The 72,089-nt window shown below is 37.6% G+C and overlaps 4 protein-coding genes across 5 annotated transcripts; 1 reads left to right on the top strand and 3 right to left on the bottom strand.

Annotated features, from left to right (window-relative positions):
* Positions 1-17,272: 17,272 nt before the first annotated feature.
* LOC107814016 (uncharacterized) lies at positions 17,273-18,725 on the bottom strand. The gene is made up of 3 exons (XM_075252758.1): positions 17,934-18,725; positions 17,592-17,831; positions 17,273-17,530 (listed from the first exon to the last, which is right to left on the bottom strand). Exons 1-3 carry the CDS (start codon positions 18,723-18,725, stop codon positions 17,273-17,275), a joined length of 1,290 nt encoding a protein of 429 aa, XP_075108859.1.
* A 1,908-nt stretch (positions 18,726-20,633) lies between these two features.
* On the top strand, positions 20,634-22,559 carry LOC107814017 (glycosyltransferase family protein 64 C3-like). Its single transcript, XM_016639340.2, has one exon. It carries the CDS (start codon positions 21,383-21,385, stop codon positions 22,373-22,375), a length of 993 nt encoding a protein of 330 aa, XP_016494826.1. The 5' UTR covers positions 20,634-21,382; the 3' UTR covers positions 22,376-22,559.
* A 993-nt stretch (positions 22,560-23,552) lies between these two features.
* Positions 23,553-30,468, bottom strand: LOC107814018 (AIG2-like protein D). 2 transcript variants are annotated; one of them, XM_016639341.2, is made up of 6 exons: positions 30,241-30,468; positions 27,520-27,592; positions 26,736-26,828; positions 26,117-26,200; positions 24,861-25,010; positions 23,553-23,738 (listed from the first exon to the last, which is right to left on the bottom strand). In XM_016639341.2, exons 1-5 carry the CDS (start codon positions 30,366-30,368, stop codon positions 24,870-24,872), a joined length of 519 nt encoding a protein of 172 aa, XP_016494827.1. In that variant the 5' UTR covers positions 30,369-30,468; the 3' UTR covers positions 23,553-23,738; positions 24,861-24,869. The 2 variants fall into 2 exon arrangements, with proteins under 2 accessions (XP_016494827.1, XP_075109461.1); XM_075253360.1 differs by lacking the exon at positions 23,553-23,738 and having other exon boundaries at positions 24,363-25,010.
* A 3,377-nt stretch (positions 30,469-33,845) lies between these two features.
* On the bottom strand, positions 33,846-35,433 carry LOC142180704 (uncharacterized). Its single transcript, XM_075252757.1, has 3 exons — positions 34,984-35,433; positions 34,386-34,745; positions 33,846-34,214 (listed from the first exon to the last, which is right to left on the bottom strand). The coding sequence occupies exons 1-3, from the start codon at positions 35,431-35,433 to the stop codon at positions 33,846-33,848; spliced, it is 1,179 nt and encodes a 392-aa protein (XP_075108858.1).
* Positions 35,434-72,089: the final 36,656 nt, after the last annotated feature.

Below are 72,089 nucleotides of genomic sequence, written 5' to 3'. Positions count from 1 at the left end.
GCTCAAGAGGCACCAGGGTCCTCGAGTTCTTCAAATGCAGAGGTTGCATGTCTGACCAAAGAAAATGTTGATCTCAAGCAACAGGTTAAGAACCTGAAGGAGAAACTGCTCGCATAGCAAATGTCTACAAATGCTAGGATTGATCTCGTTCTCAACACTCTTGCTGCCGCTTCTAAGCCCTTACCCTCTAGTGTCCCCTAGGCTAATCCTCCAGTGACCAGTAACCAATTTCCAGTTTATCTTTTTTGTTATGATGACTTTGTGGCAGTTGTTTTTTTTCATGTGGTATGGATAGAATTCACTTGAACTGTTAACAATCCAAATCTGCTTTGACGTAATGGTAAAGGCTTATGTTTTTTTCTAAAATTAATGAAGACTCTTCTCTTTTGCTGTAAATGTTTATGTTTCTATGCTTCTCTTTTCTATCATGTTGTGTGCACATATGTGGCATGAGTTAGTTAGGCTAGACTTCTTTATGATGATTGGTTGCTTGTCTATTTTTAATAATGCCAAAAGGGGGAAAAAGAATAAATTGAAGCAAAGGGATCTGATTAAGTGGGAAGCACAAAGTCAGGGGAACTTGATTAAGGGGGAAGCACAAAGTCAGGAGGAGCTTGTGAAGTTCCCGGTACTTTATCTGTTTTTGTTGGTCTAAACATGATTGTCAATTTCTAAGTTTGTTATCATCAAAAGGGGGGAAATTGATGGGTTTACAGTACTTTAGCTTTATATTTTGATGATCTAACAAACTTACTGTCAAAGAACCATATAAGGGACCTGGCACACTTGGTACACAAGTCAATCAATAGACTCAAGCTAATGTGAGATGCTACGGCTTCAGAAGATAAAGAATCAACACAGGGACCTGATCCCTTTAGGTTTCCCTAACAATAGTACGAAGTCAACTGTCCATAGTTAGAAAGTGACTGTCTGTTGCACTGTACACGCAAACCGTGCAGCATAATACAGCAGTCACTCTCCATTGACCAACCAAGTAATTACATCATTCAAGTGATGTCATCCAAGTTGTATTAACAAAGAGCAGTACAACAAAACATCACTTGAACACTTGATAATTCATTCAAGCACTTCAACCGTTCATCCATCAAGCATTCAATTCTCAAGTGCATCAAGAACAACGTACAACACTACTACGGACTAGTTCCTACAGCAAGTCTCTTGTATGTCCTTAGTTGAGTTGTAACTTTGTGATTGTTCTTCATTATAATTCCTACATTGCTTATCTAGAAGCTTTAATTATGAACCTCTTGTAAACCATAAACCTTCAGTGTTTGTGTCGTGACTAGAGTTAGTCATGAGTTGAAGTCTTTGTAATAGGTTTATTGCAAAGTGTCTTATAATATATGTATTACAAGTTAGTGAGGGATTAAAAGTTTAATTCCTAGATTGCATAGGTTGTAATCTAAAGTTTGCTCATAGTGAAGTTGAAATCCTACTAGTGTAGGTCGTGATTTTTTATCCCTTTGAGCAGGGATTTTGCCACGTAAAAGTTCTCTGTTCCATTTACTTACTATTGCATTAGGATTATCTGTGGAAATCTATATTGGACCTGGTCTCTATATAGTTTGGTGGACTCATATATTCTATCACGCTGGCAATATGTCTAGGACCAGGAGATATCGATTATGTTTTGAGGAAAATTTACGAGGGCACCTATGAAAATCATTCGGGCATCGAATCATTGGTTCGAAAGGTGATCAGAGTAGGTTACTACTGGATCGACCTGGAAAAGGATGTGGAGGAGTTCGTACGAAAATGTGATGGATGACAACAACATGCTCCGATAATACACCAACCCGAGGAGCTGCTACATTCGGTTTTATTGCCATGTCCATTCATAAAGTGGGGAATGGACATCGTCGGCACCTTTCCATAGGCACCTGGTAAAGCCCAATTTATTTTATTTATGGCTGACTATTTTTGTAAGTGGGTGGAAGCCGAGACATATGAGAAGGTCAAGGAGAAGGAGGGCATCGATTTCATTTGGGACTATATCATATATCGGTTCAGAATGTCGGCGGAGATCGTGTGTGAAAACGGGAAACAATTCATCGGTAGCAAAGTGACCAAATTTCTCGAAGACCACAAGATTAAAAGGATCCTATCAACACCCTACCACCTTAGTGGGAACGGACAAGCCAAATCAACCAACAAAAGAGGTTGACCGACACCAAAGGAAAATGGAAGGAACTCCTGCCCGAAGTCCTTTGGGCATATTGTATGACGTCGAAGTCCGATACCAGGGCCATTCCGTTCTCATTAGTTTACAGCGTCGAAGCTCTGATACTAGTCTAAGTCGGAGAGCCAAGCATCAAATTTTGATATGGAATAAAGTAATCAATTGACGAGGCCATGAATATGAGCCTAGTGCTATTGGATGAAAGGAGTGAAGCCGCCCTTCTACGGCTGGCTGCCCAATAGTAGCGGATCGAGAGATATTACAACAAAAGAGCCAACCTTCGATATTTCACCATCGGGGACTTAGTGCTAAGGAATGTCAAGTTGAACACCTGAAACCCGAACGAGGGAAAGTTGGGGCCGAAATGGGAAAGGCCGTATCATATCATCGAAATCACCGAAAAAGGTTCCTACAAGCTCAGGACGATGAACGGTGAACAACTACCGAGCAATAGGAATGTAACTCACCTAAAACAATATTACTGCTAAGGTATGACCCCATTCACTTTCTTTTATTTATATTTCGGTCTAAAACTTGCAGGTGACCGACAAGAAGCAGTACAAAGTTTTTTAGGTCTGAAAGCATACGTTGCACTCTTTTTTCCTTGAACCAGTTTTATCCCAATTGGGATTTTTTGGCAAGGCTTTTAACGAGAAAATAGTGGATCGTGCTAACTTAGAATCAAAGAACGATCATGAATCGGTGTCAAAGATCACATTAACAATATCCGAGGATCTTCTATAATCAACCTCGAATACTGGGGGGAATTACCCTTGGATATCGACTTTAGCAAGGAAAAAGACTTCATAGCTGAAGAGGATTCATTGTAAGGGCCAAATGGTCAAAAGAACCATGCCCAAAGCATGTACACATATGTTACTATTATTCACAAGAATAAAAAGAAGTCTCTTCCTTGCAATCATCGCGTCTTTTAAGTTTCTTCTTTACAATCCTTAAGGAATTTCCTACTTCTAATCCCCTAAAGGTAACGAGCCCAAGGGCCACTTATAACCTGAGTTGAACGATCACTCTCACACTCAGGGACTGCTGTTTGAAAACAAACTCGGGCGGTCCAAATAACGGAAGGCCAAAATATCCGTAATCGCTCGGATATTACGGTGAAAATCTCGGCACGTTTCTAGGAGAGGCCGATTAGTTATCAAATTATGAGTGTTTTTACTTTTTATATATAGAGTTGTATCTAGAATAAGACTCCCCTACTATATAAGGGGGGTCTGATCATTTGTAAGGGACAATGGTAACACGCATCCCAAAGCAATATACTGTTATTTCTAGTTCTAATTATCTCGTCATTCTGTTCCGACATTGATTGATAAGGTATTTCTTGACTCGAGAATGACCAACCTTTAAGGCTAAGACTGTTTAACTTGTGTCGTTTGCATTTATTTTCCTACCATTAGTTTCAATATTGATCTGTTTTCTCAATTTGTATCAAGTTATATCACGTATTTTTAAAATCGCGTATAAATTCAATTGTTATCCGATTTTGAGGGGAAACAATATGTTATTTTATTATATTATTCAAATAGTGTGTCAGTCCATTCTGTGTGTATATATTATTTACTTAAAGAATATAATATTTACATACTTTAAGCAGTGAATTGTTGGGCCAATGCAATTTTGATGGCATCTCTCGACTTAAAGTGTCATGTACCTGTTTTAGGGTCCCACTAATTTAAATTCACCCTGAATTTTTTTATTTTGAGGAATAAAACACTCATTACACCTCAAGTTTAAACTTTAAAGGATCAAGTTGGAGAAAACTCTAGTGTCTGAAAATCAACCTACACGATATTATTAAAATCCAGTGGAATTGTATTGTGTATTGGTTATATTTCAAACAGACTCGTAAGTTTGCGTACATTCTTTTTCCTAACAATAAATTTATATAAAGTTTCGCTATCGATTTTCTTTCTAACTTTTTTGTTATATATAGGGGAAGGGAAGGAAAATGGAAAAGATAATTATAAAGTGAAGAATCGAATACTCAATATGTAAAAGTTCATCTAGCCAACCAACTGGACTACTAAGAATTGCTCTCAATCAGTTAAAAGTGCACTAAAATGCTTTTCTAATTGACGTCTAACCTTTTCTTTTGTAATTAATTAAAGTTTCATAAGTACTTCGTATTATTTCCTAAAACATTGAAAGAAATGTGCAAAAAGATCGTACTCTTTCTAAGATTGAGTATGTCGTACTTGTGCCAAATTCGATGTACTTTATTGTGAATACTACAACCTGTAACGACCCGATCGGTCATTTTGAGCTCTAGCGCTTCGTTCAACAGTTTGAGGCCATGAGCAGTTTCACTTCAGGTATTATGACTTGTGCACACGGTCGGAATTGAATTTCGGGAAATTCGGAGTTGATTTGGAAAGAGAATTCTCATTTCGAAAACTTTAAGTTAAAAGAATTGACTAAGGTTGATTTTTGAGTAAACGACCTCGGAATCGGGATTCTAAGGTTCCAGCAGGTTTGTATGATGATTTCAGACTTAGGCGTATGTCCGAACTGGATTTTGGAAGACCCGGGAGCGTTTCGGCGCCTATTGTGGAAGTTAGCATTTTTGGAAGAATCTCATAAGTTTGGATTGAAGTGCATTTCAGAGTTATCAATATCCGTTTGAGATTCCGAGTCTGGGAATAGCTCCGTATGATGATTCTGGTATTGGGAGCGCGATCGGAAGTAAATTTGGAGGTCCGTAATGGTGAATATGACTTGTGTGCAAAATTTGAGGTCAATCGGACGTGATTTCATAGGTTTAAACACCGAAACTAGAAGTTTGAAATTTTGGAGTTCATTAAGCTTGAATTGGAGTGCGATTCGTGGTTTTAACATTGTTTGATATGATTTGAGGCCTCGAGCAAGTCCGTAATGTGTTTTGGGACTGATTGACATGATTGGTTGGGGTCTCGGGGGCCTCGGGTGGTTAACGGATCAAATTTGGAAGTTAAAGAAGAAATGATTAGCTGCCTTTTGGTGTAACCACACCTGCGAGGCTTGGGCCGCAGGTGCGGAGGCACAAAATCGGCCTAGGAGGCACATAAGCGGAACATGACCGCCTAGAGGAAGGGCCGCAAGTGTGGGGCATTGACCGCATCTGCGCAAGCGCAAAAGAGAGATGGAAGATCGCAGAAGCGGTTATTGGCGCAGGTGTGACGGGGCCTCCGCAGAAGCGGTAAGGAGTTCGCAGGTGCGGAAAGGGCTGGAGGCAGTGCATTCTTTTAAAATCGGGAGATGGCCATTTTTCTCCCATTTTCATTTGGTGTGGGCGATTTTGGAGAGCTTCAAGTGGGGTTTTACATCATCATGACAAGGTAAGCTAACCCCACCTATATTGAGCTAAATACATTGATTATGTATGAATTTTTGCATGTAAATTGGTAGAAATTTGGGGGTTTGAGGGAAACCTAGAAAATTCGTATTCTTGGATATTGACCACAATTTTGGGTATGAAATTAAGAGAAAATCATATATTTGATTTCGTGAGTTCATGAGTAAACTTTATCTTCAAAAACTTTTGGAATCCGGGCATGTGGGCCCAAGGGCAATTTTGTTAACTTATCGATCGGGGTTAGGAATTGTTATAAATTAGATTGTAATGAGTAATTGAACATATATTAATGGATTTGCATTATTATTGTCTATTTTTAGAGCATTTAGCATCGAATCAAGTCTTTGAAAGGGCGTGGAATGCCGATTATGGATCTTCGGAGCGAGGTGAGTCTCCTTTCTAACCTTGTAAGAGGGAATTGTCTCCATAGGTGAAATAATTGGTTATGTGCTCCTATTTGTAGGGGTTACATATGCACGAGGTGATGGGAGTCCGTGCATAGCTACTATTATGTGTAAGTCCGGATAGTTTAGGACCCAAAATCATGCTATACTTGGAATATTTATAACCTTATTGACAGATGAATTGCTTAAATCCTATCGAATTGGTAAATGAATTTCTAAAAGGATTGAACTTCATTTTATAAATTGTTAAAAGAGAATTGGCTTTTCTTGGGATAATCGTTCCCTGTTGACTTCTTGAATAACTGTCTGTATGTGTTTAGTTTCCATTAGATGTTTAATGTTGAATTTGTTAAGTCATTGTTAACCAAGAAAGCAACAAATATAATTGAAAGGGGCTGAATGCCTCGGTAAATTAAATAAATGCATCTATGGTTTGCGCCATTCGACCATCTGGCAGTGCACAATTTAAATATTGTTGGATAGGGCCGTACGCCCTCGGTATGATTTGCGCATGCTTGTATTGCTTGCCTTGAGATTTATGGATATTGATATTTGCACTCCCTAGCTTGAGATAATTGAAAATTAATAGATTATGAATCCGGAGATTTTTAATATAAAAAGAAACTTTTACTTGTTCGTGACTTATTTGAAATTATTGTCGTTCTTAATAACTCCATGATTACTCGCATTAATAATATATTACTATTGGACCACTAGTAAGTGTCGAAGTCAACCTCTTGTCTCTCTTCTTCGAGATTAGATGGGATACTCATTGGGTATACATTGTTTTCGTACTCATACTACACTTGTCGTGCATTTTTGTTGTAGAAGTTTATGTGTGGCTAGTGGCATAGCAGCATGGTTGATATGAAGACTTAGGTGAGTTGCATTTATCGAGACAACCATAGCCAGCAGAGTTTCCTTTAGAGTATTATACTGTATTTTCATTTTTGTCCACTTGTGTTCCGGACATTTAGTGTATTTTATTCCGTTCCCTAGTAAATGCTCATGCACTTGTGACACCGGGTTTTGGGATGTCTATGGAAGTAGTCAATATTTTGAAATTGTTAAAGATATCATTATTTATTCCTTATTTAAATGTATCAAAGAAGTGAATTCAGAAATATCTAAAACGAGAAACTACTAGTTATTTAGTGCTGGCTTGCCTGATAATGGTGTCCGGCGCCATCACGACCCTTAGTGGATTTTGGGTCATGACAACATGGTATCAGAGCACTAGGTTCCCTTAGGTCTCATGAGTCATGAGCAAGTCTAGTAGAGTCTCGCAGATCGGTACAGAGACGCCTGTACTTATCTTTGGGAGGCTACAGGGCTGTTAGGAGTACTTCCCTTCTTGATTCCTTATCGTGCGATTTAATTCGTTGAGGCTTATGCCCTTGTTTCCTTCCTACTCAATCTTACGCGATGCGAACCGCTTGTTATAAATTGAAAATTGAAGAATTGTAATGGTACTACAGATGTGGTGCGGGATGTTTCTCCCGATATAGTTGGGTAAGCTATTGTCGTCACCTTGCGGAAAGATTTTTCTATCGTTTCGGCTCGATAGTTGTGCTTTTAAGAGCTTGGAGGCTATCCACAAGTTGCTACGATGCTCGCGATTGGTTATCACATAGTATTGACTTGATGGTAGGAGACTTGCCATGTGTTGGGGTGATGAATGAGTTGAAAGGAAATCTACTCAGTGCACGATCCAGAGATATGATATTTCACTTCCGGTGGAGGAAAAGCAATTGGCCTATAAATGTCCAGATTTGGGGTGATGGAGTAACGAGACTTGGTAATTTTGAGCGTGGTGGAATTTTTATCTGCGATATAGTGTTGTCGTCCTCGATTGTATGTGTTAAGTTCGCTGGTGTTATGGTCTTCTGCAATTCTCCCTTGGGGTAGGATATTGTGACATAATATTGGAGAACCGATTGTTGGATATCACGGGGTGCAGTGATTCAGGATTGAATCGGTGTTTCTAATGTCGACGGCTCGAGAAAGATGATATCCGGATAGGTTTAAAGTTAGTAGTGATTTGTGGGTTCAAGTGCTACTAAGATAGATTTTATTAAGGTAACAACTGAGCAGCAAAGGATGAGGAAGGACAAGTGGGGAGTGTCAGGCGGTGGTTAAAATTTCTAGAAGATCAGGTATAAGAAGCAAAAGTCGAGTGGTCGATTAGAGGGGTGAGTTCCGCCAAAGTGGGAGAGTGGCGGAGTTGCATATGGGCTTTGTGTTAGGATGACTACACACCTTAAGGAGAGTTTGGAACGACTTGTGAATTTTAGTGATTGATGATTGGGGTCTACGGATCTAATTTGAAGTATGGGCTATTATGCGGCAGGAGATTTGATATAACGGAAATGAGCTACTTGAAATGAAGAAGGATACAACATAACTTTGAATTGGAAAGGTGTTGCCGCATATTTAATTGATGTCCATAAGGGGTGAATGAACTTGTGCAGCTAGAGAGTGAGCTCGGACTCATGATGGGTTATTGATGTCGTAGTGATTTTACCTCATGCACCAGCGTTGGAAAATGTCGGCATGTAAATTCCACAGGTGGGTTATCTCTAGTGAGCAAATCGGCATTCGCATGGTTGGCGAAGCTTCTGCAAAGAATTCTATTGGTTATACAGCAAAGAGACCGGTCGTGCGAATGTGGTTGATGATTCAGAGTATAAAAAGGGGTTTTACAGAAAGATTCCGAGAATTATGGCAGTTGATTGCGCAAGCTTATGCCAATAAGAGATAAAAAAATCCTAATGAATTTTAGAGTTGTGTAATAATGGCTTCAAGATAAGTGGTAATTTGAGCAAAGGAATTGTTAAAGGTATGTTATGGTTGGCCTTATTGGCTCATGTTCAGATTTGGGGAAGGATTCAGGATTTATGCCTTACATAGATACGGGTTTCAAGGGAAGTGATTCTGCCGGGTGCTTTGTCGAGAGGGTATTCATGTGCTAGAAGATTCATGGAGTTGATTAGATTCGGGACCAAGTCAGAGCGGTGACTCTCAACAACGGTCCTAGTGGATTCAAAGGTTAAAGTATGGTGCCTAATGATTTCGAGCCTATAAGTACGGTTAAGAATCAAGTTTTCGTAGAAGCTTATGAGAAGAGGCCCAGAATGTTCTATGATGTTTTGATTTGCAATGTAGCATTTGAGAGGAAAATGAGAAAAAACTTCGGATTCATAGGGATTATCAGAATGGGCATGGCAGTTGAGGATGCGAATATGCACACAAGGGAGGTATGAAATGGTTCGAGGGATTGGAGACAACATGGTCTCGTGATTCAAGGTCACTCAGGATGAGTGCGGATGGAGTGTGTTATGTGTTGAATGGAGTTATTATTATTTCTAAGGCAATCAAGGATAAATTGGAAGAAGATAGATTGGTTAGCCATAGTTGAATTGGCATATTGGTGGTAGTGATCAGTTCCTTCAACGTGATCAAGTCATGCAAGTGATTTGTGACGGCACGTGTGAGGCTTGTCGACTGCCGTAATTGATGTTATTCAGAAGTATTTCACTGTTATGGCTTGTCAGGTGTAAGCGGATCCCGGAAGGGCTATGTGGCTTAGACCACTACTTAGAGATTTGCATATTCTACGATTATGAGAATTCACTCGTGTGTTGCTATGGTTCTCTTGGAATGAGTTAAGTAAAAAGTTTTTATATGATGAAGTGTTAATCTATTAGTGGTTCCGGAGTTATGATGAAAATCGCGTTCTATCATATATTGGCATGTTGGGTGCAGTGAGTGCTATGGAATTTGAAGTGAGTATCAAGGGTGCAGTTCGGTGTTGACAAGGGGTGTTACGAGCTCGGATGAGCGGGAAAGGAGTTTCGCTGTTTATAGTAAGTTGGTATTGACTTCGGCGTCACCTGAGATTAGTGTTTTGTGAAAAAGACTTTGCATCCTGGTTAAGGATTCTTGATCACTTTCAGCGTTAGTGCGGCCGGTGGTTTGGATGTACATACCTGTTATCTATTACGGAAGGTTGTGGGAGCGTGCCCCACGGGAAGGTTATAGAAGTGTGGCATGTAGCCACTTGATTGGTTGAAGAGTTAGACCAAGTATGAAGATTGTAGTGATGTCGCTAAATTGGGAATTGATGCCTAGAGGGCGCTCAGTTTATTGGGGTGTGGACTGTGGAGGATTACTCCGGTTATGATGGTTGTTCTTGGGTATTATGAGAAAAAGGGGGTGATTATGGACCTTGAAAGATTATTAGCCTAGTTCAGTGCGATCAGAATTAGTTTGAGGTATGTAGATGGATTTAAATGTGAATATGGACTCTATATCAGGCTGGATGTGTTCATTTCAGCAATGCGCTCCTTATGGAAGAGTAGTCGGGGTGTTATTTCATCGTCAGCTATTTCATGTAATGATATATTGCGCCGTGTGAGTTGTGAGACGGCTTGGTGAATTTCTTCTATGTTAAGGTTTTGCGTACAGATGATGTTATATGAGCAGAATGGATCTTGAGATTCAGATCGTATATCTCACCTTAGTTGTGCTTGAGTTTGTAGCTTATAGCGCTATATGTCACCTCAGGGAATGGTATTATGCACCTAGCGTGCTTGTGACCGATATTCGGTATTTTTGTTGTAATGAGCAATTTAGCTCGGTGTATATCACCTTGTGTGAATTTTACATGTGGATCAGGTGGCACGCCCCCATGGGTATGTTGTGTGGATCAGGTGGCACGCCGCCATGGGTATGTTGTTTGGATTGGGTTGCACGCCGCAACAGTATGATGTTGAGTACAGTTCCCCATATCTGTTTTTATGTGTTTTGTTTCCTATTTTTTTTGAGTAAAACTCATATTAGTTGTGTGCCCGCGTTGTAGGTATTATTCGCGAGCGGGGTGTTTATTTAATTAAGTTGATCGCGGTGCATGTATGATTCACGAGCGAGGCAACTGGATTTCCTTTTCAGAGTTCGTTTTCCTTATGTATCACATTCGAGCTTGCAGCCTAATGGCACGTTACGACATTATATGGGACTTTTGATCATGACCGGGGTGGCTTATTGACTGAGCAGTTCATACTGGATGAGACGAGATCATTGGATTTAGGATCAGTGCAATTTGATTATATGAAGTATATTAAGGAGCTAAAACCATTATTTGGTTCAGAATAAAGTGATGGTTCTTGTCATGAGCAAAGACCCAATGATTTATTGATTCAGTAGTTGGTTATGAATTTCTACACATCTCTTCCATCGTGGCGGTATTGTAAGAGTTAGAGCAAGATCTATGTATGTCATGAGGTGCAATGGGAGCATCAGAGTCATGGAATTTCGACTAAATTGATCAGAAAATGTTATTGTGGTCCTGTTAGTAAAGTGGTGCAAGGTGTGAATTCAGCTAAGGTATGCAGTCATGTTTTGGTGTTGCGTATAGTTATTGATTCGGTGAGCGTATGTTGGAATAGGCCCGACAGAGAATTCTGGATGTTGGAATTGGGCTCTAAGGCTTATTTGCCTAAGTGAAAAAGGGTATCTTCAAATTGATCGAGCAAGGGTGCTCAGCTGAGTTGTGGTAGCACAGGTAAGTGCACGAGGTGTTAAACAGTGATTTTGGACAACTCCAGCACAGTTCTTAGCACGTTCGAGGACGAACGTATGTTTAAGTGGGAGAGAATGTAACGACCCGACCGGTCGTTTTGAGCTCTAGCGCGTCATTCAGCAGTTTGAGGCCATGAGCAGCTTCACTTCAGGTATTATGATATGTACGCATGGTCGGAACTGAATTCCGGGAAGTTCAAAGTTGATTTGGAAAGAGAATTCTCATTTCGGAAACTTTAAGTTGAAAGAATTGACTAAGGTTGATTTTTGAGTAAACGACCTCGGAATCAGGATTCGAAGGTTCCAGCAGGTTCGTATGATGATTTCGGACTTGGGCGTATGTCTGGACTGGGTTTTGGAAGACATGGGAGCATTTCGGCGCCTATTGTGGAAGTTAGCATTTTTGGAAGAATCTCATAAGTTTGGATTGAAGTGCATTTCAGGGTTATCAATGTCCATTTGAGATTCCGCGTCTAGGAATAGCTCCATATGGTAATTCTGGTATTGGGAGCGCGATTGGAAGTAAATTCGGAGGTCCGTAATGGTAAATATAACTTGTGCGCAAAATTTAAGGTCAATTGAACGTGATTTGATAGGTTTAAACACCGAAAGTAGAAGTTTGAAATTTTTGAGTTCATTAAGCTTGAATTGGAGTGCGATTCGTGGTTTTAGCGTTGTTTGATATGATTTGAGGCCTCGAGTAAGTCTGTAATGTGTTTTGGGACTGGTTGACATGATTGGTTGGGGTTCCGGGGGCCTCGGGTGTATTTCAGGTAGTTAACGGATCAAATTTGGAAGTTAAATAAGAAATGATCAGTTGCCTTCGGGTGTAACCGCACCTGCGAGGCTTGGGCCGCAGGTGCGAAGTCGCAGAAGCGGCATAGGAGGTGCATAAGCGGAGCATGAACGCCTAGAGGAAGGGCCGCAGGTGCGGGGCATTGACCGCATCTGCGCAAGCGCAGAAGCAGTTTTTGGCGCAGGTCCGATGGGGCCTCCGTAGAAGCAGCGAGGAGTCCGCATGTGCTGAAAGGGCTGGAGGCAGTGCATTCTTTTAAAATCGGGAGATGGCCATTTTTCTCCCATTATCATTTGGTGTGGGCAATTTTGGAGAGCTTCAAGTGGGGGTTTTCATCATCAACGACAAGGTAAGCTAACCCCACCTATCTTGAGTTAAATACATTGATTTTGTATGAATTTTTGCATGTAAATTGGTAGAAATTTGGGGATTTGAGGAAAACCTAGAAAATTCGTATTCTTGGATTTTGAGCACGATTTTGGGTATGAAATTAAGAGAAAATCATATATTTGAGTTCGTGAGTTCATGGGTAAACTTTATCTTCAAAAAATTTTGGAATTCGTGCACGTGGGCCTGAGGGCAATTTTGTCAACTTTTTTATCGGGTTTAGGAATTGTTATAAATTAGATTGTGATGAGCAATTGAACATATAGTAATGGATTTGCATGATTATTGGCTAGTTTTGAAGCATTTAGCATCGAATCGAGTCTTTGGAAGGGCGTGGAATGCCGGTTATGGATCTTCGGGGCAAGGTGAGTCTCCTTTCTAACCTTGTAAGAGGGAATTGTCCCCATAGGTGAAATAATTGGTTATGTGCTCCTATTTGTGGGGGCTATGTACGTAAGAGGTGACGAGAGTCCGTGCGTAGCTACTATTATGTATAAGTCCACGTAGTCTAGGACCCAAAAGCATGCTATACTTGGAATATTTATAACTTTATTGACAGATAAATTTCTTAAATCCTATCGAATTGGTAAATGAATTTCTAAAAGGATTGAACTTCATTTTTTTATAAAACTGCTAAAAGAGAATTTGCCTTTCTTGGGATATTCGTTCCCTGTTGACTTCTTGATTGACTGTCAGTATGTGTTTAATTTCCGAACGGGCCGAACGCCTCGTCAGATTAAATAGATGCATCTACGGTTTGTATCATTCGACCCTCTGGCAGTGCACAGTTTAAATATTATTGGATCAGGTCGTACGTCCTCGTCATGATTTGTACATGCTTGTATTTCTTGCCTTGAGATTTATCGATATTGATATTTGCCCTCCCTGGCTTGAGATAATTGAAAATTAATAGATTATGAATCCGTAGATTTTTAATATAAAAAGAAACTTTTACCTGTTCGTGACTTATTTAAAATTATTGTCGTTCTTAATAACTCCATGATTACTCGCATTAATAATATATTACTATTGGACCATTAGTAAGTGTCGAAGTCGACCTCTCGTCTCTACTTCTTCTAGATTAGACGGGATACTCATTGGGTACACGTTATTTTCGTATTTATACTACACTTGCTGTGCATTTTTGTTGCACAGGTTTATGTGTGGCTAGTGGCATAACGACATGGTTGATTTAGGTGAGTTGCATTTATCGAGACGACCGTAGCCCAGAGAGTCTCCTTCAGGGTATTGTACTGTATTTTCATTTCTGTCCACTCGTATTTCGGACAGTTACTGTATTTTATTTCATTCCCTAGTAAATGCTCATGCACTTGTGACACCGAGTTCTGGGATGTCTATGGAAGTAGTCAGTATTTTGAAATTGTTAAAAATATCATTATTTATTCAGTGAAAATTTATTCCTTATTGTTTAAATGTATAAAAGAAGTGAATTCAGAAATATCTAAAACGAGAAACTACTAGTTATTTAGTGTTGGCTTGCCTGACAATGGTGTCCGGCGCCATCACGACCCTTAGTAGATTTTGGGTCATGACACAACCATATTAGAGTGATAGAAGAAACTATGTGTAGATTAATATACTAACCAATATTTTCTCAGATTAATTGATGCATCTCGTCAACGCAACTACATAGAGTATCTGGTGAAGATGAAAACTAACAAGTAACAACCATGTTAGTGAATAATCACCTAGTAATAAATTTGGCATACCGTAATTTCACAAAACTCGGTAATTTGAAAAGAAAAAAGGAATGCTTATAGCATACTTATTGCCTATTTTATTCGGTCCACTTTTATTGGATACAATGGAAAAACTTATCTTCAAAAGTGCTACTAGAACCAAAGGCAGATTCCAAATTTAAATTTTTATCGGTTTATCTTTTAAGGTTCTTACCGTTTAATCCATTAATTTATTAAACAAAAAAGGGCATGATATACCCATCTACTATGCCATATTGTTCAATACCATCTCCCATTATATTTTTCGTCCCTTAAAGCCCTTATCGTCTAACAAAGTTTTATATATGCCCCTATTTTAATGGCTGGGATACGTGGTATGCTTTGAGAAGACCAAGAATCACCTACGCTAAATAAAACCAACCCGTCCCAATTCCACTGCCTCGCCCGCCCGACTCATAAACCCGTAAATCAAAAATCACCTTAAAAACACAAACAAAACATCAAAATTCTAGGGCTTCTTCATCGTTCCCATTCTGATAAAATCATAAATCAAAAATCTACTGTAAAAACACAATTAAAACATCAAAATTTATTGGGCTTCTTCGTCGCTCCCATTGCTAAGTATTCAGCTGGTCGGAAACTGCTGTACAATGTCGGAAAATAGTTGTTCGTCGAAAAGGATCTCACGATGTGGGGAAGTTGCTAATCACTTTACTTCAAAACTCTCTTAAACCCTGGTAGAAGATTTTACAAATGTCCTAAACATGAGGTAGTTTTTATTTCTCTATTTTGATTCCTGTTACAATTCCCAACTTTATAGTGTTCAATCTTTAAATTGATTTTGTTGTGGTTTGTGTAGAGTGAAGGATGTGGGTTTTGGGAATGACATGATGAAGAGTATCCTAATGCTGCTTTAATTGCAATTAACAATGTAAGATTAGAAGCTACAAATCGCGATATTAAGATGTTGAATGTTTTTTTGGAAGCTCTTAAGGTTGAAAGAGACGGGCTGGCTGAAAAAATTGAACTCATAGATTCTATGAAGAATTTTGAAGGTAAACAAATATGGAATTGGAAGTAAAAGTGGTGAAGTTGAAGATGATCATCACAATTTTATGCTCACTAATAGTTGGATTTGCATTCTCCTCTATAATGAAGTGAAATTATGTTGAAATTAGTTTGTAGAAGGGGAATGTTGTATCTACAGTTGAATATTAGAATGTTGAACTTGTTGGTAGTTTATATTAGATGTTTAATGGTTGGATTTTGTATTGTAATGACATTGTTAACTTAATGATTATTGGAATGTTGTTTATGATAATTCTGGCAGTTTCCATTAGATGTTTAATGTTGAATTTGTTAAGTCATTGTTAACCAAGAAAGCAACAAATACAACTAGGCAGTAAGAGTAACAAATACATGACTGCAGTAACAAATACTTCAGGATTGCAGTAATAAATACAACAAAATACATTATTGTATTGCTTCAGGATAACAAATACAACAAATAATTTAGGACTACAGTAACAAATATTTTGTATTGCTTCAGGACTGCAGTAACAAACACAACAAAAACTGCTTAAGTACAGCAATAACAAGTCGCAACATAAACTGGGCAGCAAGGCCAAAAAAACTGGGCAACAAGGCTAAAAAAATTGGGCAGTAAGAGTAACAACTGGGTAGTATCTAGCTGACACAAAAATTGGGCAGTAATAGTAACAAAAACTGGGCAGTAAGAGTAATTCAACAAGTCATAATTCTGCCTATTACATCAAATTAGAGAAGTGAATGCCACAACTATAACTTCAAAAACTCACTCAACCTTAGTCATAACAAGGAATCCAACTCCAAATGCCAACAAAAATAAACCAAGTGTTTAAGTTTCACTTTAGCTACCAACTAACAAAACAAGTCCTAATTAGATTATCAAGACCCTTTTCTTGTCTTCAACTTACCAATTCTTTGTCTTGTTTGCATCTCCAATTGATTCCCAGTGATTTTTGCCTTTCCCTTCCATGTCAAGTTTACTGGGGAAGATCAGCGGGTTCACTTACACCTGTGTTATCTATTGTAAACTTGATTGTCTTTGTCCCAATATTCATACCAACCTTCTGTCTTTCTATAAGTTTAGTTTGTGATTCTGATATAATACTAGGCCTTAATGGAGGCTCAGGGCCATTATCAAAATCAGAACAAGCATCCAGAGTTGGAGTAGGCATAAAGATAAATGATTGACTGCTGCCAATGCCTTCACTTGTTTGGGACACTTGGGGTGCTGATAAATTGATATCTGCCAATACCTCATCATTATTAGTGTCTTCATTAATCAAAGTCCTTTGTCTTTTGGCTGGCTTCTTAGCCCTAGATGTCTGTCCATCATTTTCACTTGATGGATGCTTCTTCTTTGTCACTTTCAGCACATTCATTGGCTATTTAATGTAAAAAAAATTAGTTACTATTAGTTAAGTATAATAACAAGTTCATTGCTAAGTATTGGATCTATACCTTTTTACATCCCCTTGCATTATAGTTTGCCTCTCCACAATTGCCACAAGTCATAATTCTGCCTTTTCTAGACTGACTCCACTCCCCTTGCCTCTTGATTGCCTCATCCTTTTGTCTATCTTTTTTGACTTTAGGCCTGCCAGCTTGTTTCACCAGTTCTGGAGGTTCCATGGTTTGAGATGGATCTAGTTTCCAGAATTTCTCACCAGGTATAGGTTGTAACTTATGCTTATAAGTAAGTAGAAAGGATTCTTTGCTATATCACTAGTGCATCTCCTTCAAAGGGTCTTCCTATAAATACAAGCATGATCTTATTGCATGAGGACATGGGATTCCTGAAAGATCTCATACTCTACATGTGCATCTTTTCCCCTGTAAATTGACAATGAATTTGTCAACCCCTTCTACTATTTCAAATCCATTATCACCATTGAAATCAACCTCAATGGAATGAGCTATCTTCAGATAGTCATTATAAAGCTTCATGCTTTGAGGATTGTAGTTTGTCTTCCATGTTCTCACCTCATCTTCATGATTTCTCAACTGATTCATTACTTTGAGTCTTATATCTTCCAACATTTTGATGATGGGCTTGTATAGCTTCTAATATCCAAGAATTGAAAGATTCTGTAAAATTATTATTCACACCTTGATTTTTACAGACAGTGTCAAAGTATACCCTATACCAACTCTGGGGTGGGTACTTTAACAGGTCTGTAACAGATGTTTCCTTCAATTGTCCTAACTTGCTCAACTGATCCTTGAAGTCTTCTTCATAAGTGGCCCAAGCACTCCACCAAAGTAACTTCTTCATTTCAAGACCTCTATACTCTTTACACCAGTTTGACTCTACATGTCTCACACAGAACCTATGCTTTGCTTCAGGATGTACTGTCTTTATTGCCTCCATTAATCCATGTACAAAAAACAGTAAAGAAACAATAAAGAAAAGTTAGTAAAAAACAGTAAAGAATTGTGACAAAAAACAGTAAAGAAACAATTATACCTTCTGCATATCCGACATAAATGTGACTCCATTGCCCATATTCAAGTCCAATGAATTGTGAAAAAGCTCCAGAAACCAAGTCCAACTTCTTTTTGTTTCCCTATCAACTACAGCCCAAGTAAGTGGATAAAAGTGATTCATGTTATCTTGCCCAACAACAACTAGTAGCTGTCCTTTAGCCTTCCCCTTTAAAAATGTACCATCAAGCCCAATAAATGGTCTCAAGCCCTCTTTGTACCCCATCTTCAATGCATGAAAACAAATGTATATCCTAAAGAATTTTCTTTTGCCTTGCAAGAATGATTCTTTAGATAAATTAATAACTGCATCACTTCCAAGATTACTGTCCCTCAAAGCATTGGCATATGCTTCAAGCTTGTTATAATCATCAGCAGAACTCCATTCCAACTTCTTCAATATCATTCTCTTTGCCTTTTTAACCTTAGATTTACTAGCATTAAGTAGAAATGAATTCTTCAGGTCTGCCCTCATTTCTTTCACCTTATACTTAAGGTTGTCTTGCAACTTCTTCTTGAAGTAGTAAGCTATAGTGCTATATTCAACCCTACCGTTATCAAAAGCAGGATTACAGTCATGTCTTGGATTTAGTGTCTTCACTCTACACCCCTCATTGCCCTTTTTAATGGAAATAAGATATTTAAATGGGCAGCCCAATACACACTTATACCTCACTCTAATTTTGTCACTTTTCACCAACTCTAATTTCTTTTGATTAACCAATGAATAAAAGTTCATGAACTTTCTAGCTTCAGGAATGTCCTTGAAAGACATGCCTTTATAAATCTATTTGTATTCATTAAGGTTTTCACTAGGATGCTTTTTCCTTTGAGCCTCAAATTGTTCTAACTCTTCAGAATCATAGGCCAGGCCATCAGAACCTGTCTGATCTTCATCTTCATCTTCACTACTACTATCATCAGTACCAACTAATACTTGAGATATATAAGCCTCAATATGGTTGATAATGTTTGGGACACAAACACTTTCTTCACACTCATCTACAACATAGACATTTAATACCTTAAATTCATCACAGACAAGGCATAAAAGTTATCTAATCCCTATATCTCCTTCAACTTCATAATACTTACCAGATGGGCCAACAATTATTAATTGTTATACCCCTATATACCCTAACAGAAGAATGTATTCATCTACTATATCTTTAAAGGACAATAGGTCAGAATCTTTATCTTTCCAGATGCGGACCAACTTCTTTGAATAGATTAGGTGTGGCTCTTTAATCTAGTCACCCCCATAATTGAAAACTAGGTCAACAAGAACCATCTACAAACATAAATAAGACAATATAAAAAACTTTATGACCATAAAGTAAAAAATGTACGAAAAGAGGGAATAAAAATAATATTAGCATGTTTATACTTCAAATCAATTAAATATAACAAAAGGTACGTAAATAATACTCAAAAGAATTATTAATAAATTTAGACATTAAAGAATTTTGAACAGTATAACATAAGTTTAGAAAAATAAAAATATTTTTAGAATAAGAAAATACTTATCTATGTTATATTAAAAGAAATATAGTGACAAGATATTAGGACAATTGATAAGTTAATAAACTTTATGCACACTGCATTACAAAAAAAAAATAGCAACTAAATTTTATGAAAATAATATGATATATCATATTATAATTTCATAAGACTAATACTCTTTTAAAATATCTGTGCATCGCGCGGGTGCTACACTAGTATCTTTAAAGGACAATAAGTCAGAATCTTTATCTTTCCAGATGTGGACCAACTTCTTTGAATAGATTAAGTGTGACTCTTTAATCCAGTCACCCTATAACAGAACCATCTAGAAACATAAATAAGACAATGTAAAAAACTTTATGACCATAAAGTAATACTTTATACAAAATGGACCCCACTTAATAAAGAAATTAGAAATCAAACAATAAAGAATGGGGAAAACAGTAAAGAAAGCAGAACATTAGGAAAAAAAACAGTAAAGAATGCATAGCTACCACTTTCCAATGTACTTAATCACATGCATAAGGTATATTTGGACCCCATTCGATCATACACGAGCAAAAAGACACAACTCAAAGCAATAATAGACCATTAGAAATGAGAAATTAAAGGACCACCTCAAAAGATGCACACGCACGACAAAATAAAGTTAAATCGACAAACTGTAGAGTAGGAAGCATGTATAATAACAGAAATATGCACATATTTCCGGAAAAAAAAACCTAGCTCGAAACATTAGGTAGAAATCACACATTCTTCAATAAAATTAGCAGAAACACCACTTTACTTAGCTGAATCATAAAAAAATTTAAGAAATAACTCACCTTTTGAATCTTAGATCCGTAATTTTATCACTGATGGAAACCCTAGATGGAACCCATCCCGTTCGTCTTTTTTTGTCTCAGTTTTTGATCTTTTGTTTATGTGTTATTTACGGTGATTTTAGTGTATTTACTTTGTTGGTCGGGTTTATGAGTCGGGCGGGCGGAGTAGTGGAATTGGGGCGGGTTGGTTTTATTTAGTGTAGGTGATTCTTGGTCTTCTCAAAGTGTGTCACGTGTCCTAGCCGTTAAAATAAGGACATATATAAAACTTTGTTGGACGGTAAGGGCTTTAAGGGACGTAACGAGGGACGATATTGAACAATATGTCATAATAGAGGGGTATGTCCGGCCCTTTTCCGTATATTAAAATTATGAGTTCAAATCTACGAATTTGTTACAATGTTAATAGATTTTTACACATAAATTTTGCATCTAAAATTATGAATTTTGTTGAACCAAATGATCGAAAGCTAAATTCGGTTCTAGTTATAAACAAACATGCTACCAGGCAGATGCATCACCTAGGTATCGAGTTCATCCGACCTCCTAATATTTTTTATGCGAACCATAATTATATATGTAAAAGTTCTTTAGAAATTTTAATAAATAATAGATCCAAACCTATAATTTTAAAATGACAATGCCTTGTGTTACAATTTTAAAGTTAAACACATTAAGTGGCGTTTTACATACGAAATTTCAAAAAAAGTGAAAAAAAAAATTCAAGTAAAAATTAGAGTTGTGTTTGGACATGAATATAATTTTGGGTTGTTTGAATTTTATAAGTGATCCGAGTAAAAGTTTTGAAAAATATCTTTTAGGAGTTTCTCAAATTTTCGAAAAATTTTAAAATTCATTTTCTAGTGAAAACTAAAAAATTTATGGCTAAACACTAATTTCGAAAAAAATTCTTATGTTCAAACGGGCTCTTCAAGTAAAGCTTCCATCACTTCACTCTTCAGGTGAAACAGTGCCCCTTGGATTCTCCAAAAATAACAAGATTACCACTAGTCCACTACCTGTGCACTTAGCGTAAGCAACAAAGTATCAAATTGCCCTTAAATCTGTCCTAAATCTCAATATTGTCAGCACCACCTCTGTGAAAATGAAGAACCAAACGCCCATCTATCCCTTCCATGTAATTATACTCTTATCGATGCCTTTTTATGTCTTTTCACTCCGAATTGGACCCCACTCCACTGACTCGTGCAACCGTCCGCCGGCGGACCAACGAACATTACAAACCGACCAAATGACGGTACTAATCAACGGCTACTCCGAGCACCGTATTCCACTTCTCACTTCAATCGCCGCCACTTACGCCGCCACATCCTCCGTCGCCGCCGTCATCATCCTCTGGAGCAATCCCTTAACTCCTTCACAAACCCTAACATCACTCTCCCAAAACCTCTCGTCCATATCCGCCGCCGCCCCAATCACCATCCTCCGTCAGCCCTCCTCCAGTCTCAACCTCCGATTCCACCCTCAAAAAACCATCACCACGCGCGCCGTACTCATCTGCGATGACGACATCGAACCCGACGCGGAATCAATAAACTTCGCTTTCCAAATCTGGAGATCCGACCCGGATCGACTAATCGGGTTCTTCGTCAGATCCCACAACTACGACCTTACCCAAAAATCATGGATCTACACAATGGAAAGTAGCAAATACTCCATCGTGTTAACAAAATTCATGATTTTAAAAGCACGATACCTCCACAAATACACATGCAGTAAAGAATACGAAAAGTTGAGGGCAAAAGTAGAAGAAAAGAATAATTGCGAGGATATTTTAATGAATTTTGTGGTAGCGGAGGAGGTAAAAAAGGGGCCGATTTTAGTGAGAGCGAAGAAAGTGAGGGATTGGGGAGATGCAAGAAATGAAGGTGGAGAAATGGAGGAAAGAGATGTGGGGTTGAGTAGTAGGAAAAGGGAGCATAGAAAGAGAAGAGGAGAATGTATTGGTGAATTCCATAGGCTATTGGGGAAGATGCCGTTGAGGTATGGATATGGGAAGGTTGTTGATTCTGTTGGAGAACAAGGGCTATGTGAGAAAGGTGGCAAGTTAGTATATTGTGATAGGCAATTTTTTTAATACTTTAGAAATTAAAGCTGATTCCAAGTTTCAATTTCCATATATGTTTTCGTTATTGCTTTTTCTATAATTAAAAGTCACGTTTGTACGCACAACTAGGACCGAAAACCAAAAAAATTGTTAAATGATTACGAAATTTGAACCAAACCAATATAAATACGGAAATATATTTCCTCCATTTCAATTTATAAGAATCTATTTCTTTTTTAATCTCTGTCAAAAAGAATAACCTTATTTCCATATTTGAAAATAATTACCTTTATGCAATGATTTATAGTCACAACAACAACCCAGTGTAATCCCACAAGTGGGGTCTGGGGAGGGTAATATGTACGCAGACCTTACCTCTACCCTGAGGGGCAGAGAGGCTGTTTCCAGGAGACCCTCGGCTCAAAGAGGCAACAAGAGACACTATATTAGTACTATCAATAGACTCATAATAAAACAACATAAAGTACCATAAAATCTATAACATAACATAAATACCATAAAAAACAAAGTAACAACAATATAATAGATATAGGAAATACGAGAAAGATGTAAGGTATTAATACACAGAAGATAAAGCCCATCATCAGTAGTTGATCAATAGCATCCTAAGACTAATTCCTAACTGGCTAGTCTCACTCTAGTGCGCTGCAATGATTTATAGTCACACAAAATATATATGCCTCATTTTATACTACAAATTCAAAAATTTCTTTTTTACAAAAAAAATTGTGCACAATCAAATAGGTTTACATAAATTAAAATTAATTACTTTGTAACATGTCACATTAAATATATAGTGCTGCTTTGTATTGGATTTTCCAAGAACAAAGTGTACTTTTCTTGGACAGATCGAAATGTACTGATGTATTCTAGTAGTCCAGCTAATTATTGATTTATGTGTGCGGATGCGGAGTCAAATTTTAAAGTTTATACCACAATAACATATCCACTGCAGTCCCACACGTAGGGTATAGGGAAGGTAGAGCGTACACACACTTTACCCCTGCCTTTAGAAGTCAGAGAAGCTGTTTCCGGTAGACCCTCGGATCGGGAAGGAAAAAGGGGAGGGGCAATACAAGCAAACCAATCTGACAACCGAAGCGAAAGTACAAAACTAACACTAAATAATGCAATCAAAAAACCGAAACAAAGGCAGCATCAAGTAATAACAGAAGGCAACACCAAATTTTAAAGTTTATGAGTTCTTAATTTGCCATCGAATTCATAGCTCGTTATAGTTACTGGGTTTATAATTATATATTTAATTTTAAATATAAATACATGATCAAAGTAAAAGTTATTAGGTTCATCCGAGCTCGTAGGTACTTCACTGGTTTCGCCCTTGTATGCGTGAAGCACAATTCATCTATACCTATGAAAGAACAAAGAAATCTAAAATACCTAAAATAGTGAAGAATAGATTGTAATACAGGGAATGAAAAGTCAGGGAAACAAGAGTACAGAGAATTATATATCACACTACATTTTCCATTGGAAATCCAGATTATGCTAATATTACTAAATATGAATAAAATGTGATGATGATAACCTATAAACTTAAACCATACTGAACCCAAGATAACTTTCCTATCCCCATAAACTAAACCAAGGTTTTTAGATAGTGAAGCTTGTATCTTCTTTAATCTAATAGGAGTAACTTAAAAGTAACTTGTGCGTTTTCTCAGAATTTTTGGGGTACTTGGATTCCCATTTGAAAGAGACCAAGGTGTTCCAAACAGCTCAATTTCTTTATCAGAAACCTGACATATTATAAGGAACGTTTTCTTTGAGATTGAGGCGTAGTTATTGTTGTTGTTGGCGGTAGTGTTGTTGTTGTTATCCCGGGATGGTTATCATTATTTCTTCAACCAAATGACCCCAAACAGTACTTGCGGACTGAAAGTTCAGTTTAAGCTAGAAACACATCATAGTAAAGCGTCAAAATCTGGAGAAGGGACTTCATTTGAGGGAAAAGTTAACAAGAAGAGGATCTGGTGTATAAGAAGCTGTTTGTGTAATTGGCAGGAAATGCTGTTTTTCAATCATACGCCTGCTTTAGTTAAGAGTACAAGCAAAAAATATGTTACCCCTTTTGAATACTATCTAGCATCTGCAAATATTACATGAGGTTTACTTAAGTCTATCTACATATAGATTGAGAAGACTTCTGCATTGCAGACTGAATAGCCATACTTTATAACCACAATTACCCCCTTTGGGGGCTGGGGGGAGGGGGAGGGGAGACTTCTTTATTCTTTTAGGGGTCGTTTGGTTGGGAAATAAGTTATTCCATGATTAACTATCCCGGGATTAGTTATCCCACCCTCCCATGGGGATAAAAAAAACACTACAATTCCGGGATAACTAATCCCCAGATTAGTTATACCACGATTTTATCCCAACCAAACGTGGGATAAACTCATCTCAAATTTAATCCCGGGATTAATTATCCCTTATTCCTCGTACCAAAGGAGCCCTTATTGGTATAACTTACTCAACTTCATCAAGGTTTGGACTTGTTCTCTTCTTGTGCATAGAACGATTCATAAGTTGCCACTCTGGTTTTTGATTCTGGTAGCTCCAGTTCTTCACTGAACCCCATCGTCATTTTCAAGAAGTCTCCCTTGTGCAACTGTTTCCACTCCTACAAAGCATTTCCATAAGCCAACTGAAAAAATTAGAGCCTTGCTTCATCTACAGAACTTCAGTTAAGAAAGGAAGCAACTTCGACTTGATAGAAACTACTTCTAGTGGAGGTGCTCTTGCTTATAAATAGCAAGCACCGCCTCCGCTTCAAACCAGGACTCTTAAACAAATAGCCTAAGCTTTGGGCCCCTAAAGATTGTTCGATCACTCAATCTTTCGATTCATTAAACAGCAACAACAACTACGCTGTAAGACGCCGGGGTAGGCTACATGAATCCTCAGTTTCTGTTCACTCAAGTGACATAAAAATAAAAGATCCCTCATTGAAGCTATGACATACTCCACAACAATCAACTATGAAGTTGTTCCATTTGATGGAGAAAACTACGAATATTTCCAAGTTCGATTAAGAACTCTGTTCATATTTTAAACCTGACATCAGGGATATTACAGCATCTCTCTCTATTAAACTACAAAAGATGGAGTTAATTGTTAAATGTGAAGAACAAATATCAATTTAAGTTGGAAAACAACTTTAGCAATCGACTTCCAATGTGTTTGGAGTTTAATGGAGAAACTTCTCAAAGACGTGATATTCAACCTTTAGAGGTCTCAAGATTCTTTAGATTTTATCAATACCCAAAGTAATAAGACCACAAGTTTGCTCAAAATCGTCATCTGAATAGCAACGCTCTAGCATCTTTTCCCTAAGTTTCCTTCATGTTGATTCCTTTTCGGTTTGATTCAATGAACCAAAGCTTCACTAGTCTTACCGTTACTGAGTAGAACAATTGTCGTTCTAGAACTCAGACTATCCTACTGTACACAGATGCAGAGACATGTTAGGTTCCTTGTCTACAGACAGGTTGAGACATATTGATAATGCTTCTAATCTTCGACCAAATTCCACCACCTATCTTGAACTTAAATCAGGCAACCAAAAAACAGATAAACTCTTGCAACATGACACATTTTCTAAATGCACAGTCCAATCAAAATGAAAAGAGAGGAAGATAGGAGTGGAGAACAAATTATATTTCCTCTTCGTATCTTTGTCCAACAAGCAATTAAGAGAGCCGCAGATATATAAGATCTCACGTTTACCTCAAAGTCCCATTCCCCGTATAAATTTGGATCCCTCTTGTCAACCCAAACATATGTTTCAGCCTGCAATGTCTTGGAACTATCCTGCAAAGTGAAGACATACTGTACAAACCGAATACAATTGCAAATTTGAAAATAAACTGAATTGTCTCACTAAATTTATGCCAAAACCATACAAACTAGAGCGGTCCTTAACAAATCAATGTGGACTAATTTTATTAGAAAGATCATAAGTTTCAACTCCCCTTTTAGTAGCACTCCTGAAACTAAATTCTGACCGTGAGGAAGGTGAAGGATATAAAAGTTCTAAATTAAGTAGCAAAGCATTATATAGGTTACACCTGTATAAATGCAAGTACTCTAGCGAGAGCAGAATTCACTACAGTGCTTCACAAACACTGCGCTAAGGAAACTTAATAAAGTGATATCCTCTTTGTAATTTATCTTTTGCCTCAATAAGTCCGAGGCAGTAACCATCTCCCTCTAATAGTTCAGTAGATCCAATAAACAGGAACATTTGAACTCTCAGAATGATCCGATTCATGCTCAATATCATGCTTGAGCCATGAGAAGAATATTCGTAATGCAACAATTTTTAAAAACTTTACTGTATCAATACCATCAGTGAAACATCAACAGTCGTCCTTTCATACTCAACGTCCTCGAATATGTCCAGGATATTTAATTCAGGAACAGTGACATCCAAAAGAACCTGCAGTTTTATTAGAAAAAGCATATTTAGAAGATTTGAGGGATAGATCCAAAATTTTCATAAGATTTCAATGACAAAGAACTACATTAGTAGTTTGTTATCACTTCTAGTATTAATTATAAAAAATATTTGATGTGCCTCCACCTCCATTCACCATTGAAATCATCAGTTAGAGAATAAGCTATCTTATGACTGACTAGGAGCACGAGCTTAGTGGTTAAACAGGTAATGCTTATCGCAGATTACGATAAGTTATGGAACGTATCTGCTTTCAAACTCAATAATAATCAGCTTGCTAACCTTAATAAAAAAAAGAGTTACCAGAAAGTCATGCCTGACAGCTCAAGAGTGGTACAACGAAAAAGTCCTAGGAGAAGTATAGTAAAGTGAAGGAAATAACTAAAATTATTAAATAGAGAAAATAATAGTAAAATAGAATGATAACTGAAACAGTTTAGAATTAATATTTGCAGCTATGATACTTGTAGTGGAAATAATTTTGGTGATTCAGTAATCATGTCTAAAACAGCTCGTAAGTATGACACGATACAGAGCACAGGCATTGTAACTGCTTTAAAATAACAAAGTCGGACAGTTCAACAGACCTTCCTGTCAATGCTGTATAATAATACACCAAAAAGAGAAAAAGGAAACTCTACAAACAAAAGAAATATTGAAAGGTTCAACAAACCTTCCCAGTTACTTTCTTGTTTTCTACCGCTAGAATGGCAGGATAAACACGCCCTTTGATGCTAAACCTGTGGCTGCACCAAAATAACAGAATCAGTGGTTACTGGTTACCGCTAACAAGATACCAAAAGAGTTTATCCCCCCGTCACTTAGAGAAACAATAAACAGAACAAGTAAACACAAATTGGCATTGGATACAAGCAAAACAGCAAAAGAAACCCCATTGCCGAGCATTTGTTAGAATCCTACTAGTGGAATTTGAGGATAATCAACAGGTAAATACAACTTGAGAATGCATACAACCAAAACCAAACAAATCTCATAACCAAGCATCTCTTTAGTTTCCTGCTTAGTCGTGTTGCTACACATTAGATCTGGTATTTGCAGGATTTTTTTTCAATAAGGAGTTTCGTAATAGAAAACATAGAGAGCTCTTAATTTGTCTTAAAGATATTATAGATCATGAAATTAGCTATTGATGATTGCATCAGGGTAGACTGCCTACATCATACCCCCTTGGGTGCGGCCTTTCCCAGGGCCTGTGTGAAGGCATAATGTTTCGTGCATTGGGTTGCCCTTTCTTTAGAATTACACATATCCAAATGGAGCGGGAATGGATATTAGAATACATACAACGACCTCAACTAGTTTGAATTTAAGGTGTAGTCATCGAATACTATGCTTGTGGGATTGCGTATAAGTGTTCGTAACACGCAGCGGAAGACAATAACAATCCTAAGCAGAACTGTTCGTGTATAAAATTTATTTACATGTCAAAGGTCGGATCTAAGACGTACCTGTGAGAGAGTCTCGTTTCAAAAAATTTCGATAATGCGAAGACTCTATGCGTATCCACACCGAGACTGACCCTTGCTATTAACTCTTTGAATAATGAAACACGCGAACAAATTGATTGAAAAACTTGTGCTGAAATTTTTCTCAAAAATCTCAACTCCAATTAGAAGAATAAGAAACACTTTTGCAAATTCTCTCTATCACCCTTTATATAGCATCACCTACAAACCCTTTTCCTATTTGGTTGAGGTAATGATTTACTTAGGGTAAAAAGCTTTAATTCCACAAATTAACTTTTATGGAATTTTTCTATGGATATTTGTTACTGCCGATCTTAATGGACTTACCATGAAGTCCAATACCAAATTGGATTATAAAATCCTTATTAGTACTTTATTATAGAATACAAATCCCATTCTCAATGGGTTTTTGTAGCCGACTCATCCAATTATGGACATTCAGTTAACCAATTTCAAATTGGAATTGACAAGTCTTTACTCTTATATAAAATATAAATATTAATCATATATATCACATATATATATTTCAACCAAGAGATATAATTTAATTTCTATTCCAAATAGAAAACTTCAATTCGTTCACAATATTAATTGTACCCTCTGTGCTAGCAAAAAATATAACAATATTTCATTTGGACTAATAACTTTATTTATTTGACTAATTAAATTCTTTAATTCAATTATCAAATAATAAGTTAATTAATCCTTTAGCAACGATCAGAACACTTGTTAGTGTGTGACCTCATAGGTTCAATACTAAACCGGTAGTAAATTGATCATATCAATATACTAATCAAGGGTGGCATCTAGCAACACTCTTTAACGACCAGATAGAATGAAGTATACAATTTACTCTCAAAAACCAGTAGAAGAATAATGTAGTAATTCCTTCTGTCCTTATAGCTCTGGGTCACCCTAGGATATGGTTCAACTGTCAAATCCAAATAGGTGACCAACTATGTGTTCATGTCAAATATAATCGACCATTGAATGACCTAAGAAACTCATTTCTTCTTTCATTCAATTGCCCAGGCCAAGGTCTTAGTTTGGTCGTTTATAATTCATGACAACATGGAGCTTAAACTCATTACCAAGAGTTGACAGATTTCATCTTAATCAATCACTAATTCTACAAGTATTTAATCATACCCAATATCCTTTGAACTATCGCCCTAGGGCCATAGGTGTCTAGTATCAAAGCACAATAAATAATTTGTCAATTACTATGATGATCTCGGGTCAAAGGAAATTTTTACATCACATTCTTCAAGAGAATATCCCATTGACAGTTTATGGTAATTCTAACCATTAGGAATTATCCAATGAGTCGGTTCCATGATTATATCTCTATGTGCATCATCTATCTATGTGATTTAGTTAATGAGATCAACTGATCTTTATCCAATAAAGACGATCACATAAATATTGATCTAACCGGTTTACTAATGTCCAAATTAATAATCCTATGATCAAGAACAAATTTAGATTAAATTATAAGAAACTTCACTCTCATTATCATGATCTCCATCACAATGTCAAGTCTCAAAATTTAATAAAGGACCTTATCAAGTTAATTAAACAATTAATAATAACTATGATAAAAGAATATCAGATGCCATATATTTTTATATCAAATAACATTAACAAAAAAAATATGTTCAAATCATCAAATATGAGATTGGATCTAGGGCATTTCTACTATGTTCACTTTTTATTTCTTAAAATAATTGTGTCAATCCGCAATACCCATAAAAATATTCAAGCTTCATCTTCTTACGGCAATTGGAACCACAAATCAAAAAGGTAAAAGTGTAAAACACAGATCGATGGCTAATGAGTAATAATAACAGCATTTTATCTATTCATTGCAGAGAGAAATTAAAATAGAAAAAGAAAAGAGGACTGACTAGTTGTGGAGAATAGCGGGATTAGAGGGAGGGACGCGTTTGAGGAGTGCATGAACGACGTCGTCAGCTAATAGGCTGCCATACACGAACACATTGAACACCGACTGAGGATTAGCAGTAGACGCCATTTGCAGTTCCCGAAATGGAGGAGAGAATTTTTAACGTATTTAACTGTCAATCATTGGGGTGGAAAAAAAAACTGTCATTATCCGATGAATAATTTATGAGTAAGTAATTGAAGCATATGTCTAGGGTTTCATACAAAACGGAAAAATCCAACATAACCAAAACAAATCAAATCAATAAAAAACAGATAATATTTTCATTTTGAGTTTGAATTTTAAAAACTAATAAAATTTGATTTGGTTTTAATTTAAGTAAAAATTAATTGAAAAAAACAAACCAAACCGATTATAAATATCTATTTAAAACTTATATATATATATATAGAAAGAGAGAGTATCTATTGCGTTTACATTCTAGTTTGATTGGTAGTTTTTTATTTTGCTAAGTCTAAGAAACTATTTCATATTGAATCCTTAAATTTATCACTATATAATTCAACTATCATCAAGATATCTTAGTAAATGACATATTTTCTTAAAGATCAATTCATTTGATAGTGTTATATTATAATATAGTTGCCGAAATATGTGCTTGGTCGTGTATATTTTATATTTAAGAAAAAAGAAAATAAAAATAAAAGTCGTATAAACCAAAAGAGCGTCAAACCCGATAAAAATCAAACCAATAAAAAGTCGACTTAATTAATTTGGTTTTGTTCAAATATTTGAAAAAACGACTTAACTGGTTTGATTTCTTGTTAGGGAAAAATTAACCCAAACCGAACTATGAACTCCTTACTTATCTGTTTGCTATTCTGAATTACTAAGTTCTATATTAATAATTTATACATATACAATAAATTTTATTAAAGAAATATGAGATTTAGACCAAAGTGGCCAAATCCGTAACCAACACACTAGTTCTACCCCTGCTTTCAATATAATAATACAGTCAAACCTCTATATAACAATATCGTTTGTTCCGAAAATATTTGATTTTTATAGTGAATGACTGTTATACACCAATAACAACATGACGTTTGAATATATTTTAGCGGTTATAGACAAAACTTATCCAAAAATTAATTTTTCTTCTTCTTTAATATTATATATAAAGGTAAAAAGATATTTAATTCAAATCTCAAAAGATATGAATATTTCACGAATTAAATGGTAAAGTAATCTAATACGTTATTAAAAAAATTCATAACTAAACGTACAAACATTTAAACTCTAGGGTACACAATAAAATCTTTCAAGATTGATGGAAGAACTCCGTAATTGTAGCTTGTTTCGTAGATTCCAGTCTCGTAGTATAATGCTTGAATCGGCGAAGATTTGCATCCAAACTTTCAGCAAAAGAATATCCAATTGATTAAGATATTTAGAATTATTATTAGTAACAATCTTAAAAAATCTACATGGCTGTTACAGAGGAGTAAATTTACAAATAGTGTATTGTCATAAAGATGTTTGTTGCTGTTATGGGTAGAAAGCTGTAATAGGGAAGTAAAATATAACATAAAAAAACTAGGCTTTTATAGTGAATGGTTGTTATATAGGAATGTTGTTATAGAGGTCTTACTATAGTTGATTAATCTAATAAATTCATAAATTGATTAATCATATTATTTCTTTTGAGTGCTCTTTTTAATAATAGTTGCATTCTCTTAGAATTTTCCAGATGTCGTCATCCAAATAATAAAGATGTCAAAATCGTGTAACAAGAAAAGTTATTTAATTTGCTTAATATGAAAATATCTAAATTGACACATCTAGCATTCGGATTTAAATCATGTTTATGTGACAACGACGCAGGTGATATGACCAAAGTGCGGGTCAATTATTTGATCTTTTAGCATTTTTTTCATGTGGTCCGAAATAATCAATTTTTTTTTGGTAACTTTTTATTATCACCAGTAATAAGCAGTACAAAAGAGCCATAACTAGCTAACTCAGCTAACTATTATGTTTACAGTAATCTCCTTCTCATCCTAGTTTTCTATTTTAGAATCTATATCTATGAACTATTTCAGCTATTCTAGAATGAGCTTGCACACAATATATGCTATCTCCTTTGCTATTCTCTCCCATCCCACACTTGTCTTCTCAAAAATTCTTCAGTTTCTCTCTATCCATATATAGTGCACTATTTATGTATATAACATCTTGAATAGTTGAGCTTCCTTTGATTTGTCTTTAGCTCTTTTGATCACTTCCTGCACATGTTGCTCCCAATTCCTTGCTACTGTACTTTGATTATGTGTCCAGCTCATAATCTTGTTGCCTTCGTATACTCACAATTTACAAATAGATAATCTCTAGTGTTTTCCGCTTTCTGACATAAACTGCACTTGGTTTCAATCTTCATGCCCCATTTGCTCAATCGATCTGCTGTTAGTAATTTGTTCTGCATTTATAACCAGAGGGTAAATCTTGCTTTTGGTCTTCCATCATTCCAAACATCAAACATTTTCATGGTACTCTAGGTTGGTCCCCCAGCAAGTGAAGATATATTTGCTTAATGACGCTCTTGTTTCTACAGATAGTTATACTTTCTGGTGCTAGAATGTTCTTTGTCTCTATATTTTTCCTCACCATCCAGCTTGCTTGTTTTGGCACTGCTAAGTACTCCAACTTCTACCCCTTTATGTAATATGCATATATCCACCTTATCTATATCCTATCTTCTTTTCTTGCCAGATCCCAGTATAACTTTATAATAGCAGCCTTGTTCCAGACTCTTAAGTTTATTAAATTCCAACATCCACTACTTGTAGGGAAGCAAACTCTCTCCCAATTGATCAGTGCTCTCTTTGTTATGATATTATTGCATGTTCATAGGTAGCTCCTACAAAAACCTTCCACTGAGTTCATCACCTTTGCTGGTAGAATAAATAATTAAGCCCAGTAGGATTGCACACCAAACAATACGCTACTTATCAGTTGACTTCTCCCTACATATGACAGTTTTTTTGCTGTCCATAATGTGATTATTGCCACAATCTTCTCAATGAGAGGCTGCCACTACATTATTGTCACCTTCTTAGTTGATAGAGGGACTCCCAAATACTTAAATGGTAGCTCTCCTTTTGTGAATCCCAATTGCCTTAGCATCAATTCCTGATCATGTTGTGTTTCCCCTCCAAAATAAATGGAGCTCTTCCCTAGATTTGCTTGCAAACCTGAAGCCTTTGAGAATTGATTGAAGTTGTTAAGTACTTCAGTTACTAAAGAAATATCACCTTTGGAAAATATCAATAGATCATCTGCAAAACATAGATGAGTTATTTTCAGCTTTGCACATCTAGGATGATAATGGTATTGTTTCTTCCCTGGCATCTCCTTTAGGATTCGACTCAGATATTCCATTGCAATTGCAAATAGAAATGGAGATACAAGGTCTCCTTGTCAAAGTCCCTTTTCAGCATGGAAGGGATCTGTTGGCTCTCCATTCACCATAATAGTGTAACTCACAGTTTTGGCACATTCCATCACCCAAACTATAAACTGTTTAGGGAATCCCAGCAGATTCATACTTTATTCCAAGTAACTCCATTCAACTGAGTCATAGGCCTTTTGCAGGTCAATTTTTATCATACATCTTGGTGTCACATGCTTCCTCGTATAGCCATTGATTAATTCATGAGCCATTATAATGTTGTCACCAATTTTCCTTCCTGGAATAAACCCGGCATGTGCTTCACAAATGATACCATCAATTACCTTTTGTAATCTTGCTGCTAAGATCTTGGAGATTAGTTTATATAGCACTGTGCAACATGTTATAGGCATGTATTCTTTGATTATTGTTGGATTAGCAGTCTTGGGGATCAAAGTAATGGCTGTACAATTAATGGCCCTATACAATCTTCCTGTTGAAAAGAACTCCCTCACTGCCTTAGTCACCTATTTACCAACAATGTGCCATATATTTTTGTAAAACACAGCATTGTACCCATCAATTCATGGGGCCTTGTCATCCCCTATGCCTTTAGCCTCATATACTTCTTGCTTTGTGACTTCTGCACATAATAATTGTCTTTGTTCTTGACTCAGTGTTGGTCCCTTCTTTATTACCATTCTATTTATTGCTGGAAGGCTTCTTGCAGTTGTTCCCATTAGGATCTTATAGAACCTAATGGCCTCTTCTTTAATCTCTCTTGGCTGATTAATCTTCCATCCCTCCAAAGTTGTCAGTTCTTTTATTTGTTTCTTGTGATTCCTTTTCTTCATTATAGCTGAAAAGTGCTTTGTATTTGCATCTCCCAGTTGTATCCATTTGGCTCTTACTTTCTGCTTCATAATGCTTTCTTTAACCATTGACCATTTCTCTAGTTTCTGTAATGCACTCCTTTCTAGCTCCTGCATGATCTCATTATAATTCTGTTGCAGCTGGCTCTGGATTGTCATAAGCTCATTTCTTGCATCTTCTATCTTCTGTGTTACATTTCTGAATTCACTATTGTTCAGCAGTTATAATCTGGGCCTGAGTGCTTTCAATTTCTTCTGTACTCCCCTTATGAGCCAAGGGTCTTTTATTTGCTTCCAAGTGTCTTCAATTATATGTTCAAAATCTTTATGTTCAGTCCATACATTGAAAAATCTAAATGGACTTTTGATGCTCAGCTAATCATCTTCACTGCTAGTAACATTGAAGGACTGGATTCCTATGTACTCTATCCATTGAGCACATTATTGCATTAAAATCCCTTATCGCTAGCCAAGGTTTTGTAATGCTTTGAGCTAGTATTTTCAAATCTTCCCATAGCTCCTTTCTTTGCTCAATAGTGTTGAATCCATAGATGATAGTGATCATACAATCAATCTGTGTGGCAAGCCCTCTTACTTCACAATGCATTATTTGGTCACCTTCTACTAGCTTAGTGACCTGATATTTGATAGTGTCCCATAATACCCATATTCGACCATTACTAGCAGCTGAATAATTATGTAATCTATCCCATCCTGGACCTATATTTTTACTAATAATTTCAAACTTATTCTCCTTAACCCTTGTTTCTACGATAGCAGTTATTCCTATTTTTTTGGTTTTCAAAATTTTCTTTACTTCCTTCTGCTTATACCTCTTATTCAAACCCCTTATGTTCCATACAAGCCAAGTCATGGTGATCTCTTTATTTTACCTCCTATATCAGGAGGTTCAGTATGAGCCCATTTCACCTCTCTACTTAGAATTTGAAACCCATTCATCACTGGTACTGAACCAAGCACTGGAAAATTGATATCATTCAACTCTGGACTTGTTCATTTTGCTCTTGTTTATAACATTTGTTGTTTTATCTTTTTGTTGCACTTACATAGTGTTCTTCACCTCCCCTGAGCTTTGCCCTGCATCTGTGACAGTATTTGTTTCCACTTGATGGCGAGTGACTTGGTTTTGTTCTGGCATATCTTCCACATCTATCTGTTGCTTTGCCTTTTCCTTTAGTGATCCACTGCTGTAATATCTTCTTTGATACTTTTTTTCGTTCAGTGGTACCCTATACTGCGCTCCTGTCTCCTCCCTTCTTGCTGACACTTATGTCCAATAACTTGGCATTTGTCACAAAACTTTGGTTTCCAATCATAAATGATTGGTTGTAAGAAGGCTCTCCCATTTGGATCCTCTACAGTTATTTCTTCCAGTAAAGGTTTGGTCACATCAACTTCGATGAGCATCCTTGCATGAGAGACTTTTAACTATTTTGCAATACATTCACCAGCATACATAGGAGATCCAATTGAACTGGCAATCCTACTTAGTGAATTAACCCCCCAGCAATTCAATGAAAGTTTAGGAAATCTGATCCATAGGAAATTCCTCCTCAAAATCAAAATTTGTTGTCCATTGCTTAAGGATAATAGGTCTATTATTGATTGTATATGGCCCAGAATATAAAATCTCAGGCATGTCTTCCTTCATTTTGAACTTGATGATGTAGTATCCATCCTCATGCATATTATGGGATAGCATTCCAATTCATCTCTATATATCTCTTCATGATATTATACCCCGGCAAATCCCCAATTACATAAGCTATTAGATCCCCTCTCCACTTCTCAGTTTCTCTGTCAACCTCTTCCCTATCCAATTGTACAATTATCTGACCATTAACAACTTGTGGTGGGATATAGGTTAGTGCCATACCATTTTTTGTCGCCCTATTCTTAGCAAATAGATTTACCCATGCTGGATTATCCTCCATCTTTGGTTGCTCCGCCCTCGCCTCTACTGAAACTACTATTTCATTGGTTTGAGCTTTTAGAGTGACACTAATTCCTTTTGTTGCTTCCGGTTCTAGATTTGTTCCTTTCACCGCTGCTTCTAGACTCGTTTGGATCTCCTGCAAGCCTCCATTTGAAGTCTCTACGAGATGACAAAAGGCCATCTCGTATTTTAGAACCCAATCCAGGGTTCCGAGGCCTTCAAAACCTTATTTTCCTTCTCCTCGATTTGTGTGCGCAGTTCGGGCGCATTTTCGGAAAGCCTATATGTGAAAATTGAGAAAATGCTAAATTTTGCCTTTAAAATTGAATTAAGTTGACTTCGATCAATATTTTGGATAAATGGACCCGAACCCGTGATTTGACAGTCCCGGAGGGTCCATAGAAAAATATGGGACTTGGGCATATGCCCGAAATTGAATTCCCAGATCCCTAGCCCGAGAAATAAATTTTTGAAGGAAATTATTTAACTGAAAAATATAGGGAGTTTGGAAATTGATAATGCTTGAATGTGATGGTATCGAGCCCATATTTTGGTTTCGGAGCCCGGTACAGGTCTAAAATAATGTTTAGGTCTAATTTGTGAAATAAGTTAGGAAACAGACTTGATTTGATATTAGTTGGACCCTCGGTTGTGAAAATAGTTACTTTAGGTGTTCTTGAGATTTTTTTTTATTTTGAGGCTAAATTCATAGTTATTGATGTTATTTTGATGATTTGATCGCACGAGCAAGTCCGTATGATATTTTTGGGTTTGCATGCATGTTTGGTTTGGAGCCCCGAGGGCTCGGGTGAGTTTGGATAGGCCGTAAAGTGTTTTGAACTTAGGGAAAATTGCAGGTGAGTTGCAGGTCTGCAGGCTTCGCAGTTGCGAATAACCATCGCATTTGCGATGACTGGGCAGGGAAAAGACCTTCGCATTTGCGAAGCTCTATGTCACAAAAGCGACTCCAGCAGTAATCGCAATTGCGAACGATTGGTCGCATTTGCGAAGTAATCAGGCCAGGCCAACCTTCGCAATTGCGAAGCCTTGGCCGCATTTGCGAGTTCACATTTGCGAACCTGGCATCACAAATGCGATAACTGCGCTTGGGTAAATTGGAACTTAGACGGGATTTTCTTCATTTTTCAAACTCTTTCAAACCCTAAGCTCTCTTGGGCGATTTTTCAAAGAAAGGTTCTTCCCCCAAATCATAGGTAAACAACTTTTATCTTATTTCTTTCAATCTGCTTCATCTTTTTACAAGATTTCACCACAAAATCTAGGGATTTTCATGGAAATTTGGGTGTTTTGGGGTTTTGGGGAAAAATAGTGGGAAAGCTATAATTAAAGCATTGGGTGTGAGTTCTTTAGCACTTATTGATATTATTAAACTAATTATGACTAGATACAAGTGAATTGGAGGTAAATTCTAGAGGGAAAACGATAGTTGAGGCTTGATTTGTGGCCGTGGAATCGAGGTAAGTGTTTGGTCTAACCTTAGCTTGAGGGAATGTGTGTTGTGCCTTATTTGCTATGTGTTAGTGTAGTGTACGACGTATAGGTGTGGTGACGAGTACCTATAAGTTGGTGTCAAGTATGCCCGTGAATCTTAAATTGTGATTTTTGTGATTCTTAATAAGTATTAGAAATGCCTAAATTGTTGAATATCCATGTTTAGTAAGACTTATGATTATCTTCTTGGTATTTGTTTATTGTTGAGCATTGGCTCCAGTTGAGGTTCATTTGTGAAGTTAATTGTTGGTACAGGTTTGGTTAAAGCTGATTCCCTTGCCGGGACGTATTTAATTCTTATTGTTGATTCCCTTGCCGGGATGTATTTATTCTTATTGTTGATTCCCTTGTAGAGATATTGTTGTTGCCATTGATTGGGTGAGGAAAGAGTGATAAAACACGAAGGATGATGTCGTGCACATTTACATTGAAATTGAAGCATATGGTGAGGAAGAGAGATAAAACACGAAAGGTGATACCGTAAAAATTCATATGGTGAGGAAGAGAGATAAAGCACGAAGGGTGATGTCGTGCACATTTTCATTATTGATTGCATGGTGAGAATTGAGAGTAAAAGCACGAAGGGTGATGTTGTACATTTATTTTCCAGTTTGTTATGATCTCTTGTTACTACCGGTTCAAGTGCCTTAATTGTTTCATTCCGTCATTTCTGTGTTTCCTTATGTTAGTATCCCCCACATCATGTTACCCTCCCCGTTACTTTCTGAATTGCTTCTACAATTGTTACTCTGTTAGATTTTGCTTAACTGCAGGTTATGTTGTTTGTTGTGTCCTAGCCTCGTCACTACTTCGCCGAGGTTAGGCTCAACACTTACTCAGTATATGGGTTCGGTTGTACTGATACTACACTCTGCACTCTTTTGTGCACATCCCGATACTGGAGCATGCGGACCATAGCTAAGGGTTGTTGCCTTTAGTCTATCGAAGACCCGAGGTAGTCCTGCAGGCGTTCGCAGGCCTTGGCATCCCCTTCCTATTTTGTTTCTTTCTGTTATTTTCTATTTCAGAGACAGACATGTATTTTCTTTGTTCAGACCCTATTTGTAGTTTTCATAGATAGTCTGTGAGATTGTGACTCCAGTTCTGGGTGGATTATTATTATGGATTCGTATTGGTATTAGATAAACTATTAAATTCTATTCTTCTGCACTTCTAATTCCGATGTATACTTGTATTAACTTGGTAAATTATTAAATATAAAGGTAAAAAGGTGGAATAATCAATAATGTTGGCTTGCCTAGCGGGTTCAATGTTAGGCGCTATCACGGTCCCGACGGTGGGAAATTCGGGTCGTGACAAGTTGGTATCAGAGCTCTAGGTTGCTTAGGTCTCACAAATCACGGACAAGCTTAGCAGAGTCTGAGGGATCGGTATGGAGACGTCTGTGCTTATTCCCCAGAGGCTATAGAGTTAGGAACAATTTCACTTATATTCATCTCTGTCGTGCGGTTTGGTTTCTCAATACTAATTGAACTTCTACTCTGTTCTTTTGCAGATGGCGAGAACATGTACCGCTTCAGCAGTCGATCAGCAGTCTAAGCCCCCAACAGTAGCTCCTACGAGGGGCAGAGGACGAGGACGAGGCCGTGCTAGGGACAGAGCTCATCCCAAAGCAGCAGCACCAGCGGCGGAGCCTTAGGTAGAGTTTGATGATGAGATTCCGGCCCAGACAGTTCCAGCGGGCCCAACTCAGGTCCCACAGGGGTTCATCACTACCCCAATACTCCAGGATGCTCTGGCTGTCTAGTGGGCCTTATGGAGAGTGTCACCCAGGCAGGCTTACTTCCTGTAGCACCAGCCGTCTCTCAGGCTGGGGGAGGAGAACAGACTCCCGCTACCCGCACTCCGGAGCAGATGGCTTCCCAGTTTCAGACTCTAGCAGCTCAGCCAGTTGTAGTAGTTCAGCCGAGTGTAGTAGCTCAGACCGGTGATGGAGCAGCTATGTCTGCTGATAATTTGTAGAGGTTGGACAGGTTCACCAAGCTGTTCACTACTACTTATGGTGGTACATCTTCAGAGGATCCCCATGATTACTTAAACAATTGTCATGAGGTTCTCCTCGGAACATGGGGATAGTGGAGACCAATGGGGTCGACTTTGTTGCTTTTCATCTGTCAGGCTCCGCCAAGAAATGGTGGAGAGATTATTGTTTGTCCAGACCAGCTGGATCACCAGCTCTCACTTAGGACCAGTTCTCGCAGCTATTTCTCGAGAAGTTCCTTTCCGTCACTCAGAGAGAGGAGTACCGCAGACGGTTCGAGCGTCTTCAGTAGGGTTCTATGACTGTCACCCAGTACGAGATGAAGTTTATTGATTTGGCTCGCCATGCTCTACTGATACTCCCCACCGAGAGAGATGGGGTGAGGAGGTTTATTGAGGGACTCGCTCAGCCTATTAGACTGCAAATGGCTAAGGAGACAGGGAGCGAGATTTCTTTCCAAGATGCGGCCAATGTGGCTAGGCGGGTTAAGATGGTTCTAGCTTAGGGGAGCGGTCAGGGGTCTGATAAGAGGCCTCGTCATTCTGGCAGATTTAGTGGTGCCTCATATAGAGGTAGGGAGCCTTTTGGTTGAGGCCATCCTCCTAGGATGTTTCAATCAGCACTTCAGGCTTCTCACAGTGCTCCAGGGGTCGTGGTTCTCTATACAGTATTCTGATCAGTTGCCCTACAGTGCACCACCAGCTCCTATCAGTACACCTCCACTCCAAAGTTTTTAGGGCGTTTATCCAGGTCGTCAGGGTCAGTTTCAGGGTCAGCAGTCTCAGCAGCCGAAGTCTTGCTATACTTGTAGCGATACGAGGCATATTGCTAGGTTTTGCCCTCGAGCCTCGAGCAGTTCTCAGCACCAGGGTTCTCGTGCTATGGTTCCAGCACCGGGTGTTCCACCGCCCGCTAAGCCAGCTAGAGGTAGGGGTCGATGTGTTAGAGGTGGAGGTCAGGCCATTAGAGGTGGAGGCCAGGCAGCTAAAGGTGGAGGCCAGCCAACAAGAGGTTGTCCTAGGGATGTAGTTCAGAGTGGTGGGGTCCAACCCCGATGTTATGCTATTCCAGCCAGACCTAAGGCTGAGGCCTCCGATGTAGTTATCATAGGTACGGTTTCAGTTTGCAGTAGAGATGTCTCAGTTCTATTTGATCCAGGGTCCACATATTCTTATGTATCATCTTATTTTGCCCCTTATCTGGTTGTGCCTCGTGATTCTTTGAGTGCTCCTGTATATGTGTCTACACCAGTGGGTGATTCTATTGTGGTAGATCATGTTTATCGTGTTTGTGTGGTCGTTATTGGGGGTCTTGAGACCCGTGTAGCTACTTCTCGACATGGTGGATTTCGATGTCATTTTAGGGATGGACTGGTTATCCCCTTATCATGTTATATTGGATTGTCATACCAAGATCGTGACCTTAGCATTACCGGGGTTTCCTCGTTTGGAGTAGAGAGGGACTCATGGCCATTCTACCAGCAGGGTTATCTCATATATGAAGGCTCGGCGTATGGTTGATAAGGGATGTTTGGCCTATTTGCGTATGTTTGTGATTCTAGTGCTGAGGTTCCTTCTATGGATTCTGTGCCCATTGTTCGTGAGTTTCCAAAGGTATTTCCTTCAGATCTGTCGGGGATGCCACCCGATAGGGATATTGACTTTTGCATTGATTTGGCTCCGGGCACTCAACCCATTTCTATTCCGCCATATCGTATGGCCCAGCTAGAGTTAAAAGAATTAAAAGAACAGTTGCAGGACTTGCTAGATGAAGGCTTTATTAGATCGAGTGTCTCGCCTTGGGGTGCGCCGGTGTTGTTTGTTAAGAAGAAGGATGGGTTGATGAAGATGTGCATAGATTATCGGTAGTTAAACAAAGTCACCATCAAGAACAAGTATCCATTGCCGAGGATTGATGATTTGTTTGATCAGCTTCAGGGTGCCAAGGTATTTTCAAAGATTGATTTGAGATCTGGCTACCATCAGATGAGGATTAGGGCATCCGATGTCCCTAAGATAGCTTTCTGCACTCGGTACGGGCATTATGAGTTCTTAGTGATGTCGTTCGGGTTGACCAATGCCCCAACAACTTTCATGTATCTGATGAACCGAGTGTTCAAGCCTTATTTGGATGCCTTCGTGATTGTCTTCATTGATGATATTTCGATCTATTCCCGCAACAGGGAGTAGCACGAGCATCACCTTCGAGTCGTTCTTCAGACTTTGAGGGATAGTCAGTTGTATGCAAAGTTTTTGAAGTGTGAGTTTTGGTTGAGTTCAGTAGCATTCTTGGGTCACGTTGTATCAGTAGATGGTATTCAGGTGGATCCTAAGAAGATTGTGGCAGTCAAGGACTGGCCTAGACCCACATCAGCTACATAGATCCGGGGTTTCTTGGGTTTGGCGGGATATTACCATCGGTTTATGGAGGGATTTTCATCTATTGCAGCCCCGATGACCCGGTTGACCCAGAAGGGTGCCCAGTTCAGGTGGTCGGACGAGTGTGAGGTAAGCTTTCAGAAGCTCAAGACAGCTTTGACTGCGGTGCCAGTGTTGGTATTGCCCACAGGTTCAAGGCCATATACAGTATATTATGACGTATCTCATATTAGACTGGGTGCGGTGTTGATGCAGAATGGCAAGGTTATTGCATATGCTTCACGACAGTTGAAGATTCACGAGAAGAATTATCTAGTTCATGATTTGGAGCTAGTAGCCATTGTTCATGCGCTGAAGATTTGGAGGCATTATTTATATGGCGTGTGATATGAGGTGTTCACTGATCACAAGAGTTTTCAATACTTGTTCAAGTAGAATGAGCTAAATTTGAGGCAGAGGAGGTGGTTAGAGCTGTTGAAAGACTATGATATCACCATCTTGTATCATCCGGGGAAGGCCAATGTAGTAGACGATAATTTGAGTAGGAAGTCATATAGTATGGACAGCCTTGCGTATATTCCGGTCGGTGAGAGACCGCTTGCTTGGGATGTTCAGGCGCTAGCCAATCAGTTTGTAAGGTTGGATGTTTCTGAGCCCAGTCGTGTTCTAGCTTGCACAGTTATTTGTTCTTCATTATTTGAGCGTATCCGAGATCGGCAGTATGACGATCCTCATTTGCTTGTCCATAGAGACACAGTGTGGCACGGAGGTGCCAAGCAGGTTGCAGTCGGAGATAATGGAGTTTTGAGGATGCAAGGTTGTGTCTGTGTGCCTAATGTAGATAGACTTCGTTAGTTGATTCTAGAAGAGGCACATAGTTCCCGGTATTCTATTCATCCGGGCACCGCTAAGATGTATAAGGACTTGCAGCAGTATTATTGGTAGAGGAGAATGAAGAAGGATATTGTTGCGTATGTAGCTCGGTGTTTGAATTGTCAGCAGGTAAAGTACGAGCATCAAAGACCTAGTGGTTTGTTTTAGAAGATTGAGATTCCTGAGTGGAAGTGGGAGCGTATCACCATGGACTTCGTTGTTGGACTCCCACGTACTCAGAGGAAGTTCGACACAGTATGGGTTATTGTGAATAGGTTGACCAAGTCAGCGCATTTCATTTCTGTGGCGGTTTCCTATTCTTCGGAGCGGTTGGCTGAGATCTATATTCGGGAGATTGTTCGTCTTCATGGTATGCCTGTGTCTATCATTATGACCGAGGTACACAGTTTACCTTACATTTCTGAAGGGTAGTACAACATGAGTTGGGTACGCGGGTGGAGCTGAGCACAACATTTATCCTCAGACGGACGGACAGTCCGAGCGTACTATTCAGATTTTGGAGGATATGCTCCGAGCATGTGTTATTGACTTTGGAGGTTCTTGGGATCAGTTCTTGCCATTAGCGGAGTTTGCCTACGACAACAGACAGTCGAGCATTCAGATGGCTCCCTATGAGGCATTATATGATAGGCAGTATCGGTCGCCGGTTGGGTGGTTTGAGCCGGGACCGGCTCGGTTATTGGGTACAGATTTAGTTCACGATGCCTTGGATAAGGTTAAGATCATTCAGGATAGGCTTCATACAGCTCAGTCCAAGCAGAAGAGTTATGCCGACCGTAAGGTTCGTGATGTGGCATTCATGGTCAGAGAGCGAGTGTTGTTTCGGGTGTCGCCCATGAAGGGCGTGATGAGATTTGGGAAGAAGGGCAAGTTAAGCCCTAGGTTCATTGGGCCTTTTGAGATTCTTGATCGAGTGGGAGAGGTGGCTTACAAACTTGCGTTCCTACCGAGTTTATCAGTTGTGTATCTAGTGTCTCATATGTCCATGCTTCGGAAGTATCACGGTGATCTATCCCACGTGTTAGACTTCAGCACTGTCCAGTTGGACAAGGACTTGACCTATAAGGAGGAGCCGATATCCCCATATTTTCCCCGACTCAGGTACTTTTCTATGTCCGTTTGAGGAAGAACTGTTGTTTTAGAGGAACGGTTGTTTGATAAGGTCATCTCGTGTTTTAGAACCCAATCCGGGGTTCCGAGGCCTTCAAGACCTCATTTTCCTTCTCCTCGATTTGCGTGCGCAATCCAAGCGCATTTTTGAAAAGCCTATATATGAAAAATTGAGAAAATGCTAAATTTTGCCTTTAAAATTGAATTAAGTTGACTTCAGTCAACATTTTGGGTAAACGAACCCGGACCCGTGATTTGATGGTACTGGAGGGTCCGTAGAAAACTATGGGACTTGGGCGTACGCCCGGAATTGAATTCCGAGGTCCCTAGCCCGAGAAATAAATTTTTGAAGGAAATTGTTTAACTGAAAAATATAGGGAGTTTGGAAATTGAATAATGCTTGAATGTGATGGTATCGGGCTCGTATGTTGGTTTCGGAGCCTGATACAGGTCTAAAATAATATTTAAGTCTAATCTGTGAAATTTGGTAGGAAACGGAGTTGATTTGATATAAATTGGACCCTCGGTTGTGAAAATAGTAACTTTAGGTGTTCTTGAGATTTTTTTTGATTTTGAGGGTAAATTCAAAGTTGTTGATGTTATTTTGATGATTTGATCGCACGATGATAGGTTTTAAATGTTCTTACCTTATGTTTTGATGATTTTAACAAACTTACTGTTAAGAACCAGAAAGGGAACCTGACCTACTCGGACTATACTGCAAGCTTAACGAATTCCAGCTAAAGGTGAACTACTTCAGCTTCAGGAGCTAGGAACCCAAACAAGGATCTGATACCCTTGTGGTTTCCTCATCACAGTACAAGTCAATTGGTCACAGCTGGAAATGAAGTGACTGATTGCACTATTTCTGCCGCACTGCACTGTCTCCAGTGCCCACTCATTCTCTGACCAACTAAAGTGCTCACATTATTTCAAGTGATGTGATCAAGATGTACCTACAATGAGTTTATACAAAATATCACTTGAACGTTTCAGTTTCTAATTCAAGTTTCTTACAAAAACAGAGAAATCAATCCTCACAAGCTTGAAGAACAAAGTTGAACGCAACTACGGACCAGTTCCTAAAAGATAGCTTGTTGTTGTCCTAGTTGAGATGTAACTTTGTGATTGTACTTATTGTATCTCCTAAACTGCTTAGCTAGAAGCGTTTGATTAGGAATCCTCTTGTAATCCGTAAACTCCTTGAGTTTATGTTGTGACTAGGTTTAGTCATAAGCAAAAGTCTTTGTAATCATAGAGTTATAAAGTGGCTTGTGGTGAGAGCATCACAAGATAGTAAAAGTTTTTATAACTAGGAAGTTACAAAGTGGCTTGTGGTAAGAGTACCATAAGTTAGTTGAGTAAATTCTTTGTAATGGAGTCATTGCAAAGTGGCTTGTAATAGGTTTTGCAAGTTAGTAAAGTTTAAAGTCTGCAGGTGTAGGTCGTGGTTTTTTGATCCCCTTGTGTGAGATTTTTTCACGTAAAAAAATCTCTATCTTATTTACATACTGCTTCATCAGCATTCTCAGCAGAATCTCATAGAGGACTAGGTACTCTACTGTTTGGTGGACTCACACAAACTAACACATGAGCAAGTTCGTATGATGATTTTGGGCTTGCGTGCATGTTTGATTTTGAGATCGGAGGGCTCGAGTGAGTTGTGGATAGGCCGCAGAGTGTTTTGAACTTAGGAAAAATTGCAGGTGAGTTGCAGGCCTACAAGCTTCGCAATTGTGAAGCCTGACTCACAAATGCGAGCTCGCATTTGCGAATAACCATAGCATTTGCGATGACTGGGCAGGGAGGAGACCTTCGCATTTGCGAAGCTCTATGTCGCAAAAGTGACTCCAGCAGTAATCGAAGTAATCAGGCCAACCTTCGCAATTGCGAAGCCTTGACCGCATTTGCAAGTTCGCATTTGCGAACCTGACATCACAAATGCGATAATTGCGCCTGGGTAAATTGGAACTTAGACGATATTTTCTTTATTTTTCAAACTCTTTCAAACCCTAAGCTCTCTTGGGAGATTTTCCAAAGAAAGGTTCTTCCCCAAATCATAGGTAAATAACTTTTAATTCATTTCTTTCAATCTGCTTCATCTTTTTAATATTTCATCACAAAATCTAGGAATTTTCATGGAAATTTGGGTGTTTTTGGATTTTTTGGGAAAAATGTTGCGAAAGCTACAATTGAGCATTGGGTGTGAGTTCTTTAGCACTTATTGATATTATTAAACTAATTATGACTAGATACAATTGAAGTGAAGGTGAATTCTAGAGGGGAAGCGATAGTTGAGGCTTGGTTTGTGGCCGTGGAATCGAGGTAAGTGTTTGGTCTAACCTTAGCTTGAGGGAATATGTGTTGTGCCTTATTTTGCTATGTGCTAGTGTAGTGTATGACGTATAGGTGTGGTGATGAGTACCTATACGTTGGTGTCAAGTATGCCTGTGAGTCTTAAATTGTGATTTTTGTGATTCTTAATAAGTACTACAAATGCCTAAATTGTTGAATATCCATGTTGAGTAAGACTTATGATTATCTTCTTGGTATTTATTTATTTATGAGCATTGGCTCCAGTTGAGGTTCATTTGTGAAGTTAATTGTTGGTACAAGTTTGGCTATAGCTAATTCCCCTGTCGGGACATATTTAATTCTTTTTATTGATTCCCTTACCAGGATATATTTATTCTTATTGTTGATTCCCTTGCCAGGATATTTTTGTTGCCATTGTTTGGGTGAGGAAAGAGTGATAAAGCACGAAGGGTGATGTCATGCACATTTACATTGAAATTGATGTATATAGTGAGGAAGTGAGATAAAGCACGAAGGGTGATGCCGTGCCTATTTCTAATATTCATATGGTGAGGAAGAGAGATAAAGCACGAAGAGTGATGCAGTGCACATTTCATTATTGATTGCATGGTGAGTATTGAGAGTAAAAGCACGAAGGGTGAGGCCGTGCATTTATTTACCAGTTTGTTATGATCTCTTGTTGCTACCGGTTCAAGTGCCTTAATTTTTTCATTCCGTTATTTCTATGTTTCCTTATGTTGGTATCCCCCACAGCATGTTACCCTCCCCGTTACTTTTTGAATTGCTTCTATTACTGTTATTCTATTAGATTTTGCTTAACTGTCGGTTATGTTGTTTGTTATATCCTAGTCTCGTCACTACTTCGCTGAGGTTAGGCTCGACACTTACTCAGTATATGGGATCGGTTGTACTGATACTACACTCTGCGCTCTTTTGTGCGGATTCCGGTACTGGAGCATACGAACCATAGCTAGGGGTTGCTGCCTTCAGTCTGTCGGAGACCCGAGGTAGTCCTGCAGGCGTCCGCAGGCCTTGGCATCCCCTTCCTATTTTGTTTCTTTTTGTTCTTTTATATTTCAGAGACAGACATGTATTTTCTTTGTTCAGACCCTATTTGTAATTTTCATAGATAGTCCGTGAGATCGTGACTCCAGTTTTGGGTGGATTATTATTATGGATCGTATTGGTATTAGCTAAACTATTAAATTTTATTCTTCCGCACTTCTAATTTCGTTGTATACTTGCATTAACTTGGTAAATTATTAAATATAAAGTTAAAAAGGTAGAATAATCAATAATATTAGCTTGCCTAGCGAGTTCAATGTTAGACTCTATCACGATCCCGACGGTGGGCAATTCAGGTCGTGACACTCTCCTTGATTCCCTTTTTTAGATCTCCTTTGTACATGAGGGGATATCGACACTTCTTCTTCATGTTTCCTTGGATCTGCGCTATGATTCCCAGTTGTACTTCCAAAATTGATGATAGGTAACTTCCTTGGGCGACCTCGCCCTCTTCCTTGACTACTACCTCTTCCTCTCGCCCCTGCCATAGACACACCGACGCAGGTTAACTACCTTATGCCGAGAGCATTGAGAGAGAGAGAGTCAATTCACAAGTAAAGTATGAAATAATCAATTTTTAAACTTCAAGAAGGATTTTTTTTTTCAAGTTACCCTTACTAATAAATGATCAAAATAAATTTTTCAAAATAAACTTTACAATCTCCTTTGAGTAAATTTGAGAAGACATAAAAGGTTCATATGTCAATGACATTTTTATTAATGTTTAAAATAGTTAGCACTTTTATAGGTTTATGTTTTGGTAAATTCACCTTTTATAGTTATGTGTTTAAATCAAATTAAAAATTTCCTACATTAGTATTATTTTACTGACCGAACGCATAAATAAATTTATAAGTTACTTTTACTATTTTATAAGCTTAGCCAAAAGCAGCCCATTATCATTTCTACAAATTATTTTGTGTCCCAAGCAAGACAAGTCCCTTGTTCATAATCTATATTATTATAAAAGCATGAATACAATGTCGGTTTACAAAAATAACTTTATAATATTAAGCATAATAACTCATAATAAAAGGACATAACCGGAATTCTAGATACTAGCCTTATAATTCTATTAGTTTTAGGATATACAACTACACGTTAGAGATCCTATATGATTACCTTTAGGAATAGACACATTAAAATTTTCTATTACTAATTCAATTTGAAAACATATTAATTACAATGTCCTATTACTAATTTAATTTGAGAATAATCCATTTAGAAAAAGGAGAGTCTATATATCTATATCTATATCTATACTATTTTAAAAGCACGAAGGCCCTTAGCGAAATGTTGTTCGTCTTTTTTGCCCTCTAAAAATAAATTTTATATTGAACATAATTGTAATTTAAGCTACTTTCCTAATATTTAGGGCATTTAAAACACCTAAAATTTTGGTTAAAAAATATTTCCTTATTGAACTAAGTAACAAGTCTTAATTTTTAGCCTTTAGCCATTATAACATATTAATTAAATAAGAAAACGTGAGTATTTTACCATCCAATTGAATACTATTAATGAATAATAGTTACCGAAGATAAAAGACTAAAATTTTGTAAACTAATGCGTTTTTCTTTTCATTTCAAATTTGATCGTTATCACCAAAAAATATATATTATAAAGTCTTTCAAATTTTATGTTAAATGTTATTAAAAAAAATTAATTTAATAGTTATTTAATTAATTTTAATATTTAATAGCTTAAAATTAATTAAAATTTTACTTATGTGAACCATGTAGAAAGCTATAATATAGAACTTTATTAAAATTTCACTTTGTATAAGTCTTACATGTAAATTATATATATATATATGATTAAAAAAAAGGTACGAGTTCTTGGACAATAACGTAGATAGATCACTTTTTAAAATATAAAAGATTACTGCACTAATAATATTATTCAATATTATACTTCTTAACTTTCAAAACTTTTAAATGCACTATTACAATTATGCGCAATATTGAACAGAAATCAGTAAAACATTCAGAATTAACAAGATAATTTTTAAGATTCTTTAATTTTTAATCCATGATACATTCAACTAAATATGAGTGAGGTAGACCGTAGGTGCGATGATTTACTTCACGGGCGGGGTCTTTAGCTAGCTTTCAATTGTAGATTCATAGCTTGCTTTATTTCTTTTTTCTTAATTTTTTTTTGGGCACTTTGATTTGATGTTTATTTAAAATTTATAGATTATTAGTTGCATGCTTATATGTTGTAAGTTGTATCCTTCAAGATTATTTAGATTTTTAAGGATCTTGCCCGTGAAATTAAAATTACGAAATTACAAACTTGAAGCAAATTTTAAGCTAAATTATTGCAAAATTGAGGACTTTTGATATAGTTTCTTTAATTATTGAGTTAGTTATACACAACCAATATTCATGATTATCTTTAGGAACTTACGCTTTTATTTTAAAACTCAATACTTTTTTAAAATAAATTTATACTCATTGAGACAGGATTCACGCGCATCGCGCGTACTCTAAGGCTAGTTATTATAAAAGCACGAACACAATATTGATAGACCAAAATAGTCCTAAATATTAAATAAAAGAACTCATAAGTAAAGGATATAACTAAAATAACCTATTTGTTTGGACTACAAGACCTTCCATGTTGAATTTTTTAATATTTAAGATTTTAAAATTAATAAAATTTTGCATATTAAATTCTTATTAAAAGTATGTAGAAATTAAATTAATTTTATAAGAATCCTCCATATTAGCAGTACATTACCACTCCATAACATCCAATACCAAGAAAAAAATAAAAATATATTAAATGGATTGCATAAAGCATTTGAAATTGAGCAAAAAAATATATACCCCCATAATGTATTTTTATATTATATTTGAATTATTTTCCTACTCAAATAATATATTTTAAATTAATTTTTCGTGTAATATCAACAACTAAGAAAATATTTAAGAATATAAATGTGTGAGAAAGAGAAAGAAAAATGGTTGGTAATAGTTAATATCACTAATGATTCTGTAGTGAAATGTCATATCGATCTTTTTACTCCTTAAAAATAAAATTTATGGTAGATAAAATTATAATTAAGTTTAAATTTTTAACTAATAGAAAGAATCTGAATCAACATAAAATAAATTATTTTTTATGTTAAGACCAAACAATGAAATCTTTCAATTAGTTATTTAGCAAGAAATCCAATTTAATTATTTTTTAAATTTATCATATGAGTAAAATTATTTTTCAAATTTAAAAAAATCTTAAGGTACATAAATTTATTCCATAAAAAGAGTGTTATAGACTAAAAAAATTAGAACACAAACTAAAAAAAAGTTAGCATTAGTATTAAGATTCAAACAACCATACAATTGTGACTCTGTTATAGCGAGATTATCCTTCGTAGATGCCTCCAACGGAATCGAAATAATATTTCTATGTCATGCATTACTTGCAAATGTCAATCAAGAGGCATGATATTGTTAGCAATAATAATAAATGGTGTACCAGAAACGATTTTATTATGAGGTCACTCACTTTAGATTTGATATACCTCTTCAAACAAATGAAATAACTATCACAAATATATCAAAGCAGTGCAATGTTGCTAAATTTATAAGAAAAGCAAAATTGATTATATGGGATAAAGCACTTATAGCTAAGTGTCAAACGATCGAAATAATTACCCGGAGTTTTGGAGATATATTGAATATCAATGAACTATTTGGAAAACAATTAATGATTTAGAAGTTGATTTCTGTCAAGTACTACCAATAGTTCCAAAATCGACGAAAGTAGAGGATATAAAAACTAGCTTGCCAAAATTAGACTTATGGCCTCGGATGAAAATAATTCAACTGACAAGAAAATAAAGTAAAAACAGATCCAATATTCGATGACGTCTTGCTTCTTGTTGGAAACAAAGAAGAGCATCTAATAAAAGATGACTTCCTAATAATAGTGCATTTAATAAGGGAAATATTTCTATTATTGTATTAAGGCATAATGGCTTCCTGGCCGTTTAAATTTGTAGGGCTTTTGAAAGCCGATACACGAACTTTGGATTTTTCCATTTGAGCACTCGAACTAATGATTCTCTTAACTAATAAACACATATGACCCTTGAGCCTACGCGCGTGTATTACACATATACAGACGTGGCCATCCAGTCAGCAAATCACCAATGGGATTGTTACACATCAAAGGTGCGAAAATAACCCCCAACTGATTGGGGTCCCCCTCTTTTAATCAATAGACCGACCAAAAAGACGATCATTTTGTCTTTTTCCTCTCTCTAACCAACCCTCCCCTCTTAAACCTAGGTTAGCAATGGCCTGAAAAATCAATCACCATCTTCCAAAATCAATCGTAATCACTCACGCATTGTAGTGTTTTCTTTTATTATCTGCTAATCTCGTTCTGATCGAGCTTCGTTTGGTCTGTGCTTTCGATTCCAGTCACGTTATAGGATCTGAAGTTTAGTTTGCCTCTTTTCTTTTTTTCATCTAATTTCTTAAGAAATAATGTGGGTAATGTGTGATAGTCAAAGTTACTTTTGTCTGCATGCACAAATTTTCTATTGTTATTTGGGATTTTATATTAGGATTTTGGGGAAAACAGTCGAATATTCACTTTGCTTTAGGGATTTTGTCTTTTTCATGACTGATCTGGCATTTAGGGTTAAAAAATTAGGGCTTTTTTGTATATCAAAATATTCTTGTCTCCCACTTTGATAAAGTTTATGGCTTTTTAGGGCTAAAGTGTATCTGACTGGGCCCTTTTTTATAAGTTTCAATGGCCGTCTATGTGAAATTACAGTTTCATCATCTAGGGTGGTTAGTGACTGACCCATTTATGAGGTATGTAAACGGGCAAATTTGGCCAGTTATTCTTCAGACTAACATTGATGAATTGCATATAATTCGTTTTAGTGAGTGGGATAAAGATATGGGGTATTTAACAGTAGATAAATTTGCATGTAAAATTAACCAAAAAGTAGAATTTAGATTTCTGAAATATGATGTTGATGTGTTAGCTTTGTGTAAAGACCTTAAGGATGGGTATTTTATTGATGTGTATATATGTCACACAATTAATACACCATGTGTTGATTTGGACCTAGATGAAATGTTAAGTAGTGGTGGTATAAATGTGGACCCCATTGATGTTCAGTCATGTGGCTTTAATGAAATGTCACATGGGCAAACAAGTGATGTTAATGCTAGGGCAACTATATAAATAGGGGTGATAACACTTATGGGAAGAGTAAAGAGAGGGCTGCTGATATAGAAGAGGAATCAGGTCAAACGTAGTTCCCAATTCCTCTTTTTCATTTGACTTTCTTTTTTTCGTTATCATTTTTCTTTTCTCTTTTTATTTCCTCATTTTCTTTTCTTTTGTCGTTTTTTTTTTCTTTCTCTCTTTTTTCTTTTATTCTTCTTTTCCGTTTTGTTGTTTTCTTTTCTTTCTTTTCTCTTACCTGCCATGCTTGCGTATTCTAATCGTTGCTACTAATTCCGAACGAGGGGTATGAAAGAAAATAAATAAGGCTCAAAAGGGGTTAACGAAGGATAAAGTGTGTGGGTAGCAGAACAAAATGTCTTCGTCATTCCAGTCCTCAAAACATGCCAAGTGCAAACACCACAATCAAACAATAGATTTATAGTCTCTTCCGATGGTGCTGGACTTGACAATTATATTCAACATATGTTTGTTCATTTGTCACTTTTAAAACACCGTTGGGCGACACTCTCATTCTCATTATTATGAACGACCCTCATGCCAATTTAGGCGAATCTTTCTTTAACGGTTTTCTTTGTGTTTAACTTGCCCCAGTTCCACATGACTCGGGCTCTGAATAATCTCAAACCGTCCTTATTTTCTTTAAATGGTCTGATCGCCTTTCCAGGGTTTTATGATCAACTTTAGAGATTAGGCCCAAACTGGGTGCGCATGTCATGTCCCTAGAATCGGCATTGAACGAAATGATAAAAGGACTAAACAAAAGACGACTGGAACTAACAAAAGACCGGATTTTGCCTTAGACCGGTGACATGGTTTGAATAACAAAACAAACAAACAAACCAGAACAAAATCCTAAACAAACTGCTATGACCAAATGGAAAGATAAGAAGGTTTGACACGGGACAAAATCCGAATTACAAATCTAATAATCCGAACAAAAGAAATGACAACAAAATAAGCCACCAAATGCCTCTTTCTTGTTAACCAAGGAACGGAGCGTCCTCCCACTTTATCAAAACTGACATCTTAGCCACTTGAGCTTCGCATCAATACTGCCAAGACTATTATCAGCTTTAATATCATCGTCCTCTGTCAGCAAATTCCCAATAGGATTTGAGTGCTTCTGTTATCGGCCTGATCCCCGCAGAGTGTGCATCAGGAGGTGCAAGTAAAGGATTCTGAGTGTCATTGTTCGGCTTACCACAAACCAACCACCTTAACTTTATTTGCGAAACAAACAGGTTAGAATGGACTCAATCGGTCCTCATTATTGACAACATCTTCTTCCTTTTTTTTTGGTTTTTTTTTTCTTTTTTTTTTCGATTTTTCTTTCTTTTTTTTTCATTGCTTTTTTCATTTTGCTTTTTCTATTTTTTTTTTGTTGTGGTCGAATCTTATGGAGATTGCCTACGTATCATGACCCCGCATGAATCAGACCTTGCGTAGTTCGGCCCAATAAAAGATAAACAACACTAAACACACATTTTTTTAAAAAAATTTAAAACAAACTGGGTTTCAAGGATTTAAAGGTTACCCACCAGCTTGAAAATTAAACAACCCGCATATTCTAATCAAAAGATTGGTAGACTTAAAAACAAAATTCCAGCTCCCTTTCTCTGTTCGACAAATGCAACCAAATGGTTATTTTTTGCAAATGTGGCCCCTTCCAACTTTCACATGAATTTTGAGGCCGGGGCGGATTATTTTGACACTTTAAAACTTGTCCATTCTTTTACAAAAATAACCTTTCGACAACTGAAAGATACTCTAAGGCTATTTCGGCAAGAACGGTTTAAGACGCGACCGAAGCTGGCTCGGCTTATTATGACAAAAGACGGTATTCACATGACCGCTGACTCTTTGATTTTTTTTTTCTTTTCAAAATTACAATAAAAGATTTGGCGTTGTAAACACGGCCCTTCAGCGCCTCGGGGACGAAGATTTATAAGGCTGTGTGGGTTCATATCTCAAAATGACCCAAAGGTGGCTGTTTATGCCAAGTCAGCCTTCCGGCGTCCCTTTCGGGAACATTCGGCCCTTTTTATGACAAAACAGCATCACCTGACTTATTTATAACTCTTTTTATCGTTTTTCAAATGAGAAAAGTCAATATTGCAAACACGGCCTTTCAACGTCTCGGGGACGAAGATTTTTAGGCTGTGGGGGTCAACTGGACCAAGTCTTAAAAATGACCCAAAAGTGGCTGTTTATGCAAGTCAGCCTTCCGGCGTTCCTTTTGGGAACATTCGGCTATGTCTTGATAAAACAGCGTCACCTGACTTTCTTTATGACAAAATTAAAATTTGACATATATTTTTTATTTATTTGTTTCTTGGCTATTTTAGCAAAAGGTGGGTTGGACATCACCCGACTTATTTATGACAAGATTAAAATTTTTGATTTTTAGCTATTTTAGCAAAAGGTGGGGTTGGACCCAATGAGGGTTGCCTACGTATCTCACATCCGGTGAGAATCAAACCCGCGTAGTTCGGGCAAATAAACTATTTTTGAGAAGACCCTTTTCCATTTTCTATATTTTTTTTTATTATTACTTTCACAACAATCAAATAGACTATTATTCTATTATTTTCATTTATAACAATCAAACGAATTAACGAAAAACATAAAACCTTCCTTCTTTTTGAGAAGGTGGGGGTTGGACCCGATGAGGGTTGCCTACGTATCTCACATCCGGTGAGAATCAAACCCGCGTAGTTCGGTCAAATAAACTATTTTTGAGAAGACCCTTTTCCATTTTCTATATTTTTTTATTATCACTTTCACAATAATCAAATAGACTATTATTCTATTATTTTCATTTATAACAATCAAACGAATTAACGAAAAACATAAAACCTTCCTTCTTTTTGAGAAGGTGGGGGTTGGACCCGATGAGGGTTGCCTACGTATCTCACATCCGGTGAGAATCAAACCCGCGTAGTTCGGTCAATCAAGGATAAGTAGATGAACTAACTTTTTTTTGAATTTGAAAGAACTACTTTAAAAGAAGAAAGGAAGTATATTTTTTGATTTTTGATTGATTTTCTTTTTAAAAGAAACACTTCTAAGATATATTTTTGAATTTCATTTGCTTTTTTTTTATTCTAAAGAAGAAGAAGAAAATATTTTTTGGAATTTTACCTTTAATAAAAGAAATGCTTCTAAAATATTTTTTTTCTGAATTTTCTAAAGAAGAATCAAAATATTTTCGGATTTTTATTTATCTATTTTATCTTTTTGAATTTTGAACTTTCTTTCGAATTTTTTTTTTGGATTATATATATACTTATTTTTGGAACAAATAATAAAATCACATTCAACGCCGGACTCTTTTTATTTTTATTTCTGGCATTTTCATAGACAAACAAAATAAAATAAAATAAACATTTTTTTTAAAAAAAACAAACTCTTTTTCATTTTCATTTAATGGCAAAACAAACTATTTTCTTTAATATTTTTTTAAAAAAAAACAGACAGAACAATGATGATTTTTTTTATTTTTCCTTTGCTTTTAATATAACAAACTAACAAGACATTTTTTCATTTTCTCAAAATTTCAGCAGAGTTTCGATACTACTCGGACATTGATTTTTCTCTAAAAATAAGTAGTTATATCTCTACACTGTCATTTTTTTCTCCTCTTTTTCACGATTTTTTTTTAATCTGTGGAAAATAATGAAAACATACAAAATCTTTTTGAATTTTCATGCTTTGTTTTATTTGTTATTTCTTTTAAAAATGTGGCATGGGAGACATAATGATTTACAAGACTTCTTGGATTCCGCAAATGTTCCCCATGCGTTTTTCCCAACATATGAAGCGTGGGGGACATATGGGAATTCCAAGACTTCTTGGATTCCACAAATGTTCCCCATGTGCTTTCCCAAAAGCAAGCGTGGGGGACATAGGGAATTCCAAGGCTTCTTGGATTCCACAAATGTTCCCCATGCTTTGATTAAAATAACATCATGCTGGAAATGACCAAATGACCCATACGCCCTTGACTAAATACAACATGTAGCACATAGGATGCCGAAAGATTGTCTATTATTTTCAGGTTGCTTGTCCTAGACGGACCCAACCCCTGTGTTGAGACCCCTAAGTCAAATGCACATGATGCAAATAAACGTTCCTACTAGGGATCCGGCATGTGGCTTTGTTATACTAAGTTCAAAAACCTGGGTCGGTGTTCTAGACAGTGTACCCGAGCGGACAACTCGAGCTGAGGAAGGAGCTCCTTTCCGGGAACCAAAAGGCCAGCCGGCTTAGAAACTTTCCGAGCCTCTTTTATTTAGGGTATGACACTAACAGAATAGGGAGTCTCAACCAGTAAGCACATCCCCAGAGGTAAGAAGAGAAGGGTTTCGGCACAGTTTATATACAATTCAGGTAATATCAAAGCGGTAAAAGACAACATTTAGTATGTTATGTCAAAACATGCAATATATATCGGATAATAAAGCCAAATATAACAGTTATTCTAAGCTTGAATCCTTGAGCCCTGAACCAGTGGTTCTGGGTTTAATTTCCAGCAGCGGTTTTGTCATACTGGGTTTATAACCTGGGTATACGTTCTAGACTGTGTACCCGAGCGGACAACCTGAGCCGAGGAGGGGGCTACGTACCGGGGACCCGCGAGATCGTCCGGCTTTGTAACTTGTCCGACCTCTTTCTTATTTCAGGTATTGACACTAACAGAATAGGGAGTCTCGTCCAGCGAGCTTCTCCCCGGAGGTAAGGAGAGAAAGGTTTCAGCACAATTTATATGTACAGTTCAAGTAATATCAAAGCGGTAAAAGCAGCATTTAGCACATTAGGCTCAAAACATGTAATAAAATCAGATAATAAATAAAGCCAAATAATAACAATTATTCTAAGCTCGAATTCTTAACCCTGAACCAGTGGTTCTGGGTCATATTCCCCAGCAGAGTCGCCAGAACTGTCACACCTCCTTTTTCCGCCCCCGCGGGGCGCAGGGGGAGTTTTTCCAATTAAAGGACAATCGAAACGGGATTGGTTTATTTATTTCAGAGTCGCCACTTGGGAGATTTAGGGTGTCCCAAGTCACCAATTTTAATCCCGAATCGAGGAAAAGAATGACTCTATATTACAGTCTGCGTACCAGAAATCTAGATAAGGAATTCTGTTAACCCGGGAGAAGGTGTTAGGCATTCCCGAGTTCCGTGGTTCTAGCACGGTCGCTCAACTGTTATATTTGGCTTATTTATCTGATTTTTAATACACTATGAACTTATGTGCAAATTTATCTTTTAACCGCTTTACTATTATTGTTTTTAGGAGAATGTGAACATCGCTTAAAACACGTCTTTGGACTGCGTCACATGAAATGCACCCACAATCCGGAACGCATTTTATTTGATGTTTTGAGATTTGGATTTGGGTCGCATGAAATGCACACCCGAGCTTAAGAAAGTAAATTATTAAACACGCGCCTAAAGAGACTATCGCGTTATTATTTTTTGCGGAGGCCGCGAAATTCGCTAAACGACCCTCCTGAATTCTAAGTAGTTTTAAACAAGTATTTACTGAGGGCCCCGCAATTTGTATTTTTATTCGGCGAGGCTCATCTCATTCTTATTTTTTTTAAAGAATTTGCAACGTCATGGAAATGCATCTCGGGCCACGCCACAATCAATGCGCCCGTGACTAGAGACATATTTCGACTTCGTTGAGATTTGGATTTGGGTCACATAAATGCGCACCCGAGTTTAGGGAGATAACATTATTAAAGGCGCGCCTAAAGCAACTAGCGCATTATTATATTGGGTAGGGCCGTGAATTTGCTAAACGACCCATCCCGGAATCTAAGTATTTAATACATATATTTTGTGAGGGCCCCGCAATTTGTCCCTTTTATTTGGCGAGGCTCGTCTCATTTTTATTTTAAAGGGTAAACCTACAACGACTATATTTTCTATTAAGTTCGTTTCTAAAAAAAAGAAATCCTAATTTATTAATCGAACAATGGAAGCTAGTAGGATACACGGCTAATGAAGAGTATCTCAAGCTTTGGCGAATTACAATTAAACATGAACCTACGTTTAGAACTAAAACCATATGATGGACAACTGAGTAATGACTAATAAAATTATAACAGAGCTTATTAAATCAATCCGACTACCCATTCGGCAAGCTAGTCGCGAACATGAAAACTTTTGTACAACTTTCGTCTAGCATGCCCATTCGAGATAGCAATAACATAAGCACAAGACTAAAACTCGACGGATTTAAACAAAATCTTCAACATAACATGTATTCAAGCTCGGACACGATAGTAACCGATAGCAACCCAAACAAAGATTAGAAAACGAACCTCTAGTGATAAACACTGCTGGGGATTTACAACTCATTCATCAAACCGAAATGGAGCCATAGTCGGCGAAATGACGCAACGAGACCAACGAACTGGAACCTCAACTCGGCACTCGGGCGGACTTCAAACGGGAAACCATGGAAACAGTCGTCACAGCTCAAACGGAATAGCTCGCGCTAAAACTTGAACTCGAACGGACTGAGCATGAAACACGGCTACCACTGGTTTTCCCAGGTGACTCTTTGAACGCGGGAGGGAAGGTGCGACTGGTTTGGTGATTTATGGGTAGGGTTTTTCTGGTTAGTTGTGGGGTTCGATGGGTAGCTGGGAGGTTGACGGTGGCGGAGGGGAGATGGTGTCGATGGAGGAAGCTGGTCGCGGGGGTGGCGATGCAGCGAGCAGCAGCTCGACGGAGCTGGTACGTGGGGGGTTACCGGTGGTTTTGGACGCGAGGGTTTTGCGTGGTTTTTGGTCTGGTGGACTGTGGGGTTGCGGGCAGCATGGTGGTGGTGTTGAGGCGGAGAGGGAGCTGGGGGAAGGTGACGGGGTAGTGGTGGTTGACGCTCGGGGTGGTGGTCGTGAGGGTTTCTGTTCCTTCTTCTCAAAGAAGAAGGTGCACAGTACTTTTTCCAAAAAGTTTTCAAAATCTTTCAGTAGGGTTTTTTCCTGGTTTTACCGTAGGGTCTCTTTTGTTTCTTCAGCAAAGAAGAAGACGAGGCTACAGTCCTTTTTTCAAAAAAATTCCCAGTCCCCTCCGTTGGTCCCCCCTGTCCTTTTATGCTTTTGTCCGTGTTTTGCACTGGGTTTTGCCCAGAAAAATGAGCCCCACGCGTGGTGGGGTTCGAGACTTATGTCCCCCACACGTGGTGGGGTTCCCCATGTGTCCTGGACACGGTTTATTATGGGCTAGGTCCGAAATTAGGCCTAAAACCGGGTAGTTTGAACCCGAATATTATTCTTTTGCCCGGACCCGAGAAATAGGAAAACGTTGCTTAACTAGTCCTTTGTAAACAAAATAACTACCAAAAATAAGACTAGTATTTAAACAAAACTATATCTTCTTTTTTTTAAATATTTTTCAAGATTTAAAATAGCTACAAAATATTAATAAAACTATTTTTGTAATTTTTGTTTTTAAATATTAAGATAAAATATGAGGTAATATTTTTTGTATTTTTCCAAATTAAAATGACTACAAAACCTTAATTATATATTTTTTTTGTAATTTTCGAAATTATATAAAGTACCAAAATAAAGTGCAATTTTTGTATTTTTTCAAGTTTATGAGAGATACATAAACTAAAATTTATATATATATTTTTTTGAAATTTTTCTTTTTGCAACGAAATAAAGTAAAATAGTCAAAATAGCTATACTAGTCCTAAATTAGATATTTAAGCTCAAGAACGTAAAAATTCCCGGGGAGGGTCAAAAATCACGTGCTTACAGCTGCCCCTCTTTGACTGGAAACACGAAGAGTTTTCCGACAAAGAACGACTAAACGTGTTTTTGACCCGGCCATTACTTGGACGGACTACACTTAAGGAAAGGGAGCGAATGTGACCGAGCCCTGGTATCTGAGCTGCCTACATATCCTTGGTTATACAGGAATCAGGCCACGTGTAGTTCGGGAATGAGAGAGATAGTGAAGTGTACCGAGGTGAAGAGCCGATCGAGGTGCCGTTCCGTCGAGGTTCCGGTCCGCGGTCCTGTCGTTACAATAAAAATGAAAACTGGAAAAGACTAACTAAGCCTATCAGCTACTAGTTACAAGGATTCCTATCTTCAAGTCTTCTGAAATTTGGTCTTGAGTCTTGAATGGTGCTTCATACAGACTTTGGATTTGAACCTTGATACTTGCTAGTTGTAGGCGCTAGTTCTTGAGCAGATCACATCCGTTCTCCACTTCCGTGCTTCAGATTCATTCATTTTTTCTTTTTCTTTTTCTTTTTCTTTTTTGACTAGCTTTTGTTGACCCTCTCAGACTGTTGACTCGCATTCTTGGGGCGAGCTTCTTGTTGCTTCTATCTTGGATTGAGTGCTGGGGATTTTTGTTGTGGCTTTCTGCCTTCCAATGGGTTACGGCCTGACTTTGAATTATCCCGCTGTTCTACAAGCGGACCCCTAACTTCTTCAATCTTTGACATATAACAATCTTCTGCTCTATAGGCAGGCCCCTGACAATCAAAACAAACAAAACAAACAAAATTTCCTAACCCAGTTTGCACTGGGAAGGTTTGTGAGTCGTTAGCAAAATCGTAGCCCACTGATACTACTGATGCAGTGCTGAGAGTGAACTAAACACTAGATTAGGATGTATTCCCTTGTTATGCAGGTGGGCGCCTGGCAAGAAATTTAAAGACTGGAATGTATGCCTCTGTTCTTTGGGTGGGCTCCCAATTTCAACACCTGTAATGAAAAAGACTGAAATGTATTCCTCTCGTTATACAGGTGGGCGCCTGGATTTAGGAAAATGACTCTTTTTTCAATTTTTTTTTAGCATCTTAGGAGAAAGATTCATCGGACTAAGATTTTGATCCTAGGAGAAGGTTCGTCAGACTAGGTCTCTATTTTAGGAGAAAAATTCGTCAGACTAAGATTTTGATCCTAGGAGAAGGTTCATCAGACTAGGTCTTTTCTTTTTGGTATCTTAGGAGAAAGATTCATCAGACTAAGATTTTGATCCTACGAGAAGGTTCATCAGACTAGGTCTTGTTTGTTTTTGGTATCTTAGGAGAAAGATTCATCAGACTAAGATTTTCATCCTAGGAGAAGGTTCGTCAGACTAGGTCTCTATCTTAGGAGAAAAATTCGTCAGACTAAGATTTTGATCCTAGGAGAAGGTTCATCAGACTAGGTCATTTTTTTTGGTTATCTTAGGAGAAGGATTCGTCAGACTAAGATTTTGATCCTAGGAGAAGGTTCATCAGACTAGGTCATTTTTTGGTTATCTTAGGAGAAAGATTCATCAGACTAAGATTTGGATCCTAGGAGAAGGTTCGTCAGACTAGGTCTCTATCTTAGGAGAAAAATTCGTCAGACTAAGATTTTGATCCTAGGAGAAAGTTCATCGGACTAGGTCATTTTTTGTTTTTGGTATCTTAGGAGAAAGATTCATCAGACTAAGATTTGGATCCTAGGAGAAGGTTCGTCAGACTAGGTCTCTATCTTAGGAGAAAAATTCGTCAGACTAAGATTTTGATCCTAGGAGAAAGTTCATCGGACTAGGTCATTTTTTGTTTTTGGTATCTTAGGAGAAAGATTCATCAGACTAAGATTTTGATCCTAGGAGAAGGTTCGTCAGACTAGGTCTCTATCTTAGGAGAAAAATTCATCAGACTAAGATTTTGATCCTAGGAGAAAGTTCATCGGACTAGGTCATTTTTTGTTTTTGGTATCTTAGGAGAAAGATTCATCAGACTAAGATTTTGATCCTAGGAGAAGGTTCGTCAGACTAGGTCTCTATCTTAGGAGAAAAATTCGTCAGACTAAGATTTTGATCCTAGGAGAAAGTTCATCAGACTAGGTCATTTTTTTTTAATCTTTAACAACCACTTAGGAAGAAATGCATCTCCTACGGGTGAAACTGAAACTAAAACTTAGGAGGAAATGCGTCTCCTAGGGGGTAAAACTTAAATTAGGAGGAAATGCATCTCCTATGGGTAAAACATAAACTTAGGAGGAAATGCGTCTCCTATGGGTAACACTAACTTAGGAGGAAATGCATCTCCTATGGGTAAAAACTAAACTTAGGAGGAAATGCATCTCCTATGGGTAACTCAAACAAACTTAGGAGGAAATGCATCTCCTATGGGGTGAAACTAAAACAATCTTAGGAGGAAATGCATCTCCTATGGGTGAAACTAAAACAATCCTAGGAGGAAATGCATCTCCTATGGATGAAACTAAAACAAACTTAGGAGGAAATGCATCTCCTATGGATGAAACTAAAACAAACTTAGGAGGAAATGCATCTCCTATGGGTAAAGACGTGGAATGTATTCCCTTGTTATACAGGTGGGCGCCTAATGGTAAAGACACAAAATGTATTCCCTTGTTATACAGGTGGGTGCCTAGAATATGAAATGCACAGACAAAAGTATTCCTCTCGTTATTCAGGTGGGCGCCTGTTTAAACTAAGACATAAAAGTATTCCTCTCGTTATACAGGTGGGCGCCTGGTAAAGACATGAAAAATGATATGCCCGCATTATACTGGTGGGTGACCTTGAACAGAAATGAAAAGACAGAAAATGTATTCCTCTCGTTATTCAGGTGGGCGCCTGTCTAAACTAAGACATAAAAGTATTCCTCTCGTTATACAGGTGGGCGCCTGGTTTTAAAACTTGAAATAAAAAGACTGAAACCAACATATCCTATTTGAGGGCGGATGAACCCAACAGATCCTATTTGAGGGCGGATGAACCCGACATATCCTATTTGAGGGCGGATGAACCCGACAAATCCTATTTGAGGGCGGATGGACCCAACAGATCCTATTTGAGGGCGGATGAACCCGACATATCCTATTTGAGGGCGGATGAACCCGACAGATCCTATTTGAGGGCGGATTAACCCAACAGATCCTATTTGAGGGCGGATGAACCCAACATATCCTATTTGAGGGCAGATGAACCCGACAGATCCTATTTGAGGGCGGATTAACCCAAAATATCTTTAATACTTGAAACTGTCTTACCTCGAATACTTGCTGGGGGTTGGGATGAATTTTCCTTTTCTACCTTCCCCATTTTTATTATTATTCTTTTTTTTTTATTCTTTTTTTGTTTTGTTTTTGCATAGCTTCTTCCTTCAAAGACTACCTCCCTTGATTTACTTACCTGTTGGGGGGTAAAATGTTATCAGCTGGGGGTACCTGACTTCCAGAAAATTTTCTAAATGGAAGGAAAATTTTCTGCCCCAGTTTGATAATATCCCTTGTGGCATGCGTTTCTGCCTCAATGCCATTTCCCCTTGCCTGTTTCAAATCAAACAAAATTGTTAGTTTAAAACATGGTGGTTGGTTGTGATACTCCTACTGGGATGACTTTCCCTTTCTCTCTTCCTTTCTCTATGCTCCACCACTTGTTGGGGATGATATTATGTGCTGGGGATGACCCCTTCCTGCTGGGGGATATCCCTCTTCTTTTGTGGCATAGCTTGGAAACTGGCATTTCCCCGACCTTTTAGTCTAGTATGGATTTCGCCAAATCATGCTCACTGCTTTCCTCGCTTTGTTCATGGGCCTTGGCTTTGAGGTTTATAACCTTGGGTTTGACAAGTATATCTCTCTTGACGCCCGTCAATCCTTTTGTCAATTCCCTTTGCTGGGGATATCTTTTTTGACACTGGCCTCGCGCTTGTTCCTTGCTGACTATACCATTTGGATATACTAGTCAGATCTCATCTTGGAAAGCTGATGGCATATTTTGAAGTCATTTCATACTTGTTCTGACCGGACAGACTCTGTTGGGGAAAATTTTTATGAAAGGAGAAAGATAACAGAAACAAAATAAAAGACAAAGGAAACGATGACTCTTTTACGAAAGAAACTATAAATAAAAACCTATCAAACGCAGATACCGACTCTAATGGCCATGACATGCGTATGTGGCCTATCCTCTGCCGTCAATCATCTTTCAAGATCCTCAATTGGTGATTCCCCATCTTAATCTTATTCGACTTGCAGTGCCCGAAGGGTTTTCACTATCAAGTCTCTCTCATTTTTGGCTTTTCTCTCAGCTTTCATCGCCTTATGGTGCCTGTGAATGTTTTCACCAATAAGACTCTCTCGTTTTATATCTCTCTCCAGCTGGGGATTTGGAGTGTTGCTGGTATGACTCTTTCTGTTGGAGATTAGAGTCCTTTCTGCTGTGTAACAGAATGTTATGTTCGCCGGTAAGACTCTTCATTTGTCTGACTTGGCATCTTTTGAAGACTGATCAGAAGGTCTTTCTTTGGACCGTAATGTGGGTTTTGGATAGGCTAGAAAGAAAGGGTATAAAAGGCTCAAAAATACATTACTTTTTTTTGGGTTATTAGATACAACCTTCGGAATTAGATTTATTTACAACGACCGCAACCTCTGCCCCAGTTTCTTGCTTGGGGATATCTTAATTGAATTTTTTTTATTTTTCAAAACTATGACCGAGCCGTGAAGCGCCTACGTATCCTCTTTGAGGAATCAGGTCAAACGTAGTTCCCAATTCCTCTTTTTCATTTGACTTTCTTTTTTTCGTTATCATTTTTCTTTTCTCTTTTTATTTCCTCATTTTCTTTTCTTTTGTCGTTTTTTTTCTTTCTCTCTTTTTTCTTTTATTCTTCTTTTCCGTTTTGTTGTTTTCTTTTCTTTCTTTTCTCTTACCTGCCATGCTTGCGTATTCTAATCGTTGCTACTAATTCCGAACGAGGGGTATGAAAGAAAATAAATAAGGCTCAAAAGGGGTTAACGAAGGATAAAGTGTGTGGGTAGCAGAACAAAATGTCTTCGTCATTCCAGTCCTCAAAACATGCCAAGTGCAAACAACACAATCAAACAATAGATTTATAGTCTCTTCCGATGGTGCTGGACTTGACAATTATATTCAACATATGTTTGTTCATTTGTCACTTTTAAAACACCGTTGGGCGACACTCTCATTCTCATTATTATGAACGACCCTCATGCCAATTTAGGCGAATCTTTCTTTAACGGTTTTCTTTGTGTTTAACTTGCCCCAGTTCCACATGACTCGGGCTCTGAATAATCTCAAACCGTCCTTATTTTCTTTAAATGGTCTGATCGCCTTTCCAGGGTTTTATGATCAACTTTAGAGATTAGGCCCAAACTGGGTGCGCATGTCATGTCCCTAGAATCGGCATTGAACGAAATGATAAAAGGACTAAACAAAAGACGACTGGAACTAACAAAAGACCGGATTTTGCCTTAGACCGGTGACATGGTTTGAATAACAAAACAAACAAACAAACCAGAACAAAATCCTAAACAAACTGCTATGACCAAATGGAAAGATAAGAAGGTTTGACACGGGACAAAATCCGAATTACAAATCTAATAATCCGAACAAAAGAAATGACAACAAAATAAGCCACCAAATGCCTCTTTCTTGTTAACCAAGGAACGGAGCGTCCTCCCACTTTATCAAAACTGACATCTTAGCCACTTGAGCTTCGCATCAATACTGCCAAGACTATTATCAGCTTTAATATCATCGTCCTCTGTCAGCAAATTCCCAATAGGATTTGAGTGCTTCTGTTATCGGCCTGATCCCCGCAGAGTGTGCATCAGGAGGTGCAAGTAAAGGACTCTGAGTGTCATTGTTCGGCTTACCACAAACCAACCACCTTAACTTTATTTGCGAAACAAACAGGTTAGAATGGACTCAGTCGGTCCTCATTATTGACAACATCTTCTTCCTTTTTTTTTGTTTTTTTTTTCTTTTTTTTTTTCGATTTTTCTTTCTTTTTTTTTCATTGCTTTTTTCATTTTGCTTTTTCTATTTTTTTTTTTGTTGTGGTCGAATCTTATGGAGATTGCCTACGTATCATGACCCCGCATGAATCAGACCTTGCGTAGTTCAGCCCAATAAAAGATAAACAACACTAAACACACATTTTTTTAAAAAAAATTAAAACAAACTGGGTTTCAAGGATTTAAAGGTTACCCACCAGCTTGAAAATTAAACAACCCGCATATTCTAATCAAAAGATTGGTAGACTTAAAAACAAAATTCCAGCTCCCTTTCTCTGTTCGACAAATGCAACCAAATGGTTATTTTTTGCAAATGTGGCCCCTTCCAACTTTCACATGAATTTTGAGGTCGGGGCGGATTATTTTGACACTTTAAAACTTGTCCATTCTTTTACAAAAATAACCTTTCGACAACTGAAAGATACTCTAAGGCTATTTCGGCAAGAACGGTTTAAGACGCGGCCGAAGCTGGCTCGGCTTATTATGACAAAAGACAGTATTCACATGACCGCTGACTCTTTGATTTTTTTTTTCTTTTCAAAATTACAATAAAAGATTTGGCGTTGTAAACACGGCCCTTCAGCGCCTCGGGGACGAAGATTTATAAGGCTGTGTGGGTCCATATCTCAAAATGACCCAAAGGTGGCTGTTTATGCCAAGTCAGCCTTCCGGCGTCCCTTTCGGGAACATTCGGCCCTTTTTATGACAAAACAGCATCACCTGACTTATTTATAACTCTTTTTATCGTTTTTCAAATGAGAAAAGTCAATATTGCAAACACGGCCTTTCAACGTCTCGGGGACGAAGATTTTTAGGCTGTGGGGGTCAACTGGACCAAGTCTTAAAAATGACCCAAAAGTGGCTGTTTATGCAAGTCAGCCTTCCGGCGTTCCTTTCGGGAACATTCGGCTATGTCTTGATAAAACAGCGTCACCTGACTTTCTTTATGACAAAATTAAAATTTGACATATATTTTTTATTTATTTGTTTCTTGGCTATTTTAGCAAAAGGTGGGTTGGACATCACCCGACTTATTTATGACAAGATTAAAATTTTTGATTTTTAGCTATTTTAGCAAAAGGTGGGGTTGGACCCGATGAGGGTTGCCTACGTATCTCACATCCGGTGAGAATCAAACCCGCGTAGTTCGGGCAAATAAACTATTTTTGAGAAGACCCTTTTCCATTTTCTATATTTTTTTTTATTATTACTTTCACAACAATCAAATAGACTATTATTCTATTATTTTCATTTATAACAATCAAACGAATTAACGAAAAACATAAAACCTTCCTTCTTTTTGAGAAGGTGGGGGTTGGACCCGATGAGGGTTGCCTACGTATCTCACATCCGGTGAGAATCAAACCCGCGTAGTTCGGTCAAATAAACTATTTTTGAGAAGACCCTTTTCCATTTTCTATATTTTTTTTATTATCACTTTCACAACAATCAAATAGACTATTATTCTATTATTTTCATTTATAACAATCAAACGAATTAACGAAAAACATAAAACCTTCCTTCTTTTTGAGAAGGTGGGGGTTGGACCCGATGAGGGTTGCCTACGTATCTCACATCCGGCGAGAATCAAACCCGCGTAGTTCGGTCAATCAAGGATAAGTAGATGAACTAACTTTTTTTTTTTGAATTTGAAAGAACTACTTTAAAAGAAGAAAGGAAGTATATTTTTTGATTTTTGATTGATTTTCTTTTTAAAAGAAACACTTCTAAGATATATTTTTGAATTTCATTTGCTTTTTTTTTTATTCTAAAGAAGAAGAAGAAAATATTTTTTGGAATTTTACCTTTAATAAAAGAAATGCTTCTAAAATATTTTTTTTCTGAATTTTCTAAAGAAGAATCAAAATATTTTCGGATTTTTATTTATCTATTTTATCTTTTTGAATTTTGAACTTTCTTTCGAATTTTTTTTTTGGATTATATATATACTTATTTTTGGAACAAATAATAAAATCACATTCAACGCCGGACTCTTTTTATTTTTATTTCTAGCATTTTCATAGACAAACAAAATAAAATAAAAAAAACATTTTTTTTAAAAAACAAACTCTTTTTCATTTTCATTTAATGGCAAAACAAACTATTTTCTTTAATATTTTTTTAAAAAAAAACAGACAGAACAATGATGATTTTTTTTATTTTTCCTTTGCTTTTAATATAACAAACTAACAAGACATTTTTTCATTTTCTCAAAATTTCAGCAGAGTTTCGATACTACTCGGACATTGATTTTTCTCTAAAAATAAGTAGTTATATCTCTACACTGTCATTTTTTTCTCCTCTTTTTCACGATTTTTTTTTAATCTGTGGAAAATAATGAAAACATACAAAATCTTTTTGAATTTTCATGCTTTGTTTTATTTGTTATTTCTTTTAAAAATGTGGCATGGGAGACATAATGATTTACAAGACTTCTTGGATTCCGCAAATGTTCCCCATGCGTTTTTCCCAACATATGAAGCGTGGGGGACATATGGGAATTCCAAGACTTCTTGGATTCCACAAATGTTCCCCATGTGCTTTCCCAAAAGCAAGCGTGGGGGACATAGGGAATTCCAAGGCTTCTTGGATTCCACAAATGTTCCCCATGCTTTGATTAAAATAACATCATGCTGGAAATGACCAAATGACCCATACGCCCTTGACTAAATACAACATGTAGCACATAGGATGCCGAAAGATTGTCTATTATTTTCAGGTTGCTTGTCCTAGACGGACCCAACCCCTGTGTTGAGACCCCTAAGTCAAATGCACATGATGCAAATAAACGTTCCTACTAGGGATCCGGCATGTGGCTTTGTTATACTAAGTTCAAAAACCTGGGTCGGTGTTCTAGACAGTGTACCCGAGCGGACAACTCGAGCTGAGGAAGGAGCTCCTTTCCGGGAACCAAAAGGCCAGCCGGCTTAGAAACTTTCCGAGCCTCTTTTATTTAGGGTATGACACTAACAGAATAGGGAGTCTCAACCAGTAAGCACATCCCCAGAGGTAAGAAGAGAAGGGTTTCGGCACAGTTTATATACAATTCAGGTAATATCAAAGCGGTAAAAGACAACATTTAGTATGTTATGTCAAAACATGCAATATATATCGGATAATAAAGCCAAATATAACAGTTATTCTAAGCTTGAATCCTTGAGCCCTGAACCAGTGGTTCTGGGTTTAATTTCCAGCAGCGGTTTTGTCATACTGGGTTTATAACCTGGGTATACGTTCTAGACTGTGTACCCGAGCGGACAACCTGAGCCGAGGAGGGGGCTACGTACCGGGGACCCGCGAGATCGTCCGGCTTTGTAACTTGTCCGACCTCTTTCTTATTTCAGGTATTGACACTAACAGAATAGGGAGTCTCGTCCAGCGAGCTTCTCCCCGGAGGTAAGGAGAGAAAGGTTTCAGCACAATTTATATGTACAGTTCAAGTAATATCAAAGCGGTAAAAGCAGCATTTAGCACATTAGGCTCAAAACATGTAATAAAATCAGATAATAAATAAAGCCAAATAATAACAATTATTCTAAGCTCGAATTCTTAACCCTGAACCAGTGGTTCTGGGTCATATTCCCCAGCAGAGTCGCCAGAGCTGTCACACCTCCTTTTTCCGCCCCCGCGGGGCGCAGGGGGAGTTTTTCCAATTAAAGGACAATCGAAATGGGATTGGTTTATTTATTTCAGAGTCGCCACTTGGGAGATTTAGGGTGTCCCAAGTCACCAATTTTAATCCCGAATCGAGGAAAAGAATGACTCTATATTACAGTCTGCGTACCAGAAATCTAGATAAGGAATTCTGTTAACCCGGGAGAAGGTGTTAGGCATTCCCGAGTTCCGTGGTTCTAGCACGGTCGCTCAACTGTTATATTTGGCTTATTTATCTGATTTTTAATACACTATGAACTTATGTGTAAATTTATCTTTTAACCGCTTTACTATTATTGTTTTTAGGAGAATGTGAACATCGCTTAAAACACGTCTTTGGACTGCGTCACATGAAATGCACCCACAATCCGGAACGCATTTTATTTGATGTTTTGAGATTTGGATTTGGGTCGCATGAAATGCACACCCGAGCTTAAGAAAGTAAATTATTAAACACGCGCCTAAAGAGACTATCGCGTTATTATTTTTTGCGGAGGCCGCGAAATTCGCTAAACGACCCTCCTGAATTCTAAGTAATTTTATTTACTGAGGGCCCCGCAATTTGTATTTTTATTCGGCGAGGCTCATCTCATTCTTATTTTTTTTAAAAATTTGCAACGTCATGGAAATGCATCTCGGGCCACGTCACAATCAATGCGCCCGTGACTAGAGACATATTTTCGACTTCGTTGAGATTTGGATTTGGGTCACATAAATGCGCACCCGAGTTTAGGGAGATAACATTATTAAAGGCGCGCCTAAAGCAACTAGCGCATTATTATATTGGGTAGGGCCGTGAATTTGCTAAACGACCCATCCCGGAATCTAAGTATTTAATACATATATTTTGTGAGGGCCCCGCAATTTGTCCCTTTTATTTGGCGAGGCTCGTCTCATTTTTATTTTAAAGGGTAAACCTACAACGACTATATTTTCTATTAAGTTCGTTTCTAAAAAAAAGAAATCCTAATTTATTAATCGAACAATGGAAGCTAGTAGGATACACGGCTAATGAAGAGTATCTCAAGCTTTGGCGAATTACAATTAAACATGAACCTACGTTTAGAACTAAAACCATATGATGGACAACTGAGTAATGACTAATAAAATTATAACAGAGCTTATTAAATCAATCCGACTACCCATTCGGCAAGCTAGTCACGAACATGAAAACTTTTGTACAACTTTCGTCTAGCATGCCCATTCGAGATAGCAATAACATAAGCACAAGACTAAAACTCGACGGATTTAAACAAAATCTTCAACATAACATGTATTCAAGCTCGGACACGATAGTAACCGATAGCAACCCAAACAAAGATTAGAAAACGAACCTCTAGTGATAAACACTGCTGGGGATTTACAACTCATTCATCAAACCGAAATGGAGCCATAGTCGGCGAAATGACGCAATGAGACCAACGAACTGGAACCTCAACTCGGCACTCGAGCGGACTTCAAACGGGAAACCATGGAAACAGTCGTCACAGCTCAAACGGAATAGCTCGCGCTAAAACTCGAACTCGAACGGACTGAGCATGAAACACGGCTACCACTGGTTTTCCCAGGTGACTCTTTGAACGCGAGAGGGAAGGTGCGACTGGTTTGGTGGTTT

The sequence above is a fragment of the Nicotiana tabacum genome, chromosome 5 (genome assembly GCF_000715075.1).
Source record: "Nicotiana tabacum cultivar K326 chromosome 5, ASM71507v2, whole genome shotgun sequence".
In the NCBI taxonomy this organism is placed as follows: Eukaryota; Viridiplantae; Streptophyta; class Magnoliopsida; order Solanales; family Solanaceae; genus Nicotiana; species Nicotiana tabacum.
Note: the sequence above shows the minus strand (reverse complement) of the source record. Positions and strands in the feature narration are given on the sequence as shown.

Bases quoted from the DNA above. Each gene is read 5' to 3' on its own strand.
- LOC142180704 (XM_075252757.1), bottom strand. From the start codon at position 35,433: ATGACTTGGCTTGTATGGAACATAAGGGGTTTGAATAAGAGGTATAAG. The intron at 34,746-34,983 runs GTACATAGGAAT...AATGTAACACAG, and splicing joins TAATGTGCTCAATGGATAGA to AAGATAGAAGATGCAAGAAA. The intron at 34,215-34,385 runs GTAATAAAGAAG...GTTGGTAAATAG, and splicing joins TTCCAGCAATAAATAGAATG to GTGACTAAGGCAGTGAGGGA.
- LOC107814016 (XM_075252758.1), bottom strand. From the start codon at position 18,725: ATGTCTTTCAAGGACATTCCTGAAGCTAGAAAGTTCATGAACTTTTAT. The intron at 17,832-17,933 runs GTATAATTGTTT...GGATTAATGGAG, and splicing joins TTATGTCGGATATGCAGAAG to GCAATAAAGACAGTACATCC. The intron at 17,531-17,591 runs GTCTGTAAAAAT...CTTGGATATTAG, and splicing joins ATAGGGTATACTTTGACACT to AAGCTATACAAGCCCATCAT.
- LOC107814018 (XM_016639341.2), bottom strand. From the start codon at position 30,368: ATGGCGTCTACTGCTAATCCTCAGTCGGTGTTCAATGTGTTCGTGTAT. The intron at 26,829-27,519 runs GTTTGTTGAACC...ATAAAACTGCAG, and splicing joins ACAAGAAAGTAACTGGGAAG to GTTCTTTTGGATGTCACTGT. The intron at 26,201-26,735 runs GTATTGATACAG...TTCACTTTGCAG, and splicing joins CTGTTGATGTTTCACTGATG to GATAGTTCCAAGACATTGCA.
- LOC107814017 (XM_016639340.2), top strand. From the start codon at position 21,383: ATGAAGAACCAAACGCCCATCTATCCCTTCCATGTAATTATACTCTTA.